The 69453-nt window shown below is 43.2% G+C and overlaps 1 protein-coding gene across 12 annotated transcripts; it reads right to left on the bottom strand.

The window, feature by feature from the left end:
- Nucleotides 1-31291: 31291 nt before the first annotated feature.
- Nucleotides 31292-65406, bottom strand: HOPX (HOP homeobox). 12 transcript variants are annotated; one of them, XM_011937267.1, is made up of 4 exons: nt 64773-65406; nt 61962-61967; nt 39161-39309; nt 31292-32097 (listed from the first exon to the last, which is right to left on the bottom strand). In XM_011937267.1, the coding sequence occupies exons 3-4, from the start codon at nt 39302-39304 to the stop codon at nt 32020-32022; spliced, it is 222 nt and encodes a 73-aa protein (XP_011792657.1). In that variant the 5' UTR covers nt 39305-39309; nt 61962-61967; nt 64773-65406; the 3' UTR covers nt 31292-32019. The 12 variants fall into 12 exon arrangements, with proteins under 12 accessions (XP_011792657.1, XP_011792618.1, XP_011792649.1 ...); XM_011937228.1 differs by lacking the exon at nt 61962-61967 and adding an exon at nt 41079-41203 and having other exon boundaries at nt 39161-39317; XM_011937259.1 differs by lacking the exon at nt 61962-61967 and adding an exon at nt 59960-60035 and having other exon boundaries at nt 39161-39317; nt 64773-64806.
- Nucleotides 65407-69453: the final 4047 nt, after the last annotated feature.

Raw genomic sequence — 69453 nt, 5'->3', positions numbered from 1 at the left:
GTCTGTCCCCCTTCTCCACTTAATTATTCAAACGGAGTACTCCTCAGAATTAGCTGGTGAAACAAACAGAAGGAAACGAGACAAACAGAACGAAACGAGAGTACCTGACAGAGTTCGTTCGTCCAGTCGGCGGTCGGTGGCCCGGGCCAGATGGGTCTCCCCCGGATGGGTCGGGGGTCCTCGGAGGACCCCACTTCCCGGCCAACGCACCAAATGTTGGAACCGAACTCTCGATTCCCTCCTGGGCAGGGGTCGTCGCGAAGGATCACCGACACGAAGTTCACAGCAGAGAGTTATTTATTACTAGCGCGCTAGGGTCCCAAGCTCTAAGTTGGTCCTGGGACCCCGACTGCTTGTTACAGGCTGTTTATATATGCTAACACAAGTTCAAACACAGCTTATGGCGCGAAATTCAAACAAAGCTTAAGGCGTAAAATGATTGGGTCTAGCTATAGCCTGAGCAAGGGGTCTTGGTTTAATCGGTTAGAGCAGGACCTTATGAGGTTCTTTCCTGGAGTTGATAATTCCGGGAACTTTGAGGCAGGGTGAGACCCCTGGAATTGGCAGGGTGGGACCTCATGAGGTTGTTTCCTGGAATTGGCAGGGTGGGACCCTATCAGGGTGGAACACTATCGAGGCAGGGTGGGACCCTATCAGGGTGGAACACTATCGAGGCAGGGTGGGACCCTATCTAGGCAGGGTGGGACCCTATCTAGGGCCACCTGGTGCTAACTTTTTAGGTTTTGTAAGGCCTACTAGTTTCATTGGCACACTCTTCCACCAGTATGCTCTCAACAACCAGATGCTTGTGTCTTCTTCTGCCTTGTTCCTCACGACATCCAGCTGCTTGTGTCTCTGCCTTGCTAGGGTCTCAGGCTTTTATAGGACCAGGGCGGACTTGGACAGTGCAACATTTGGATGGAAAGGCAGAAGTGCCTGTCCTCACCTAGGTCCGTGAGGGTAGAGCCCTAGCCAGGGATCACGCCCTGCTCTGCCTGGCGTTTCCCTTCTCCACTTTCATATCATTTAAAGGGACCACGCTCTTCCCTTCCCAGCACTCCCATATCAGTAGGGGATAAAAGAATTTACTAAGACAGTTGTAGACAAGGCGGATTTATTAAGAAAAGTATGAAAATACATTGCCAGGAGGCAGCAGGCAGAACCAGCACAAGAGGAGCAGACTGCAAGGAAACAAAGGTGTATTAGTCCGTTCTCACGCTGCTAATGAAGACATACCCAAGACTGGGTAATTTATGAAGGAAAGAGGTTTAATTGACTCAGTTATTCAGGACTGGGGAGGCCTCAGGAAACTTACCATCAGGGCAGAAGGGGAAGCAAACATGTGCTTCTTCACAGTGTGGCAGAACCCAAAAGTGCCAAGCAAAAAAGGAAAAGCCCCGTATAAAACCATCAGATCTCGTGAGAACTCACTATCACAAGATCAGCATGAGGGTAACCGCCCCCATGATTCAATTACCTCCCACTGGGTCCCTCCCACCACACATGGGGATTATGGGAACTACAGTTCAAGATGAGATTTGGGTGGGAACATAGCCAAACCATGTCAAAAGGCTTGCTGAGGATTTTATAGAATGGAACTGGGGATGATCGATAACACCAAGGCAACAGGGAGCTTAACTTGCATTCTTCTGCCAGTTGGGGTGTTTGATAAATTGAAGCATTTGATGGTAAGCAGGAAGTTTGAGAGTTCTGTATGCTATCTGTGCAGGAGGGCCATATGTCCTGGGATATAAAGAAAAACAGCCCTGTAGCTTATCTGCTTCCTGTTTTTGTTTATATGTTCTGGACCACGAAGAAAGGCAAACATATAGCTTATTTGTTATATCTCTTAGCTTTCCCCTGGTCCTATAAGCCTGACTCCTTTTCCCTAATTAGGACGCCATGCCCATGATAAACTTTAATTTATAAATAAGGCACTGTAAGAGATGAACAATGATAGCTAATAATAAAATAGAACAATTATGATAATATACTGTAATAAAAGTTATGTGAACGTGGTTTCTCTCTCTCTCTGTGTCAAAATATTGCATTGTACGCTACTCACTTATTTTCAGACTGTGATTGACCTTGGGTAACTGAAACCTCTAAAAGCAAAACTGCAGTTAAGGAGGAGCTATTGTATAGGTACAATGTGGCAGATTTCTAGAGTTTATTCATCTGGCCTCACTGAAACTTGATGCCTGTTGTTAGTAACTTCCCATTTTCTTCTCCCCCCGGTGGCTGGCAACTACCGTTCCACTCTTTGATTCTATGAATTTGACTGTTTTAGATACCTCATGTAAGTGGACTAATACAGTATTTGTCTTTCTGTGACTGGCTTATTTCACTCAGCACGATGTCCTTAAGCTTCGTCCATATTGTCGCATGTGGCAGGATTTCCTTCTTTGTTAAGGCTGAAGAATATTCTGTTGTATATATATATATATACCACATTTTACTTATTTGTTCATCTGCAGATGAACATTTAGGGTGCTTCCACATCTTCACAATATAACATCAAAAGCATAGGCAACAAAACTAAAAAATAAGTAAGTGAAACTACAATGAACTAAAAAGCTTCTGCGCAGCAAAGAAAATCAGCAGAGTGAAAAGGCAACCCATGAAGTGGGAGAAAATATTTGCAAACTATTTGATAAGGGGCTAATCTCCTACATGTATAAGGAACTCCTACAACTCAACAGTGAAAAAAAAAAAAAAAAAACGAGCTTATAAAGCTTTAATCTCCATGGAGCAGCTGTTGTAGGATGGTCTGCAGGTCTGACCTGAGGAACGTCTATCAGTGCAGCTCTATCAGGCACTGCAGAGTCACAGCTAAGGCTGGCTAACTGGGATGCGGCAGCATCTACATTTACCTAAACAAGCTGTTTCAAAGCCTCTCACTGGGCATCCCTTCAGCAGCGAGGCTGTAAATCCTGCGTGGGAAATGCTAGACCAGGGCCGCAGCCTTGCCTACAATCTACAGTCACTTCACAAGGAAAGGAAAGTCAGGACCCAAGAATCAGACTGTGGCTTGCATAGTCAGAATGAAACCTCTTTAAATGAGTTACTGTTGTCCAGCTCCTTGGAAGTTTTTATGTTGAAAGAAAAGAAAACCTCAAACTTATGTTCCAAAAGAGATTTTTGGTTTATTTGGATGATAAGGAAACTTCTAGTTTTTTTTGTTGTTGTTTTTTTTTTTGAGACGGAGTTTTGTTCTTGTTGCCCAGGCGGGAGTGCAACAGCACGAACTCAGCTCACTGCAACCTCCGCCTCCTGGATTCAAGTGATTCTCCTGCCTCGGCTGGCCGAGTAGCTGGGATTCAGACATGTACCACCATGTCCAGCTAATTTTGTGTATTTAGTAGAGATGGAGTTTCTCCATGTTGGTCAGGCTGACCTCGAACTCCTGACCTCAGGTGATCTGCCTGCCTCGGCCTCCTAAAGTGCTGAGATTACAGGCGTGAGCCACCTTGCCCGGCCTTCTTCTAGTTGTTTTTAAGGTGCATGCAGTTCAGCGGGGCCAGCTGAAGGCTGCATGCATTCTGCTGTGGAAATACTTTAAATACTCTATTTAAAGTAATGTAATGCAGCATGATATAAAAATATTAAGTCTCACTGTAAGGAAGTGACTTGTAAACTGTTCTCTTTTGCTGCCTAGCATATGAGAGTGCCCCTTCAGTTAGCAGACTGTAATCCTCTTCATTCTCCATGTCAGGAGAACCATGGTTATTCAAAGACATCTGAAATTCTATGAGTGAGGTTAGTATGTATTATATTGTTATTCTAATAGCGACTGTTAGTATAATTTGAACGATTTCACAAATCTTATAAAAATGTCATTCAAGTGATGATGTTGCTAAAAATGGACTGAAAAAATACAACTATAAATCAGAAAGTCCAGCATGAAATTTAGATATGAGAAAATGGTATGAATAATGCTAATTATTACTATACTATTAATTTAGGAGACTGTCCTATAGGAAAAATTAAAAATAGTGCAAAAAAATGAAAAACAGCATTAAAACAAAAAATGTGCTGCAATAGTTATAGATTTTTGTACCCCCAGAATGCATCTCTCATACTCTTTATTTATTCCTATGGAAAAATGAATCTTGAATTATGAGAGATCTCCAAAAACTTGTTCTTTGAAGAGAAATGACCCTCTCTGTATGACACTATTTAGTTCACAAGAATCAAATTGTATGGCAATGCCAGTTGTTTATGTTGAAGAGCTAGAACTTGAGCAAACATCTCATAACTGTAGGTGATTTATCCTGAAATCACCAATTTATGCTGAAAAATCGTAGCAAGTATAAGGTAATTCATCCTCAGACATTATGCAAGATAAAAGATGATGTGTGTGTGGACTCTGCTTGTACATAGGAATAGATCTATGAAGTGATGTTGATTGAACACAATTAGAATTGAAAATAATATGCACAGTTATTATAGCTATGGAAAAATATAAACTTGCCTACTGACAAAGATAGAGACAATGTAAACTGGTATAAAAGGTTAGATATACAATGTAAATGTGTATTCATTGGATTCTCATTTCATTTGCTGTATTAATAAAAGCAAATAGGAGTGGCTGCCAGGGCTGGAGCAGGGAAAGGGAGAGAGGAACGAATAGGTGGAGCACAGAGGATTTTTAGGGTGGTGAAATTACTCTGTGCGATACTGTAATGGTAGAAACATGCCATCATACATTTATTCAAACCCATAGAATATACATCACAAAGAGTGGACCCTAATGTAAACTATGGACTTTAGTTAATAATAATGATCAGTATTGGCTCATCAATTTTTTAACAATTATTCCACACTAATGCAAGATGTAATAAGAGAAATTGGGGGGCGAGGTAGGGAGCACAGGTATATATCGGAACTCTGTATTTTTTGCTAAATTTTTCTGTAAACCTAAACTGCTAAAAAAGAAAAGAAAGTCTATTAATTTTTTTACAAAACTAAATTAGTGGAAGAAGAGACTGCTGCAGGATAGCTTCTTGGGGAAATCTTGACTCATCCACACAAATCAGGTTAAAGCATGCTTGAAGTTTATTTTGCATGAAGCAGCATTATTTATTTTGCAAAGGCAATAAGGAATAAGAACCAAAGGAGAGCAATAAAAATACCTTGCACCCATTGCCAAAATAAGCTTTCTCATTTGGTTGACTATCATGAACATTAAATCTATCCAGATGAATCTATTTCACCCTTTATGGGCAAAGTTCCAAATCTCCCTCGGCTTATTTATTAAGTAAACACTGTATCTTAGCAATTCTCACTACAGGATTCACCATATCAACAAACATATATGAAGGTGTTTAACAAAGTGCTTTATTGTTAGTATCTTGTTGATCAGCAATAACACATTTCTTTTTTTTCTGAGAACATACAGGTTTTGCTCAGGCAGAGAACCAAGTCTTCAACTCCCTCCCTGTGGTGAGAGTTTGGCTAATCCAGGAGAACTCAAACTGACTCTCCACAATCAGACCCCAACCTCCTCCAGCCCAAGAGCCACCTACGTCCTTCTACCCCGTGCCACACACTGCCTTCTCTGCCTTGTATCATGGCTGTAAACTTAGGTCTATGAAAAGCATGACTTTATTCTCCATAACTCAGCTTGCTTTCTGACTTTGAGCCTTTTTCCCCCAACTCAGCTGGTGGAAAAACAGTCTCACACCTTTCTAAATTTTCAGGAGCCTCCCAAGTGCTAAGATGTTGAGTGGTGGGGCTGGAGGGCTGGGGTTAGGGGATTATGGGAGGGAAGGCGGATCGGGGTGATCCTCTGGGCTCTGGTCCACACGGGTTACTGCTAGGATGTGTTCTTCTGCGTATGTTCCGTTTGGGTCCTCCAACTTCCTGCTGCCTTTCTAGCCTGCCCAGGAGGTGGGAGCCTTTGACGAGGCTCCTTTAATTCTTTCTACTTAGACACAGCCATTTTCTCTCTAGGGTTTTCTTTTCTAAGTAGTGACCATGTTGCAAAGCCAGGCACAATCCTTTCCACTCCTAGAACTCACGGCCTCTCCTTTTTCTTCTTTACCCCTACCCATGGAAAACTCTTTCCAGTTTGGGGATGACACAGGTTCTTTTTTTTTTAATTTCCTTCACAGTGCCCCACCCGTTGGATTCCCTATCGGTGTAAGCTTTTGGAACAAGGAGCAAAAAATCACTTTCAAGCTTTATCTGTGTTCTCCCTTGCTACATTCCTTCCCCAAGGCAATGAGGCCAAGAGCCTTCTTGGAGGAAGGGAGAGGAGCCCTACAGAGAGTAAAAGAAAGAAATCCACATTTCAAAGTACTATTTGGCCATGATATGGTTTGGCTGTGTCCCCGCTCAAATCTTGAATTGTATCTCCTGGAATTCCCATGTGTTGTGTGAGGGACTCAGGAGGAGGTAACAGAATCAGGGAGCTGGTCTTTCCTGTGCTATTCTCATAATAGTCTGTAAGTCTCATGAGATCTGATGGGTTTGTTAGGGGTCTCCACTTTTGCTTCGTCCTCATTTTTTTTCTTGCCACTGCCACGTAAGAAGTGCCTTTCACCCCTTACCATGATTTTGAGGCCTCCCCACTCATGTGGAACTGTAAGTCCAATTAAACCTCTTTTTCTTCCCAGTTTCATGTATGTTTTTATCAGCAGCATGAAAATGGACTAATACAGTAAATTGTTACCAGTAGAGTGCGGCATTGCTGAGAAGATACCCAAAAATGTGGAAGAAACTTTGGAACTGGGTAATAGGCAGAGGCTGGAACAGTTTGGAGGGCTCAGAAGAAGCCAGGAAAATGTGGGAAAGTTTGGACTTCCTAGAGACATGTTGAATGGCTTTGACAAAAATACCGATAATGATATGGACAATGAAATCCAGGCTGAGGTTGTTGCAGATGGAGATGAGGAACTTGTTGGGAACTGGAGCAAAGGTGACTCTTGTTATGTTTTAGCAAAGCAACTGGCAGCATTTTGCTCCTGCCTTAGAGATTTGTGGAACTTTGAACTTTAGAGAGATGATTTAGAGTATCTGGCAGAAGAAATTTCTAAGCAGCAAAGCTTTCAAAGGTGACTTGGGTGCTGTTAAAAGCATTCTGTTTTAGAAGGGAAAAAAAGAGCATAAAAGTTTCAAAAAGTTGCAACCTGATGATGCAGTAGAAAAGAAAAACCCATTTTTTGAGGAGAAATTCAAGCCAGCTGCAGAAATTCGCATAACTAGCAAGGATCCTAATGTTAATCCCCAAGACCATGGGGAAAATGTCTCTAGGCCATTTCAGGGACCTTAATGGTAGCCCCTCCCATCACAGGCCTGGAGGCCCAGGAGGAAAAAGTGGTTTCATGGGCTGGGCCCAGGGTCCCTGTGCTATGTGCAGCCTAGGGACTTGGTGTTCTGTGTCCCAGCCTCTCCAGCCTTGGCTGAAAAGGGCCAACACAGAGCTCAGGCTGTGACTTTAGAAGGTGGAAGCCTCAAGTCTTGGCAGCTTCCACATGGTGTTGAGCCTGCGGGTGCACAGAAGTCAAGAATTGAGGTTTGGGAACCTCCACCTAGATTTCAGAAGATGTTTGGAAATGCCTGGGTGCCCAGGCAAAAGTTTACTGCAGGGCAGGGCTCTCATAGAGAATCTCTTCTAGGATAGTGTGGAAGGGAAATGTGGAGCCCCCCTACAGAGAGTCCCTACTGGGGCACTGCCTAGTGAAGCTGTGAGAAGACAGTCACTGTCCTCCAGACCCCAGAATGGTAGATCCACCAACAGCTTTCACTGTGCACCCTGGAAAAGCTGCAGACACTCAATGCAAGCCTGTGAAAGCAGCCGAGAGAGGCTGTACCTTGCAAAGCCACAGGGGTGCAGCTGCCCAAGACCATGGGAACCCATCTCTTGTGGGTGACCTGGATGTGAGACCTGGAGTCAAAGGAGATCATTTAGGAGCTTTAAAATTTGACTGCCCTGCTGGGTTTCAGACTTACATGGGGCCTGTTACCCCTTTGGTTTGGCCAATTTCTGCCATTTAGTATGACTGCATTTATAAAATACCTGTACTCCCATTATATCTAGGAAATAACTAGCTTGCTTTTGATTTTACAGGCTTATAGGAGGAAGGGACTTGCCTTGTTTCAGATGAGACTTTGGACTGTGGACTTTGGATTAATGCTGAAATGAGTTAAGACTTTGGGGGACTGTTGAGAAGGCATGATTGGTTTTGAAATGTGAGCACATGAGATTTGGAGGGGCCAGGGGTGGAATGATATGGTTTGGCTGTGTTCCCATCCAAATCTCAACTTGAATTGTATCTCCCAGAATTCCCACAGGTTGTGGGAGGACCCAGGGGAGGTACTTGAATCATGGAGGCCAGTCTTTCCCGTGCTATTCTCATGATAGTGAATAAGTGTCACAAGATCTGACAGGTTTATCAGGGGTTTCCACTTTTGCTTTTTCCGCAACTTCCTCTTGCTGCTGCTGCCATGTAAGAAGTGCCTTTTGCTGGGTGCGGTGGCTCACGCCTGTAATCCCAGCACTTTGGGAGGCGGATCATGAGATCAGGAGATCGAGACCATCCTGGCTAACACGGTGAAACCCCATCTCTATAAAAATACAAAAAATTAGCCAGGCATGGTGATGGGCGCCTGTAGTCCCAACTACTTGGGAGGCTGAGGCAGGAGAATGGCGTGAACCTGAGAGGCGAAGCTTGCAGTGAGCCGAGATCGCACCACTACACTCCAGCCTGGGAGACAGAGCAAGACTCCGTCTCAAAAAAAAAAAAAAAGAAGTGCATTTTACCTCCTGCCATGATTCTGAGGCCTCCCCAGCCATGTGGAACTGTAAGTCAAGTTAAACCTCCTTTTCTTCCCAGTTTCAGGTGTGTCTTTATCAGCAGCATGAAAACAGACTAATACAGGCCATATATTTTATTTGTATGTAGGTCTTATCTCCCCTCGTAAAATTGCAGCTTCCAGATAGCAGGAGTTATTTCTCAACAGAGTGAAGTCAGAAGGTGTGCTTCCCTGACAATCTCTGGGGTTTCTCCAAGAAGCTTTCAAGAAAGTCCTGTGGCTACCCTGTGGGTTGACCACAGTGGTCGCTGCTGCTAAGTCATGAGACTTCCCTTCCCAGCTGATACCAACCATTACATATGTGGTCACATTTGGAGACATTGGATACCTCTCAACACAGTTCAGCAGAGAGGAAACTGAAAGAATGAGACATAGGACAGATAAGTTTTGATGGAAGAAGATGAAGATAAGGAAAAGGCCATAGTCTCCCATGGGTGACTGGGATGAGAAATAAAATATGAAAGTGAAACTGCCTTTGCAAAAATTATAACAGAAAAATATGACAGTAAAAGAGATCTGACCTAACCAAGTCCATCTTGACCTTAACCTCCAAATTGTCCTTGGTCATTCCTGGGCATGGGCCAAGCTAATTTTGGGAGAAATTTAGTTTATCGTGTAACCTTAAAGCAAGGATAATAATAGCCCTCCCCCAAACTAAACTTTCTTTGTAAAACTGAAGTCTGCAAAGTTAGGATTACAAGACAGGCTTGAATTCTGCTAAGATGTATGTCTAGTTAAATGATAACCTGCCATTGTTCCAGAGGTCAGATTTGTAACTTCCCCAATTACTCCTGTAAATGACATCAGTATTGTAGAACCTAAGATTCGCCTTTTGAAGTGTCTTTTCTGGCTTTTGCATTTCTGACAACCTGATGAATCCACTCATGACTCAACTAGTCCTGTGGCCCCTCCACAAAAGCAGACTCAGGGCAGGAGGACTATTTCCACACCCTATGAGTGCATCCTCAACCAATCAGCAGCACCCATTCTCTAGCCCCCACCCACCAAACTATCTTTAAAAAATCCTAGCCTCCAAATTTTCAGGGAGGTTGATTTGAGTAATAATAAAGCTCCAGTCTTCTGTTTAGCTGGCTCTACTTGTATTAAACTCTTCCTCTATGCAATTTCTGTCCTAATAAATTGGCTCTGTCTGGGCAGCCAGCAAGATGAACCCATTGGGTGGTTACAAAAAGACCTCAGAAACTAGTCCAAAATTTATAATTTTGTCCAAGATAGGCCCTGTTTCTGTGGAAAGGGGATTGTGTGAGCCCATTGACTTTCTTTTTTGTGAGTTGTCTGATGAAACCTTTATTCAATCTCTACTCAACTAAGCAGGGAGGCCACAGTGGCAGTATTTGGCTCCAGGGTTTCCCATGTGGGCTGGAGCCCCAGGGCCCAGCTGGGTGGCCCACCGCTGGGAGGTGCCATGCCCATGGAGAAGAAGGACAATGACAACAAGCTCTTTGCTCCAGTGTCCATTCTGTTCACCACTCCCTTCTTGCTTCCACTGCTCGGGACTCAAATGTTCTCCACAGTTCCTTGCAGCTCTAAATCTTTTCAAAGTCATTAACAGTCTTATTGTCAGCCTTTCTAGTCCTCTAGCATTTCCTATACAAAGAGAGGACAATATGTCATCTTAGCCTCACAGCTGGGCCTAGATAAACTGTTTGGGTGCCCAGCATTCTGTTACCCACTGGAATGGAAAGTGCAGCAATTGTCAGGGGGAGGTAGCCTTTCCCTCTCCACCTCCTGAGTACGTGACTCTAAGATGTATCCTGATCTCAAAATGTTGTGAAAACCAGCTAAGGAGGCTCTGCAGGGATGTCTCATCACAGGGTGAGCTTATATGCGTCAGGTCTTACACCTTTAAGCGTGGAAGGCCAACACCCTTTTTCCAACCACATCTGAGCTTCTGCTTGATCCTTAACCTGAGTTCAGTTCTGAAGGTACATGCAAACTTGGAGAGCAATTGTACTGTATAAGACAGACATACATGGCCCCTGGGAAATCTGCTTAAATTCTGGAGCTGGATGCTAAGTAAACCCATCTAGTGAGAGCAGGGTCAAGGCCTCATTCGTCTCTGGACCCCAGTGCCCAGCCCTTTGTCTGCCACCTTGTAGCCACTCTGGCAATGTTTACTGTACTGAAATGAAACTGAATTTAGTCCATAGTTGTGGAATTTGGATCAACTTTATCAGACTTTTTAATATCCCCAAGTAAGTCTCAGGCTCTAAAATAAATAAATAAATAAATAAACTAGCTTCATTAAACGACCCAGGGATCCTAATTCTTTGGCTTTGCTTTTCTTATTGCTCTCCACATCCCCCAAGCATTAAGGAGTGCAGAGCACAAAAGAGGAGAGATTGAAGGGAAAGTCCCTTCTGATTGTCAGGATAGAGACTCATGTGCTTTTATGGAATAAGTATTTTGTACCAGGACTGGACAACATAGTATATTCCTCATGAGAGAAGATGAAAGGAATGACAATGTTGGCCAGAGCAGGAAAAAAATACCGAAGGTTCTCTCTCCTTCTGGCTAGCTGTTCAGCTTCTTAAAGCAAAACAATCCTTCTCTCTGGGATACTTGTTAAATCTAGCCATATTGTGGCTTTTTCCCCCAACGGTGTAAAGCAAGTTCCCTGATTATTATCCTTGTTTAGGCTCAGCTAACCCTATAAACAGGACCTCTTAGATTGCTGCTATTGTTTTGAAACTTCCTTGGCTTTGGAGATGGTCTACAACTTATTTACTAATTGCAGAATCTAAAACTATTGGTGGGGTTTTCACTCACAATTCTAAATTGGTGGTACAAATAGGGCAACTTATGTCAAAAGATAAAATTATGACACATTTAGTTTAAAAATCTAAGTGAATTTTATTTGCTATTCTATAATTGGGCAACACTTCAATCTATAGAATAGAATGAGTGTTCTCCTGGGCATGGCAGAATAGATTTTGTAAGTGGGAACAAGGAAACAATAATGTTTAAAAAGTTTTTTCAGAATGCGTCATTGGAACAGAGGAAACAATAATTTTAAAAAGTAGATTGGTTAACACAAGCTTACTACAGGTCACTTCTTATAAGGGCTAAAGCAGAGGGGACTTCCTTATTATGCTGACTCAAGCAAACTCGGCTTTTTCTGGTTGCTGTGAATCTCTTGCTTTCAGGAAAACACTGGTCCATGTGGGGATGTACCTGCTTCAGTTAACATAAGCTTCAGACTCCATTTTGGTTTGGTCTGGTCTGCTGGAGCCTAGTGCAGGAGACTAGTCCAAAACAATGCCTTCCTGTAAACTTTGTTTAACACCTAATTGAAAAGGAATTGAATTATCTAAACCTCCAAAAGATTCCAAATGGTTGCTGCTTGACCTTGCGATGTACAACATGGATGGGTCTTGAAAATATCCTGACATGAGACAATGTATCATATGATTCTATGTATATAAAATATCCAGAATAGGAAACTTCACAAAGACAGAAAATAGATAAGTGGTGGGGGGTTCAGGGGAGGAGAGAATGGAGACTGCTAATAGGTATAGGGTTTCTCTTTGGAGTTGTCTTAGTTTGGGCTGTGTATTAGTCCATTCTCACACTACTATAAAGAACTGCCCAGCAGTAATTATAATTTATTAGGAAAGAAGTTCAATTGACTCACAGTTCCACAGGGCTGGAGAGGCCTTAGGAAACTTACAATCATGGCGGAGAGGGAAGCAAACACGTCCTTCTTCACATGGTGGCACTGCTGAGCAAAGGGGGAGAAGCCTCTTATAAAATCATCATATCTCACGAGAACTCACTCACTATCATGAGAACAGCATGGGGGTAGCTGCCCCCATGATTCAATTACCTCCCACCTGGTCGTTCCCCCGACACATGGGAATTATGGGAACTGCAATTCAAGATGAGATTTGGGTGGGGACACAACCAAACCATACTGGGCTGTGATATGGTTTAGATGCTGTGCCTAAATCTCATGTTGAATTGTAGTCCCCAGTGTGGGAGGTGGGGCCTGGTGGGAGGTGTTTGGATCATAAGGGTAGATCCCTCATGAATGGCTTGCGACCATCCCCTTGGTGCTAAGTGAGCTCTCTCTCTGAGTTCACATGAGATTTAGTCATTTAAAAATGTGTGCCACCTGCCCCCTGAACTCTCTCTTGCTTGCTCCTACTTTTACCATGTGATGTGCCTGTTCCCCCTTTGCCTTCTGTCATAATTATAAGCTTCCTGGGGCCTCTCTGGAAGCCAGGCAGATGTCAGCACCATGTTTCCTGTAAAGCTTGCAGAACCATGAGCCAATTAAACCTCTTTTCTTTAAAAATTACCCAGTCTCAGGTACTTCTTTGTAGCAATGCAAGAATGGCCTAATATAGGCCTGCTACAACAAATTAACATATACTGGGTGCCTTAAACAACAAACATTTATTTCTCACAGTTCTAGAGGCTGGGAAGTCCAAGATCAAGGAGCTGGTGGATCTTGTGTCTGGTGAGAGCCCACCTGCTGGTTTGTAGATGCTGTCTTCTCATTGTATCCTCATCTACTAGAGAGCAGAGTGCTCTTCTGTCTCTTCCTTGTAAGAGCACTAATCTCATTCATGAGGCCTCCACCCTTATGACTTAGTCACCTCCCAAAGGCACCTCCTAATACTATCACATTGGGGGTTAGGATTTCAACATACGAATTTTGGAGGGACACAAATGTTTAGTCTACAGCAGGGGTGATGGGAATGTTCTGGAATTATATAGGAGTGATGGTTATATGACATGATAAGTGGACAAAAACATCAGCAAATCAAATTTTAAAATGGTGGATTTTGTTATGTGGATTATATCTCAACTTAAAACATTTAAAATTACTGTTACCAGTACAACACATATTTATTGAATGTTTAGTAGCCTGTGAGGTGCCCTGCTGGGTCCAGGTTCTAGAATCTAGAGTAGTGGTTCTCAACTTTGGCTGCACACTAAAATCACATGGGAGCTTTTAAGAATCCTGATGCCCAGGCCACAGCCAGACATTTAAATCAGAATCTCTGGGGTGGGATCCAGGCCACAGTGGTTTTTAAAGCTCCCCAGGTAATTCCAGGATGCAACCAAGGTTGAGCACCACCAGCCTAGAGCATCATGCCTTCTTAACAGGTTGGGATTACTTGAGAAATGACTGCTCTTTTTCCCTGTCTACTTTTACCCAAGAACAGCTATCAGCAAAGACAACACGCCCTCAAGAACAGACTCTCCTTCCAAGTCAAAATGGCTCCTTAATTTCTCCTGTTTAACTGATACTTTCATTTTTGTGGGTGACTCAGAAATGTTCAGTAGTTTAGCTTTACAGTTTTTTTTCTCCTTTTGGATTAGGTTGTTTCAACCGTGGGCAGAGTTTCATTCATTCTACTTTGGAACAAAAATCAGATTCTGTCCAAATATGTTGGCATCTCTGCTCTGAAAAACCTGAATTTTATCATTTGTAAATTTCTGAGTGAAAAATTAAGATACAACATACATGTGAGGGCTTTTACACACATCTGTGCTCGCTCTTTTGTATTGATCATCCAACTTTAGCAGTTCATTTAACTGTCTTTAATCTTGGCCTCCCAGCTTTGGTGTTCTAAATCCTCCACTGTTACAGCTCACCACATTGCTTTGCTGCCACATTGACTCTGTTTGATAAATCTGTCTGGGATTGTGTCCAAAACTACAGCAGTCCTAATTAAATCTACCAACCAAAGTGGAATATGTTTTCATTCATCCCCAGAAGCTGGAGCCAATTTATGAAAAAGATGGAAATGGGCAAAAAAATAGAAATGGAAGATTTTAAAGAGTCATAAAGAGTAGCAACAGCGGATGGGCACAGTGGCTCATGCCTGTAATCCCAGCACTTTGGGAGGCCATGGTGGGTGGATCACCTGAGATCAGGAGTTCAAGACCAGCACGACTAACATGGTTAAACCCCGTCTCTACTAAATACAAAACATTAACCAGGCATGGTGGCACATGCCTTTAATCCCAGCTACTCAGGAGGCTGAGACAGGAGAATCACTTTAACCCAAGAACTGGAGGTTGCAGTGAGCTAAGATCACACCGCTGCACTCCAGCCTGGGCAGCACAGAGAGACGCCATCTCAAAAAAAAAAAAAAAGAAAAAGAAAAAGAAAAAAGTAGCAACAGCTACTTCAGGTTATAAAAGGGCCAAGCATGCAGAGTTCTAGCTAGTTAGTGACCCAACTTTGCTCCCTTTGTTGGAGGCAAAGGGGGTGGATACAGAGCATTGGTTTGCGTGCCGCTCACAGCAACTGCAAGGAGAGGATACTCTAGAAGAAAACAGAAGAGACTGGCAGCCACAAGAAATGTCTGGCAAGTACGTAAGAACACGAAAAACTATAGAGGCCTGTGGAGTGGAAGAAATTCAGACGAGAAAGGGTGGGGAAGTAAAAAGCATGTGCTTTTAGATCTGTCTTTTGATAGCAATGGAATCCAGTCATCTATCTGGAATTACAGTACAATGCACAAATCTTAAGAGTACAGTTCAATGAATTTTTACACAAATACACCTCTGAGGCCACCAGCCAAATCAAGATTTGTCAATAGCACATTTCCATCTTCCCAGAAAATTATCTCATACCCTGTCCAGTTCAAATGCCCCCTCCCCTCACCTATAAGTAGCTCTTATTCTTATTTATCACCACAGGTTAACTTTGCCTGTTCTTGAAGTGCATATGAATGGAATAATACAGCATATACTCGTTTGCAGATGGCTCTTCTTGCATAACATGTTTTTGAGATCCATCTATATTGCTACATGTATCAATTGTTTTCTAAATGATTGCTATATAGTGTTGTATAAATATGTCATAAATTGATCCATTCTTCTGTTACTGGACAAACCCAGAAGGGTTGTTTTGAGTTTGCTGCTATTATGAATGAGCTGCTATGAACATCGGTGTCCATGCCTTCTTGTGGATGTACATATTCAACTTTTCTTGGGTATATAGCTAGATGTGGAATTGCCAAGTCATGGAGTGGGTACATATTTAACTTTAGTAGACATTGCTGAGCAGTTTTCCCAAAGAAATTGTATCATTTTACACTTTCATCAACAATGAGAATTCCAGTGGTCATTTTTGAGATGAAAAGAAAGTCAATGGCTACCTTAACCTAGGCCAAGTCCTGGCAGCACGAAATTTGCAAGGACCTGTGAGATATGGAGCCAGTAATGCTTTGCAGCTGACTGATGAAAGACAAACAATAAAAACAGAGGTGAGAGGGGAAGCCTGTAACTGTCTTACCCCCACCAGTGCCAGCAGGAAGGAAACCCTAAGCTATTTTTAGGCAGTTTCTTAGCATGGACATTAGCTAGTTAAAAGGGAAAGGGATCTGATGGAATGGGAGATGCTAAAATTGTTTTCAATTAACTTACTGAAAAACACATGAGCATAGGCAAGGTAGGCAGCAATATTTCTCATATTTCATTGGACATCAGAATGTTTGGGGAGCTGGTTAAAAATATAGATTCCCAAGCCCTACCTGCAGAGGTTCTAATTTAATAATTCTAGTGGTAGGGAAAAAAATTTGATTTGTATTTTTAACTTTTTTTTTTTTTGAGACAGAGTCTCACTCTGTCACCCAGGCTGGAGTGCAGTGACATGATCCATAGCTCACTGTAACCTTGAAGTCCTGGGCTCAAGCAATCCTCCCACCTCAGCCTCCTAAGTATCTGGGACTACAAGTGCATGCCACCATGCCTGGTTAATTAAAAAAAATTTTTTTTTGTAGAGACAGGGTCTTGCTGTGTTACCCAGGCTGATCTTAAACTCTTGGCCTCAAGAGATCCTCCCACCTGGGCCTCCCAAAGTGCTAGGATGACAGATGTAAGGCACTGCATCTGTACTACCCGACTCATCTTTAGATGGTTCTGGATGTCCTGGAAGAGGGTGTGGCCGCCAAACTGGTTTTGCAGTTTCAAGAGACACTGGGCACCCTAGTGCTTCTTCTCTGCCAATTTGTGGAAGAAGTAGGCCATGTGCTGTGGGTCATGACTGTAACCCCAGCACTTTGGGAGGGTGCGGCAGGAAGATCACTTGAGCCCGGGGGGTTCAAGAGCAGCCTGAGCAAGACTCACTCTCTACAAAAATAAAACAAAAAGTTATCCGGGTGTGGTGGTGCACATCTGTTGTCCGAGGTACTCGAGAGGCTGAGTTGCGAGGATCACTTAAGCCCAGGAGGTCAAAGCTGCAGTGAGCCATGATTGTACCACTGCCACTGCACTCCAGCTTGGGTGACTGAGGGAGACCTTGTTCCCACCTCCAAAAAAAAAGTGACCCACGCTTTCCAGAGACACATCATCAAGGTTGAAATAGAAGCCCAGAGAGAAGTAATTGTAGGAAGACCATAGATGGAGTTGATGGCTGCCTCCACATATGTGGAATAATTCTGATAAATCTGGGAGCTCATGGTTGGTTGGTCAGCAACAAGGAGGTAACCACAAAAATGGTGTGGCTGGTCATAACACAGTCAGGTGGGAAGGGTTGCCAGAAAAACTCCAACTAGCCTGTGCACTATGGTGGAGCCTTGAGGAGTTCAGGCAGTTTGCAGCAGGGAAGAGTCTGGCCCCTCCTCTTCCTGTGTGGAAGCTGGGATTCAAACTGCGAGGTGGGAAGCACACCAAGAGGAGCTCTGGCCTTTCAGAGAGTCCCTGTTCCCCCCTTTTTTTCCTTTTCACCCAATAAAGCTCTGTTTTACTCACCCTTCAAACCGTCTTTGAACCTAAACTTTCGTGGCTGTGGGACAAGGACCCCCATCTTTAGCTGAACTACAGAAAAGTCCTGCAACAGCCCCAGAAGCAGGAGATAGTGGAGAAGGTGATTCTGGAGGTTGCAGGTGAAGAGGAGATGGGAGGGCAGTCAGAGGGTGGAAAAGAGGGAGTCCTGGGTCTGTTTTATCCACACGTCGTTGAAACTAGAGACAGATCCACAGACCAACAAATGCGCTAACAAGTGTCCTTTTAAACACATGAAAATTGGGGGGAAGTTTCCACCATCCACTTTGTCCCCTGGAGTTCTTAGAACCACTCACAGGTTAAAAAGCGAGATGCAGGCCGGGCACGGTGGCTCATGCCTGTAATCCCAGCACTTTGGGAGGCTGACGTGGGCAGATCAGCTGAGGTCGGGAGTTCAAGACTAGCCTGGCCAACATGGTGAAACCCCATCTCTACTAAAAATACAAAAATTAGCCCACGTGGTGGTGGGCGCCTGTAATCCCAGCTACCTGGGAAGCTCAGGCAGGAGAATCACTTCAACTCAGGAGGTGAAGGTTGCTGTGAGCCAAGATCTCACCATGGCACTCCAGCCTGGGCAGCAAGAGTGAAACTCTGTCTCAAAAAAAAAAAAAAAAAAAAGTGAGATGCAGTGTTTGTCCTACCTTCCTTTTTGCCAAAAAGGACAATCACAATAGATAATTCTCAGCCCTTCTTTTTAAGGGATTTATTGTCAATGAGAAAAATAAAATCACAAGCCTCCAAAATGACTGAACGGACTATTTCTTGGTCAATGGGACTCCAGAGAAGCCTTGGAAGCTGCGTTCTAGGCCAAGACTGAATGGGGAGGTCGGACAGGCCTCCTTAGAGCACAGATTGGTTCTGTCCAGTCTATGGAGAATGCGCAGTGAGGATTTCTATGATCTTTCCTCCACCTTTTGACTTCAGAGGGTTGAAAACTCCATTCTTGGGCCAGGTGCAGTGGCTCACGCCTGTAATCCCAGCACTTTGGGAGCCCCAGGCGGGTGAATGGCTTGAGGTCACGAGTTCAAGACCAGCCTGGCCAACATGGCGAAACCCCATCGCTACTAAAAATACAAAAAGTGGCCAGGCATGGTGGTGCATGCCTGTAATCTCTGCTACTCGAGAGGCTGAGGCAGGAGAATCGCTTGAACCTGGGAGGCGGACGTTGCAGTGAACTGAGATTGCACCATTGCGATATAGCCAGGGTGACAAAACCAGACTCCGTCTCAAACAAATAAACAAGCACCCCATTCTCATATCAATGCTAACACCACCATTTTGGGAACGTGGAGAGGCATGAAGTTCAGTTGCACATGCGCATGTTCCTCCTCTCATAAATATTCATCACTCCTCCTATACCTCATTGAATATGTATATTTGGCCACCCTGCTGAGCATAAATTCCAGTCTTATTCTTTCCACCGTTGAAGTGTCTGTTTCCGGGCCCTGGCTGGATGCTATGCCTCCCGGCTCATAAGAATGCAACCCTGCAGGATGCAAACTTTTAAGAGAAATAAAACTCTCCTTTCTGAATTATGAACTTCACCATTCTTCTGTTGACATTTGTTTCTATATTGAGCTATGAAGTGATATCAAAAATTACTAATATAATGTAGGGGAGAAAACACAAGTTCTTTTTTTTTGTTTGTTTGTTTTTCCTCCATTTTTAGGTGCTTAGTTGAGATACTCTCCTGAAAACAAAAATCAGATTAAAAAGAGGAAAACAAGCAGAAGCTCATTAGCAGATGCTGCACCCACCATGCAAGAGAGGTTTCAGTTTAAAAGTATTTCTCAAGCCAGCTTGGGGCCTAAGATTAAATAGCATATTAACAAAGAGCCATAAATCCTACACAGTGACAAGACAAAGGAAAGAGCGGCTCCAGTCTTTTAAAAGACAGGACAATGTGGGAAGATCGTAAAATCTGTTCCCTGAGTCCTCTGCTGCCCGCTGATGCCCTCTTTTGACCCACAAGCAAGTGCTGTCCCCAGTAAGGAAGGAAGGGTTTGCCACCAGGCAAATGGAGGCTGAAGCAGAGCGTTCCTCTGTTTTCAGTGTCCTCAACACTTTGTTTCAGTATCTTTGACTCCTCAAAATTTAGGGAAGAAATATTTTAGGTTTTTTCAATGGCATTACAAAGTTCAAGCTATTTTGACATTTAGTAGGTACTCAATACATGTTGGGAGAATTACGTTTATTTCAGTTTTTAAAAGTGTCTTAAGTGCCTATTATGTGACAGGCACTGTGCTAGGTCAAGAAACAGCATGGTGAACAACACAGAGGAGATTTCTACTTTCAGTAAGTTTTTATTCTAATGAGTAACTGTATTCGTTAGAGTTGGATAACGACCATAACAAAAACACAAATACTCAATTCTCAGTGGCTTAGCACAACAAAAGATGCATTCTTCACCAACGTCATCTTAGAATAGCGTGGATTGCTGAGAAGACAAGTATTCTGTTCCATGCAGTCATTCAGGATCCCAGCCTCCTTCCACATTTTTTTATGTCCACAAAGTCTTCTCCATTAAGCCAGCAGATTAAGAAAGAGAAAGCCAGGAGACTGCACGAGCAGTTTTTATGGCCAAGCTTGGAAGTGGTATATACTACTTTACTCACATTCCATTGACCAGACTGAGTCACATGGCCACACCTAACTGCAAAGGGGATTGAGAAAGGTAGCACAGAAGAAAAGGAAACAGGATTTGGTGAACACAGCCTGTACTGCAGGAGAGAATAAGTGGATATAATCCAGTGTGGTAACTGCTGTAACGTGGGGAGGCAGAGTGCATGATAACACAGAGGAAGGATACCCAACCCAGATGGGGTTTAGGCAGGAGGAATATCTACGCAAACTGATGTCTAAACTGGAGCAGAAAAAAAAAAATGTTCATTTCTCTTCAGAATAGTGTAACTTGTTCGCTAATGAGATACCCCTTGCATGAACAATTTGTTTAAATCCCAAAACATTTTCTTCTACAAAGTAACCATTAGAAAACAATAAGCCCTTTTAATGGGTTGCTCTGGTTCCCTGCTTTAAGAAATAGCATAATATGGCATACACTATTGACTGCCCAATAGCCATTCCTTCCTTCTTCCTTGATAAGAAAATGCCAGTTTTCTTCAGCCATTGAGCAACAATGTGTTCTAGGAAAATGGGCTCTAGGGAACCCAATGGCCTAAGCCAACCATGGTAATCCAATTCACCTTTCATTCATTCAACAAATATGTAATAAGCTTCTGCTATGTGCCAGTCTGTTCCAAGTGCTGATTGTCTTCACCAATTATAGGCATGGAGTGGGCATGTGGGCCAACTCCAGAAGGGAAGACTGCTAAGGAGCTTCTGGGAAAAGGCTTTTCCTCTGTGATGAAATGAGAGGTGCCTGACAATTTAAGCCAGGACCTTTCCTGTGTTTGGATTATGTCATGTGGAATGCGGTGCTTGCAATTGGAACAATCATTTTTGGACCATGAGAAGAAAGCGAAGAAAATTCCAGAAAGGATGACTGAGCGCTCTGGCCTACTCAGGCTGTTGGATTAACGGAACCTGGAATGGCCTACAGAAAAACAGAAAACCTGATATGCCACTTTCACTTGACTATTCAGTCACTTGTAGCAAAAAGCATCCTAACAAGTATACATGATTTTGGATTTTGTTTTCATTGCTTGTTGTGAATTAGAATGAGTGACATTTTCTTTCTTCTTTCCTCTGAGGTGGGGTCTCACTCGATCAACAGGTTAGAGTACAATGGCACGAGCTCGACTCACTGCAACATCTGCCTCCTGGGCTCAAGTGATACTCCCGCCTCAGCCTCCCCAGCAGCTGGGACTGTGTCCGGAATTGATGGGTTCTTGGTCTCACTGACTTCAAGAACGAACCCGCGGACCCTTGCGGTTAGTGTTACAGTTCTTAAAGATGGTGTGTAGGAGTTCGTTCCTTCAAATGTTCAGATGTGTCTGGAGCATCTTCCTTTCAGTGGGTTTATGATCACGCTATGAGGAATGAAGCTACTGACCTTCCTGGTGAGTATTACAGCTCATAAAAGCAGCATGGACCCAAAAACCGACCATCAGCAAAATTCACTGCAAAAGAGAAGGAACACGCCTCCCATTACATACAAAAGCACTAACCGGGTTGCTGCTGCTGGCTAGCTCCGCAGCCTGCTTTTATTCCCTTTTCTGACCCCACCCACATCCTACTGATTGGTTCATTTTACAGAGAGCTGATTGGTCTATTTTACAGAGAGCTGATTGGACCACTTTGACAGAGTGCTGATTGGTGCATTTACAATCCTTGAGCTAGACAGAGTGCTAGATAGACAAGTTCTCCGAGTCCCCACTAGGTTAGCTAGATACTAACTAATCAGAGTACTGATTGGTGTATTTACAAACCTTGAGCTAGACACAGAGTACTGATTGGTGTATTTACAAACACTGAGCTAGACACAGAGTGCTGATTGGTGTATTTACGATTCTCTAGCTAGACATTAAAGTTCTCCAATCAGACTCAGGAGCTCAGCCGGCTTCACCCAGTGGACCCCGCCCTGGGGTGCAGGCGGAGCTGCCCAGCAGTCCCAGCTGTGCACCTGCACTCCTCAGCCCCTGAGCGGTCGATGGGACCCGGCGCCACGGAAAAGGGGGCTGCGCCCGTGGGGGACGCTCAGGCCGCGCGGGACCCCACTGCAGCGGGGAGCTCAGACATGGTGGGCTGCAGGTCCCAAACCCTGCTCTGCCGGGTCTCCAACTCCTGAGCTCTGGAGATCCACCTGCCTCAGCCTCCCAAAGTGCTGGGATTATAGGCATGAGCCACCATGCCCAGCCTTGGTGAATATTTCAATAAATGGATGAAGAATCTGACTTTTTCATTTTCTTCCTAGCTGTGTTGTTGATCCCACAGGAATTTCTGTCCTAGGCATCTCTGTGATCAACAATCATATTCCATTATCTGTTAGCTGCCCCTTTGGCCTCTTCAGATTCCCTGTTGGGAGCTGGTGTGTTTGGAGCAAAGTTACGCTATTCTGAATGAAGTTATCCTTCTCTAGGTCCCCTACCTGTGGCCCCTCAGGGAGGACTTCCAAATGAGGCTTTTTGTCTGTTTGCTTTTAATGTAGAAGAGGCGTCTCCTCATTTGAAGAGTTATCTTTCTTTCTGTGAACCTCATAAGCATCCCTCTCTCTTCTCTCTCCTCCTCTTTCATTCTTTTTTTTTTTTTTTTTTCTCCATGCAATGAGTTGGGCTGTGAGCTACACTTTGTGGCCAGTGAGGAGATTTTTGGAAGCCTCCCTGAACCTTGTGTCCCCTCTCAAATCTCATCTTGAATTGTAATCCCCAGGTGTTGAGGGAGGAACCAGGTGGGAGGTGATTGGATCATGGAAGTGGTTTCCCCCATGCTGTTGTCATGATAGTGAGTGAGTTCTCATGATATCTGATGGTTCGGTAAGGCAGTTTTCCCTACTCTTACTAGCTCTCTCTTATCTGCCCCAATGTAAAGAAGGTCTTCGCTTCCCCTTTGCCTTCTGCCATGATCATAAGTTTCCTGAGGCGGCCTCAGTCATGTGGAATTGTGAGTCAATTAAACCTGTTTTCTTTATAAATTGCCCAGTCTCAGGTAGTACTTTTGTAGCAGTGTGAGAATGGACTAATACACTTGTTCAAAACAGAAACCTGGGAAACTTCATGCCGTAATTTAGAACTTTCTGCCTGAACTCAGTGGAAGCACAGCTGAGGAGTTAAGTTGGTATGTCAATGATACTTTATTTTGGAATAAGCTTTAATTTTGGAGTAAGGTCAAATAGCTTTTTACTGGAATGATTTGGCCTAGATTCACAAATATTTTAGATGCCACTGCTTCTCACTACGTTGATGATGACAACAAAGGGGATATTTTTTCCATGCACTGTGAGACTTGGGTGCTAGTGCATGTTCACCCTGCTTATAATCTAAAAGATCATCCTTTGGGACTTACATGTCTTTCCATTTCTTATGTCATTGGCTGTTTTTACTTAGCTATCGTTTGAGGAAGAAGGATTGGATTGGTCAGGATATTGACAGAAGATAGATGGCAGAGGTAATTGAAGGCAGTTTAATGAAGGAACTCTACAAAGATATGAAGAATATTAAGGGAAACCAACAAGGGATAGTGAAGCATTGGGACTAACAACAGTTACCACGTCTAGGCTTGGGTCAAAGGGAGGGTCAAGGGGAGGAAGATGTTACCGAAAGCTGGAGAGACCTGTAGCTGTGTAGAGAGCCCTCCTGATAGAAGCCGTTGTCTTGGGTAGAAGAATGTAGTCACTGTCAAACTGCAACTCTAGAAGCCCAGAGCTGCTGCAGATTTGAGGGAGTTGGAAATAAACCGCTGCTTTGAAGACACTAAGACTGGAAGTTGTTTGTTAGTGCAGCTAAACCTAGTATTTCCTGAATACAGAGACTCAGGCTCTTTCTGCATGGCTGTCCTCCAACCCTAAGGTGTTGCTGGCACCCATGTGGCTTCAATGGTAAGGTGGCTCATTACTATGCTTGCATTCTAGGAAGTGGGAAGGAGAAACAAGAGAGCATACTTACTCCTTTTAGAGGCATGATCCTGAAGTGGCACATATTACTTCCTTGGCCACATGTAATGTTCTAGTTATCTATTGCTGTGTAATGAATTATCCCAAAACCTAGCAGATTAAAACAACAAACATTTATGATATCAAATAATTTCAAGAGCAGCTTAGCTGAGTGATTGTGGCTAAAGGACTGCAGTTATCTGAAGGCTCAACAGGGGCTGGAGAATGTACTTCTAAGCTCACTTACATGGTTGTTGGCAGAGCTCACCTCATCACTGGCTGTTGTCAGGAGTCCTCTGTTCTTTGCCACATGAGCTTCTCAACATGTAGGGCTGCTCAACATGGCAGCTGGCTTTTCCCAGAGCAAGTAATTCCAGGGGGAAGAGAGAGAGAGAGAGGGAGAGAGAGGGAGAGAGGGAGAGAGAGAGAGAGAGAGAGAGAGAGAGAGAGAGAGAGAAAGCTTAGTGTCCTTTAGAACCTAATCTCAGGAGTGACCTAGAATTATTTCTGCTTAATTGTGTTAGTCACACAGACCAACTCTGTGGCATAGTGTGGGCAGGGACTATGCAAAGGTGTGAATACCAGGAGGCAGAGATTGTTGGAGGCATCTTGGGGACTGGCTAAAAAGCTAACTATAAAATAGGAGAGAAAACTTAGCCTTTAGGCAGGCAACCATCTCCCAGATAAAACTACCGAAAGAAGGGAAGAAGGGTTAGGGGACAACCAGAATTCTCTCCCTGAACCTGCCTTTCTAGCTACATAAATACACGTGTGGTCTCCTTTTCGTACATGAATACATGAAATGAAACTATGCCTCTGGATTACAGTTCCTATGCCCCTGAGGATTCTTCCTCTTAGGGTCACTATCCCAGGACACTTGCCTTCTTCACTCCCAGAGAATGCCAAGTTTCTATATAAAGAGGTTTTTTTTTGTTGTTTTTGTTTTTTTTTTAACAGGAGTGGGAAGAGGGAGCTTCTATCTGGAAGAAGAAAGAAAGAAGAAAGAAACGCCTTCTGCATTACTAATCTGGAACGCTAGGGATGATTCATATGAACCATGAGTCAGTTTGTCATTGCATTTAGTAGTTGGATGAGTTACATAAGTTGAGATTCAAATCAGTATTTCTTATGTTTTTCTAAGTTTAGTTGGCAGACTCTTCTAAGAAGCCACATTGAAATTTGTTTACAGGAGCACATTCCTCATGCAGCAGTACTCACTATCTGTAATGATATAGTTGTCTTGGTGAAGGTAAAGGAGAGGGTCTTTAGGAACCTTTGCTCCTCTGTTTCTATAATTGTTTCTATAGAGCTCACCAGGCTCATAATGCCAGGCTTCATAAAACCAAAAAATCTTATCTCCTGCCTCGCCAATATAAGCAGTGGCTGATGTCCCAGATTCTTGCCTGGCTTGTATCCTCTTCACTACCTCTTAGTACGTCCATCATGGGAAAAGAATGTGAAGTTTCAAATTATTTGTATTATTACCACTATTGTTACTAGTCACTCTGGCATTGTTGAGACAAGGATACATTTGAACAGTTGATATGAGGTTTTTAAAGGACTTTTCAGTGGACAATAGAAGATATGGAAAAAGGTTTACACATGAGGGCAAGAGTTGAGAGAGAGTAGCAAAAAGTCTCCAAGAAGGTAACAGGCCAGGTGCAATGGCTCACACCTGTAATCCCAACACCTTGGGAGATGAGGCAGGAGGATTGCTTGAGCCCAGAAGTTTGTGGCCAGCTTGGGTAACATAAAGAAAATCCATGTCAGGAAAAAAAAGTAGCCATGTGTGGTGGCAAGTGCCTGTGGTACCAGCTACTCCGAAGGCTAAGGCAGGAGGATCCCTTGAGTCAGGGAGATCAAGGCTGCAGTGAGCTATGATTGCACCACCATATTCTATGTAGCCTGGGTGACAAAACAAGATTCTGTCTCTATTTGTTTTTTAATTTAAATTTTGAGATAGAGATGAGGTCTCACTGTTGTCCAGGCTGATCTCAAACACCTGGGCTCAAGGGATATGCCCACCCTCAGCTTCCCAAAGTTCTGGGATTACAGGCATGAACCATCGTGCCCAGCTGAGACCCTATCTCTTAAAAGAAAAAAAAAAAAGAGGGTAACATATCTGCTGTACATTTGTATATAGTTTTAAAAATTATGTAACTCCTTGAAGTCCATATATTTCCACTTGTCGGGGGTTCTCTTTTCTTTTAGTATGTAAAAATAATTTTTCTCAAGTTCCCGTTGGCTGGGAAAAATCTAGTGCTACTTCTGGTTACCTCTTACTATGAATCTCTAGTTCCCCTATATTCTTAATTACCCTAGGGGCTGAGATTCTTCCCTCCATGCACTTCTCTCTTCCTTTATTTTCTCTACCATTAGGACTCTTTTTTTTATTACAAATGACAGATACACCGAGAAAGGGATTCACTAGTTCACAGAGCCAGGAAGGCTGGGGTAGCCCTGGGAAGAGTGGGAATCAAGGCCTCAAGACTTTCTCATTCCCATCTGCCTGGCTTCCTTCCCTCCCTTTACAGAACGACTTTCTCCATGAGGCCGAGTCGAAGGCTACCTGCAACCCCAGCCCTCCATTTTCACAACTCTCCATGAAGGGTGACAACATAGAACCATCCCTCTGAGTCCAATTGCAACAATTCTGGCAAAGGACTTTGGCCCAGCCTAGGCAACATACTGGGATCCTGTCTCAAGAAAAAAAAAATTAGCCAGGTATGGTGGTGCATGCCTATAGCCCAAGCGACTACAGAAGTAAAGGCAGTAGGATCCCTTGAATCTTGGAGGTCAAGAGCCCATACTTGGTTCAGTTTATGTATGCCAAGGAATGTGACACTGTCATTGGCCAGCCTGGGTCTAACTGTCATGGGGGAGGAATCTGGGGCACTGTGATTAATGACTCTACCAGGACCACATGAAGTAGAAGTAATTCCCCAAATGTAAAGGTGCTATTACCAGAAAAGAGGCAGACAGAAGCAAGCGCTTTCACTGTTTACTGCCTGCTGCAAGCTTGGCTCAAGCAGGTCCTTCCCCACTCCCTAAAGTGTCACCAGTACAAGGCCACTTTGTGAGACAGACCTGTCAGGAAGGTTGAAGACAGCAAAAAACAGTTACAGCACAGCGACAGCAAGCACAGCACTGTATAGATAGTCATTGAAAATAGAACATTTGATATTTCAAAGTTCCTAAGCCCAGTCCACCAGCCTCTCACTGGTGCTCTTCTGGGTCAGCTGACATTTGTGCCTGCCCTCCCTTACCAAATCGTTCTCCTCCACCTCTCCTTTGTCCAAGTGCCCAAGGATCCTAAACGTCATCTTACCTGAATCTACATGGGACAAATGCTATTTTATTATGCACAGCCACTGAGTTCTTTTTTGCTCTTCTTCTAGACCTGTATTTCACAGCCCCCAAAACTATTAAGATGTTTTCCTAGGCTGGGCGTGGTGGCTCATGCCTATAATCCCAGCACTTTGGGAGACTGAGACGGACAGGTCACCTGAGGTCAGAAGTTCAAGATCAGCCTGGCCAACACTGTGAAACCCCGTCTCTACTAAAAATACAAAAATTAGCCGGGTGTGGTGGCATGCGCCTATAATCCCAGCTACTGGGGAGGCTGAGGCAGGAGAATTGCATAAACCTGGGAGGTGGAGGTTGCAGTGAGCCGAGATTGAGCCATTACACTCCAGTCTGGGCAACAAGAGCAAAACTTCATCTCAAAAAAAAAAAGATGTTTTCCTGAACAAGACAACCAATTTTTTCCTTAGCAAGCATCCTTCCATCCTCTCAGAACAATGGTTCAGTCTACTGCTAGCTTCTGAATTAAGTTTCTTCTCCCTGTTGCATGTGTATTTATGCATAGAAAACATGACTTCCCCCAATACGATACAGCATAATATTAAGATTAGTAAGACATTACCTCTATGTGGTGGGATCATGGGTAATTTTTTACAGTGTTTTAAACATTTATTAATTTCATTAGGCAGGAGTTTCCCTCTCTCTAACTTTTGGAGTCCTATCATGTGTAATTTTTATGAGTTTTGTTGGTTTTATCATTTCTTTCTTTTCCTTTTTTGCTTATTTCTGTTTCTACAATGAACAAGTGAAAATGGTACAAGGCAAGAAAGGAGTAAAGAACAGAACCTGCTGCTTAAGCCCCTTTTATCAAGAAATGCAAAAGCCTTCCCCAAAGGCTTTTTGACCTCCAGCCTTCAGCCTGATCCTCATTGGATAGACTGTGTCACATGACCACACAGCCTCAAGGGAGAATGGAAAAGAGAGGATTTAGTGTTTCCAGCCCTTACAGTCTCGTGAAAGAAACGTGACTACAGAGAAGGGGCTTGGGTATGATGATGGGTCCAGCTAACCAACAGTGTCTGCAACTGCACACCTAGGATACAAGGTGGAGAGAGAGGGCACTGTGCAGTTTTTCTCAGTCTAGGGTGGGCATTATTGTTTTGGTGTATGACCCTGGGTATCCAAAAGAGACTCCTGACAATAAAACTTAGAGCTTTGCATTCTTATGAAGACTTGTCTCAGGCATCAAAGTAAACCTTACCCTGTCTGTTAGTACTTGGTAGCAGTAGCAATTATTATGACTATTTACAAAGTACTTTTTAAAAATTTAGTAGAATATTGCTATCCCTGTTTCACAGTTGAAAAAGCAAACTCAAGGAGATTATACTGGTAACATATTTGCATTTAAAAGTACACTGAACCCTCATTCCCTCCCATCACATGCCATTCAAGGACTCTAGACTACTGGGCAGAGGAACTGACCCTTTTACCATAAATGGGGCTTCTGGGTCCAAGCTAAAGGCACACTCTCTGCCCAGCTGGTTTTGTCCTGGATTGTTCTCTTTTTTTTTTTTTTTTACAGGGTCTCAATCTGTCATCCAAGCTGGAGTGCAGCAGCATGATCTCAGCTCACTGCAGCCTCTGCCTCCCAGGCTCAAGCAATCCTCCCACCTCAGCCTCATGTGTAGTTGGACTACGGGCGCATGCCACCACTCTCCACTAATTTTTGTATTTTTAATGGAGACAGGGTTTCACCATGTTGTCCAGGCTGGTCTTGAACTCCTAGGCTCAAGTCATCTGCTTTCCTCAGCCTCCCAAAGTGCTAGGATTACAAGCGTGAGCCACCACGCCTGGCTGTTGCTCTGGGTTGTTCTTGAATCATGTCTCCGGTGTGTTGGAAAGACTTCTGACCTGGATCTTAGACCTGGTTTAGTATTCTTCTCATTGCCTGACATGGACTAATCACCATACTCAGTCTGCTTTGTCCACAATTCAGTTCACCACTACTTAGGTTGCAGGAGAGGTTGCTAGATATGAGGCTGTTTTGCTCAGACCCTGGTGCACTATGTATTTGTTTTCAGAAGAAATGTTTTAAGATACAGGAAGAGGAAGCTCACCCAGGGATGTTTAATAGGATCTTGTAAACATCTATATTCTAAATAAATAATTGTTAGTGTTTCCACTTTAGGGTTCTTAATTTTAGAGAACCGGAAAGACTGTTCCTGAACTGGAGGTAAGAGTTCAGAAGTGTATACCAGTGTCACTCCAGGCTGGATTAGCAGATGTAGTTAGCAGCCTTTCCAATATCCATCTTTCCCTTTTTCTTTACCAACAGAACCCTAATTTTGCTCAAGGCAGCACTATGCTCATTTACAAATGCCCCAATTCCCAGACTCCCTTGCAGCTAGGAGTGACCATGTGACCCACTTTGACCAATGTGATATAGGTGGAAGTTGCTAGGTGGGGGCTTCCAGGAAATCTTTTTAGAGAGGAAAGTCTTAGCTGGCATTTGCCCTATGCTTTCTCTCCCTCTTTCTTTTCATTTTGTTTGAAATGCAGATGCAGTGTCCAGGTATCCATGAATACAAAAGCTGTGTACTAAAGATAGTAAAATCGGAAGATGGAATGACCCCAGCTCCTTGACAACATGAGGGAGCTACTCTAACAGCCCTGGATTACCTACCTGGTAATGTCTTATGTAAAAACAATCAAGAAAACAAAGGAACGGCTGGGTGTAGTGGCTCACACCTGTAATCCCAGCACTTTGAGAGGCTGAGGCTGGTGGATCACTTGAGGCCAGGAGTTTGAGACCGGCCTGGCCAACATGACGAAAGCCCATCTGTACTAAAAATACAAAAATTAACTGGGTGTGGTGGTGCATACCTGTAAGCCCAGCTACTCAGCAGGCTAAGTCAGGAGAATCACTTGAACCTGAGAGGCAGAGGTTGCAGTGAGCCAAGATCATACCTCTGCACCCTAGCCTGGGCAACACAGTGAGACTCTGTCTCAAAAAAAAAAAAAAAAAGAAAAGAGAACAAAGAAACAAGCCTATTTGCTTAATCCATTGTAATCAAGTTACTCTTCCATGCAATCAAACACAATCTTAACTGATAGACTGTTAAAATGGTGTCTTAGTCTCTTTGGCTGCTATAACAAAATATCTTAGACTGGGTAATTTGTAAACAACATACATTTACTGCTCGCAGTTCTAGAGACTGGGAACTCCAAGATCAAGGCACCAGCAGACCATGGTGAGCCCTCAATCCGGTGAGGGTCCATTCCTCCCAGGTGCCTTCTATGTATCCTCACATGACAGAATGGCAAACAAGCTTGCTCAGGCCTCTTTTATAAGGCAGTAATCCCATTCATGAGGGTGGAGCCCTCATAACCTAGTCACCTCCCAAAAGCCTCACCTCCTAATATCATCACCTTAGGGATTAAGTTTCAACATATGAATTTTGTCAGGGGCGGGGGATGGGGGTGGGCAGGGGGATGGGACACATTCAGGCCATAGCAGACATCTAGTGTGCTGTGATAGTAAATGGATGCAAATTGACTGTAGAGTTTGTTAGAACAGTGCTGCTCCAACTTCCATGTGCATATAAACCACTTGAGAGCCTTGTTGCAAATGCAGGTTCTGATTCACTGGGTCTGGAATGGGGTTTGAGATTCTGCATTTTTCACCAGCTTAAAGTTAATGCTGATGAGGCTGGTCTTGGACCACACTTTGAGTAGCAAGAATTTAGAAAATGGCAGCTCTTCTGGTCAGTCAGCCCATACCGTATAGGAGCCATTTTGTTTCTCTTTGATATGTTTCTTATTTGGTTGAAAATCTGCAGAGAACTCACTCAGTGCATCTTCAACAAAAAGTTAAGATTTTATTTAGAATATCATTTTAGAGACAAAATGCAGTTCACTTTATTTAGCAAAATAAACTTAACCAATGCTTTTAAATACAGTAAATTCAAGACCTCTGGTGGGCTTTTTTCTTAGATCCTTGCTTTTTTGCCAGTTGGAGTTTCTGTCTTCTAGCCTAACAGGCTTCTTTCCAAGTTAATGCAGCTATATTCCAAGGAAGTGTTTTATGAAATCTGAATACTCAAACACCCCTTCTGTATTTTAACTCAACCATCATTGTATTAGATGAAACATAAGGAAAGTGACTTAGGGAAGTAAGTGCAGAAGGAAATGTGTTCCCTTCTCCCTCATATTATCTTTTCAACAGAGGCCTGGATTGCTAAATGGATTATGAAAGCAAATTGTTACTGGGAGGTGATGGTCAAAAGCAAACTTAGATGGTTTTCACACCATCTGTCATCATGACTCAAGGGGAAATGCACGTCATACCATTTTTCCAGTGAAGCCACTGCTTTACACAGAAGATACACGTAGCTTCCTATTGTTATTTTCTTCTCTAACTATGTACATTTAGAAAAAAATACAACACTGTGGTAAATAGCAGGACAGCTAGCAATGGAACATATAACACTATGCTGAAAAACCACAACAGCTTGGTTAAGCAGAGGAGAGAAACAGCAGATGGTCTTCATGGAGTGAAGCTGTCAGCGCCTGCCATCTCCTTAGTCTGTGACGGATCTGCACTCTGAGGGCAGGCCTTCTGAGCGCCGCCACTTCGCCAGGCGCTGCTTAAACCATTTCTGCAAGAGAGAAAAGAGCAAAAATATTTGTCACACACAGAAAAACTGAAATGCCTGTTCCCTTTCTAAAAGGTAGCCTCTGTGGCACAAGTGGAAAGGAGAGAATCAGGGGACGCGTCCATAGGGATGGCTCTCACCGTGACACCTTTCCTGCCTCAGGACCTCTGCACATGCTATATTATGTTTAGAATGTTCTCTCTTTATTCTTTATCCGATGATCTCCCTGTCATCCTCACATCTCAGCTTAAACAGGACCTTCTCAATAAAGTCTAAAGTGGGTTTCCCACTCATCTCCTCACTTCCCAATTTAGTATTTTGTTACTTTCACAGAACTTTTAGCATCTGTCATGATTTACTTGTGTATACACTTATTTTTAATCTACATTCCCTTCTAGAATGTAAGCTCCATGAAAGCAGAGACTGTATTCATCCTATCACCACTGCATCCTTAGCCCCTAGTACAAAGGTTTAAGAGTTAGAAATTAATCAATATTTGCTGAATGAATAAAAGAAGTTAAAGCATATCCTTAAGGCCCCAGATAGATCTCTATGGCTGCTGTATCTCATCAATGTGTGCTCAGCTCACCAAAGGCCTTCCTCATTGGTAGCAGTTAGTAAGAATTTGTTGAATAAGATTAATAGTTAACTGAGCACTGCACAACCTCAGAGCACTCCTTGCAGATGCATGGAGTAGGCCAGCCCAATCTATCCTGCGCCAGGGCCACCGAGCAGTGAGAGAAGCTAAAGTGGGTCTACCACTTTGCTCAGAATCTCTCAGCTCCGTATGACCCAAATATTCACACCTTACAGAAGTGACCACGGATGTACAGAAGGCCCCAGATAGGATGTTTCTAGACACGGCATCATATGAGGCCTAGAACATGCCTATATGTCGTAAGGCAGTGTGGTATACTCTTGAGAAGTCAGTGGCTGCCTTTATCTTGCTAACTGGGGTGGTACAGAGTTCCCCAAAGAGGAGAACAGGAGAACCATGCTGGGGATAGGGCCAGGGTCTGGACCAGGTTGGTCAAGAGGAAACTGGGAATAAAAAAAAGAAAGCAAAACAACTTTGAAGAGAGACTAGTGAGGAAACAGATGAGCAAGCATTGACCTACATTGGAAAGGATAAGGAGAGAGCTCTATGGGGAGTCAGCACCTCCCCCAAGCTCTGTTCTGTGCTTCCCAACCATGGAGTACATTGAGAAGGATGATATTTGTGTGTCACTGGTGTGTAGGCAGGCTGTGTGGTAGGTAACCCCCCAGGGCTCTGCAGTCCTGGGCTCTGCCAACAGGAAGCTCTAGAGTAAATAATTGGCTATGAGAACTTGAGGAAGTCCCTAAATAGAGCACCAGTCATCTGTAAATTAAAAGGTAAGCTTAGGGTGTTTCTACTGTCCCTTCTGGTATTTCTATAATTCACCTGTTCTAGGGGTAAGGGGATGAGAAACAGGAAGAAAGCAGAAAGGGCACAGCTGTGAGATGCCAGATCTGGGATGTGCTGATGGAGATATCGGGATGGTGGGAAAGCTCTAGAGGGCTCCCCACATAGCATGGGCTGATGCCTATCCAGATACTCAGAATGAACAGGATAGGCTCTAGGAAGCTAAAAGGGAATTCAGTATAAGCCCAAGATCAGAAGAAAATGTGAGAACCACAGGGGGAGAAGGAGCAAGGCCTAGAGGAGAGGCTGTTGAGCTTGAAGGGGGTAAGGCTCTGCAGGACTGTTTTGGGCTCCACATCAATGCTAAGCTGGCTGAACAGCATGGCAACACACCTACACCTCACCCACCCATACAGCAGAGTTTACACACTGAAATGCCTTACACAGTTGTCAAGATCTTACATACCTTTACACTGGGGTGGCAGTAGAGAAAAGTAATCTAAAGACAAGGACAGCAGACTATCATGGGGAAAAACTTCTCTTTGGGGGCTACTTTCTGGGTGCCATATTTTGCTCCTAGGGATCACTACCCTTCATGAGAAGAGAGAACTCATGCAACTTTGGCCCCTTCAATTGAAATTATACTGCTAAGAGTGGGCCCATTTTCTTCTATAACCTGTGTGCATGTGTTTAGTTAACTCTGGATTCTGGTATGAGAGCAGCAAGGTTCCGGTTTCATTAATGAGGTAGCACTGTGGGGGGTTTCAAGGATACAAGGTCTGATTAAATAGGATTTCCAGTTACTAGAGCTGAATAAATGGCAGCATTGTAAAGACTGACTAATTAAAATCTAGAGGAAGAAAATCTCACTTTCTATCAGATTTCATTTAAGACAAAATGGTTGAGCTGGTCTCATTTAAAAGAGCCACCCACATCTTTACACTATATAATGAAGCAGAATATTGATGGACCGTTACTGAAAATAACTTCAGCAGGGACATTTGTGGTTTTGTGAGTTGGTACCCAAATGCTTAACAAATTGAGCCCTAACATTGGGGGATGGGAGGAGGTTCAAGAAAAGCTCAACAATTTTTTGAAGACGCATATTTTAAATCAAGTATATATAAAATAATTTGGCAAAACCAGTTGCAATCCAACAGAAATCATTAAATACCTTGCCTGCTTTTTTCCCTTTAGAGTTGTGTCTTATCAATCTCACTCACATCAGTGCTAATTTTCCACCTGGCTTTATCCTTCTCTTCTTTGTTTCAGTCATCCACTGGGAAAGACATTCATCCCTTGCTTGCTTATAAATGAATGCCCTCATTACCCTTGCCCATTGATGGAGATTTATTTACTCTGAGTAAACAGATGATAATTAGAAACTGTGATGGGAAGGGGCTGGGGCAAAGAAACATTGTTCCTGTCCTTTTCTCTAGCAACTAACATTTCATTCTTTTCAGAAAGAGACCTTTAGAGGTCTTTATTCCACTGATAAAACATCCAGTGACTAAAACCACTGGGTTCTGGGAACAAGCTCCGGACATCTAGAGGAGATAAAAATACTTGGAGACCTCCCTAAGAACCAATTCCAGTTACATTGTGCTTGAATTAAAGAGAGAGAGAGAGAGAGAGAGAGAGAGTGTGTGTGTGTGTGTGATAATAGAAAGCACCAGATCATCCCAACCTCCCAGGGGGCTAAAGAAGGAGCTTTCCCAGCCTCTTCTAACACTGACTTCAGAATAAAAGACATAAGGCTGGGATTCTGTAAGTTTTCATGTAATGTAAATCTCGGAGATATTTAGATTACCGTTATGAGAAAAACCCATTCTAACATCCCAGTAAATGCAACTTAGAAAGTTATTTCAATTACAGCACCCTTCACTTTACTTTGAGTTCTTATGGGTGCCACCTCCACACCCACAGAGAATTTTGTCCTAAAGTGGGACAGTTATAAAGAGGTCAGCAAATCTCCCAAGACAGAGAATGTTTCAACTTCTTAGTCCCTCTTGTCCCTGCCCAAGTATCAGCCCTGTGAATCAGTTCTGGTAACAATCTTGCAAGAGCACTGGGCAGCTCCGGCTTATTTTTCTTGTACTGAAGTATTGCTTGTTCTAGGAAAGTTAAGAATATGATTCCATTTCTGGAGGTGGGTGGTGTTGGGGTGGGTTGAGGACTCAGGCATATGAAACAAATGTTAGTTTGGCTTTGGTGACCCTTTCCCATGGAAAGCAGCAACACTAGTAAGAACAGAGATGGGAGACTGGGTGCGATGGCTCACACTTGTAATCCCGGCACTTTGAGAGACCAAGGCAAGAGGATTGCTTGAGCCCAAGAGTTTGAAACCAGCTCAGGCAACATAGTGAGACTCCCATCTCTACAAAAAATTTTAAAATTAGCTTAAAAATTAGCCACATGTGGTGGTAGTACATGCCCATAGTCCCAGCTACTTTGGAGGCTGAGGTAGAAGGAATGCCTGAGGCTGGGAAGCTGAGACTGAGGTGAGCCATGGGCGTGCCACTGTACTCCAGCCTGAATGACAAAGTGAGACACTGTCTCCAAAAATAGAAAAAAGAAAGATGAAAGAAAGAAAGAAAGAAAGAAGAAAGAAAGAAAGAAAGAAAGAGAGAGAAAGAAAGAAAGAGAGAAAGAAAACGAAACAGGGGAAGTATCAATATCAGACACTACTTATATGTAGGCCCAGCAGGCCCTAGCCTCCATGGAGTTATTTAAAGGGTCCTTACGAGACCTGCTATAAACAAAAATAATTTTAATGACTGAAAGTTCATCATTGGGCATACGTCTCCAGAAGACACTTTCTTTCTGTAATATTTTTAAATATTTAATATTTTTATTTTTATTTACTTATTTATTTTGAGACAGGTTCTCCTTCTGTCACCCAGGCTAGGTAGTACAGTGGCATGATCATAGTTCACTGCAGCCTTGAACTCCTGGGCTCAAGGGATTCTCTTGCCTTAGCCTCCAGAGTAACTGAGACTACAGGCATACACCAGCACACCTGGCTGATTTTTTTATTTTCTATTTTTTTTTTTTTCTGGTGGAGATGGGCAGCATCTTGTCATGTTGCCCAGGCTAGTCTGAAACTCCTAGCCTCAAGCAATCTTCCTGCCTCAGCCTCTCAAAGTTCTGGGATTATAGGTGTGAGCTACTGTGCCCAGCCAGACACTTTCTTTTTCATAGAAGATACTCTTTAAAAATATAAATGTTGTTTGAGAAGATGAAAGAAGAAATCATTCTCATTCACCAGTGTCCATGGGGGTAGTGGGGTGAGAGGGGAAAGAATGGGAAATTGAAAGATGAGACCCAATCCAGTAAAGGCAAGCAGGCAGCCTGTAGTTCCTAGGAAATCGCTTTCTCTGAGCTTGCTAAGTGCTGCCTGTCTCTAAGCTCTGGGGTTCCAGATGCTTCCCTGCAGGTCAAGACAGGAAGACAGAGGGGCAAGCCAAGCTGTGGTCACAGTAGGGAGGAAGAAGGTGTTGGTTCTGTGGCAGGAAGAGGAAGCCAGGGGCCCTGCTAAGAGGCTGACTCACCCCCCATCCACTCATTCTGGGGCTGGGTCTACCACTTGTTTATTTGAGAATGGCAGAAGGGGGAAATGGGAGGACTGCCTGAGAGGTGCAGAAGAACCTGCTATGCAGAGGTCTGAATTGGCTGACCTCAGTCACAGAAAAAAAGCAGGTGCCCTTTTCTTCTTCCTACCCCTAACCAGATTTTATTTCAATTTTCTAATATCATGTGAATCTTGAGGAAAGATTGAATATAGCCTGGGAGGACTGTTGCCTAATGCAGGGGAAAGATAACACCAAGTGAGTTGTCAGTTCTTTCTTCCTGCTCATCTAGTGATTTCCATGCCTCCTCTGTGGAGACAGCATAGCATGGTGGTTAAGAATCTGGGCTTCCAGGGTTCAAATCCTGGTCCTGCTGCCTTCTAGCTGCTGTCTTGGGCAAGTATATTTAATCTTTCTGTGCCTCAGTTGCCTTATCTGGACAAGTGGGCTAATAGCATCTACCCTCACAGTATTGTTGTGACAAATAAATGATTTACTACTTGGACAGTGCCTGGAAAAATGCCTGGCAAGTATTAGCCATTACAAAGGTCAATGTAATTATGCTGCTTTATAGGTAAGGTGACTGATGGCAATTCGCCAGGCACAATCGGAGGCCGAGAAGGGGTTGGACCTCTTGTTAGTGCTGTGCCCACAATACTTCACAGCCTTATTTTTAAAAGATAAGTTGTCTCCATGATCACTCTTCTTTTCTAAGCATAGCGTGGGATTTCAAATGATAAAATTTCAGCAGGCTGCCTTCTCAGGAGATACCAAGAAACAAGAGCTGTTAGACTTGGGTTACAGTAAATCACCTTCTGTTAAGTTCTGGTTTTCGTTGGTCAGACAGCTGTTTCTTTTGCTAAAAATAAATATGTTTGCCTTTCTATTTGACCTGTAAGTGACAGGATCGTCTATGGACAAGCTCTCCAAAGAGTGCCTCTGGCTTAATTAGTAAAAATAATTTTGGACTTGAGGTCCAGGGTCTTGGTCCTAGGATCTACTGGATCCATTACAAGCTTCTAAACCTCAACTGAGCATGGCTCATGGTGACAGGACAAGTGCCTGATGCTCTGGTATATAAAATAGGAAAAATAAGAACGTCTCTGCTTTAGAGTTGAGGTTAGAAGTGTGAAGTGCTTTGGGGAGCCACAGGAGAGATGCTAGATCAGTTCCAAGTAGTCTATCATGCTTAAAGGATTGTCTTTCCGTGACCAAAGGGAAAAGAGAAGTCGGAGTTTAGACGGGTTTTAAAAGTCAGCTAAAGGCTCCAACATTGCACCTGTGGTGAACAACCACAGGTAGTGTTGCATTCTTTACCTGGCATTTTTCGGGATAATATAGGAGCATTTAAAAAATAGATAAGTCAATGAATGCCTTAGGAGGACATTGGCTGCCGCTCCCGTCAGCTGAAATGTCAGCTATCTACCGTCTTATAAAACGCCCCGAAAAGCCTTTAAACCTTAGAGCTGGGGAATGTTTTTAAAAAATCGGAACCACATCTCCCTGGTTTCTTGCAGTGTGAGTTCTGCAGCTCGGGGGACGCTGCAGTGTGATGTGGTGGAGAGAGCAAGCTTCACGGCTCCTGCCATCCTGACAGCGCCCTCCCTCCTGGGCTCAGCCTCCTGGTTCGCCAAACCGGAGGACTGAATTTATGGCTAGCTGGTCTCTGGGGAGCCTTCCAGCTCTGACATTCCCGCCTAGAATAGATCTTCCCGAAGGTTTCACAGACAGACCAGAGGGGACAGAGCCGGGAAGGCGAAACAAGGACAGGCGAGAGACGCTGCTCCCAACTCGCAGAGGGAGAAAGCGTGTATCCCGGGCTGCCGGGGAGAGTGGAAAGGCAAGGACTGGTGACCACGGGTTTTCTATGCAGCTCCCGGGGAACCACAGCTGGATAGGTGTGGCGGGGAGACTGGGCGCCCATGGGAACGGGGAAGCCGGGAGGCGGCAGTGGGAGCCATGCAGGGTCTGGGCCCCCGGATGCGGGCAGAAGCGATGGGAGATCGGGGGGAGGGCAGCCCGGCGGGAGGCACAGACGACCAGGACCGCCCAGCCGCGAGACGGCTCAGCTCCGGCAGGGGTCGGGGCGCGCTGGGCGCCTGTGGGGACGCACCTGGGTCTCCTCCTCGGAAAGGCCGGCCTCGGCCGCGATGAGGCACAGCGTGGTGGAATCCGGGTGCTTGTCGACCTTGTTGAAGTTGTACTCCAGGATCTCTACCTGGTCCTCCGTGGGGCCGGTCGCGGTCTCCGCCGACATGGTCCCTGGCGCGCTGCTGGGCAGGGAGAAGCGGCAGCGGTGAGCGAGGCTGGGGGCCGGCGGGACGCAGCAAAGGAAGGCGGTCGTTGCGCCGCCGGGCAGCCCCAGCCCCTGGCCGCCCCCTCCCGCGGTGCCACGGTCGCGCAAGTCCCCGGCGGCAACAGACTGAGCGGGGGCTTACGGCTGCCCCCGACCCGGGCCTCCCTCCCCGGACGGAGCGCTGTTGCGGGCTGACGGCAGAGCCTGGCATCTGGCGCCTCCCGCGCCCCGGGGGACCCCTTGCAGCAACGCCCCCTGGATCCCTGCCTGCGACGGGGGCAAGATAGATGACTCCCCGGGTCCTCACCGCCCTCCAGCTCTAAGGAAGGAGTGAAGGAAGCGCGGGGGTGATTTTGATAAATCCCCTTAAAAGCTTTCTCCCGAAAGGGGGACCTCCCCTGGGGACAGACTTGACAGATCGCTAGGGTGGGTTCGCCCGAGTCCGCTGCTAGCCGGCCTCCTCGGTATGCGGCCTTCTGTCTCTGCAGTGGGTTGGCGCTTTGGGGCCCTCTCCAGGCAGGGCTGCACACCCCACCCTTCCTCCAAAAAAGTTACTCACAAGACAAGTTACTTCTCAAAGTTGGAGAGGTGGAGGCGGTGCTTTTAATGTCTTTCCATCTTACAGAGATGGAGATAGGTCAGCAGAGAAGTGAGTTAAGGCGGGGGATTGAGCCACGGGAGAAATTTCCACCTGTGGGCTTGCACGTGCCACTCTGCCGCTCTGCAACCTCCTCCTTCAACACTCTGTCCCCGCTCTTTCTAAGTATGCTTTAGTGAGTCCCCGGCCTGCAGTCACCAGGCCGCTATTCCACAATGTATGGCAAAGAACTTGCCTCACTGTGTGCTCCCCGAGGGGAGGACTTGCAAGATGCAGCCAAAATCCAACTGAGGAGGATCCAGTCAGCTGTCGTTTAAAATTTCAGACTTCCCTGTGATTGTACTAAAATGTACTATAAGGTCAGGAAAATGGGCCCATCACAAGCTTCACGATCTCTTGCATCTCCTTACTTTAAAGCCAACCATTACTCTAGCAAGTGTGAAGCAACATGACTTCCTGCTGGGTTATCTCCGTACCTACAAAGTCTCTGAATTGGGACCAAAAACTTAAAAAATTTAAAAATTGGCATATGTAACCCCATCCACCTCCTCCTCCTAATTTAAGAGGCATGAAGGTATAGAAAGTTGGAGTCTTCAAGATATCCTTGGCTGTGGGTTTGGCACACCTGTCAGGACTAGACTGTCGCTAACAGTAAAAGACAAGGGCAAGTGTGGGAATCACGTTGGTTTGTTGTTTTAACAAACAATTGCAAAATCATCCAGCACAATCCTGAGTAGGTTGTGATGTGGTTTGTGCCTGGGATGAGCCACACTTCACTGATGTGCTGGTAGAATGTACCCAATGCTGTTATAACCTTCTCCACTGTGACTTGCATCTTCTACTTCCTAAATAAATGTCTTTACCTCTCCTTTGGGTCACTTTGAAGGGGCTTTCAGGCACAACGGAAAGTCATTCTACTGTGAGAGTCTGGCTCAAGTCACTTGCCAAGCCACCATGAAATCCCATGTTTTTAGGGGATTCTGTGCTTTCCCACCTAAAAATCATAGCACTGATTCCTGTCATGATGCTGGGCAGGAGAGGGTCATACCAGGTCAGAAACACTTCCTCTTCTGTGTGCATCCATTGCCCCTACCTTTGACACACAACTTCAGAGCTGGAAAGAACCTTGGAAATTACCTCTTCCAGTCTTCTTCTGTAACAGCCCAGGAAAATGAGCATAGGAAGACTAACTTTCTGAATGTTACCCAGCTAGTGACCTGTGCTCCGCTAGACCCTTCTCAGTGGGGCAGTCTGTCATTAGTCTGGTAGGAAAAATCAGGAGGGCAGTAGTCATAACGCAGGCAGGAGCTCATTGCCATTTTGAATGGGCATGGACTCTCCTAGTAGGACACCAATTCTAGCCAAAGTTGCCGACAGGAACAACCTATCACTGCTTGCTTTGCTTGAAAGAAAACAAGGGCTGGGAGACCACTGCCTCTGATTTTACTTCTTGCCTTAGAAAGGTTCCAGCTGATTTTATGTAACATAGTTGTGCTGGCTCTTCCATGAAAATTTTGGCTTTGTCTTTGTAGAATCCTCAGTCCTTCAGAAATATTACTTTCTAAACTGAGTGTTCTGCATATACTTTCCCCTCTTTTTGGTTATTTAATTCCTGTTATAAAACTCAAGGGCTGCTATTGGTCTTACATTTAATTTAGTGCATTTTATTTTTTTAGATTTCTGTGGCTTATTGTTACAGGACTTTGTATGAGATTTTGTGGAGAGGTCCTGGTTAACTTTAAAGAACTCCTTGGGTTAGTTGACTGAGAACCATTGGCCTTGGTTAGCTGCTAAGACTTGTGGGAGGACCACTTGAAAGCACCTACTTCTCCAAGGTACACCAAGCAAGCCTGATTTCTAGAAATGAAGGTGGACAATCTCCATAGTCAAATGTATCTGTTATTTCTCTGCAAAGCTCTCAGCCCTTTGCTTAACAAATGTTTGCTGTTACTTCCTTTCTTCTCTCACTCTGTCTCTCTCAAAGAAGATATAAGTCAAACTGGCTGGGTAACCTTGGCCTTATAAAGCTTTTCAACTATTTCCAGTAAGAAAACAGTTGAGAAGTTTCTCTGAAGATAGTCTAAACAATTTCAGATTAAAAGAACTAAAAATACTTTAAAGCTACTCAAACGTTAATCTTAGCACAAGTGTTATTGTTGTGGCTACTCATATCTCATCAAACATTCAAAGAGTAATTTGTCCTGTGGTTGTATTTTTCCTTTGTGGTTGGGGGAAGACATTGCATAAGCGTTTTCAAGATGTTAAATGCAAGCTGCTGGCTTTTTTCTAAATTAATTCCAATGCCTGGCGTAGACAGTTGTGTCAACCCAATGGCTCTACTTTTGTCCCCTGATCCTGTAATCATTTATTTTAAAAGTATCTACCTATATAAACTAGCTCACAAAAAGCGCTATCAACTGGGAATCTTTGGTTACCTTTGTAGTAACCAAAAAATTGCTTTGGGCTCACATTTGCCATCTTATCCTCCCTCTCCCAGCCATTCTGACCTGTTTGTAATAGCACTAATATCAAACCAAGAGAAAAAGGTTATCAATGGCAGATTCTCCAGATTAACCCAGAGTCCTGTGGTGAGTTGGCCAAAAGGGAAACAAGACAGTGGATTTTTCTTTAGTCTATATTTCTTTTATGTTCACTGTGAACTTCCTGGAAGCAATGGGCTCTTGAAACGTTTTGTATTTTCCTAAGTGAGAAAAATGATGTGTGGCCACTTCTGCAAAAGAAGTGGTGGGTCTTTGGAAGGGGATGGGGTCTTCCCCTTCATCACTTATTCAGTTACTCTGAAGAGGGTAGGAGAGGGCATCACCCAAACTGTCAAGGCCCCCCCAGAAATTGAAAAACAGAAGTCAAGTATTCATCTGCCTCTCCAGGCTAGCACAAAAGCTGGAGAGAGAGAGAGAGAGAGAGAGAGAGAGAGAGAAAGAGACAAAGAGAGAGAATTGTTCTTTTAAGTATAAACTTGGCGGTTGGTATCCTTAAGCTAATAGCAGTGCTTCTCAAGCCTGGATGGGCTTCAGAATTACCTATGGAAATGTCTAAGCCCACCATAGACCTCTTGAACCAGAACTGCATTTTAGAAACCTAGCACGGGAGAGACACAAAAAGTATTTCAGCTCCTGAAAAGATTTGCAATTTAACCATTAAAGTCAATTCTAAATATTCTTATGCCTTATATCTGCTCTAATGCTGTATATCATCTTAACATTTAAGTAGATGGTAGGTTGAAGTCATTTTAAAGGAATAAGCTTTTAGAAGTAGATATTAGAATGATTAATTTAAACCTAATGCTATTAATCTTTTGTATATGTGGTCAGAAATGGGGAAAATGCCTTTAAAATTATAAATTAGCAAAAGAAAACAGATATTCTCCTATGCTTTCAAAAGTTCAGGAATGAAATGAAACCCTTTTAAAAACCTTTCAGAAAAATGCATTCTTGTGTTGAGATCAGAGTTTAAGATAGCAAATCATCGAAAGGAAAACTCCTTCCAGTTCATCACACACATTTTAATAAATGACTTAGACGCCAGAAATCACAATGGAAAAGATTTGGCAATCTTAAGTATGACTGTTCTCCTCTAATTCCTTAAATTTCCCTGTGAGGGAAATGCTAAAATTTAAGTTATTATTTATGTACAAAACATATTCAATACAACTTGGAACCGAAGATTACTCTGAATACATCCCAAATACATAGCATCATTCCTACCTTTATGGGAACAAGATCCCAAATCCAAATAGGAAAATGCATTTTAAAATGTTATATTGATTTCAACTTTACATATTTAAAAAAACCTGAAAGAAATCCCACAAAATGTTAACAGTGGTTATATCTAGATTGTGCAACTATGGATTTGCACAATCTAAAACATTTTCTTCTTTATATTTTCCTGCTTTTTCAAATTTTCTATAATAAGCATTTATGATTTTGGGATTTGAAAAAAAATTTTTTTCCCCTATATAACAATGTCCTCAATCAGACCAGTTGTCCACCTTGCTCAAAATTTTATTTGATTATTGTTACCAAATAAAATTTTTGGAAAAGTATAAGAGTTGTTTTCCAAGACTATTTAGAAGATTAGGGAAGTAAATATTTTCATTTTTCATGCAAATATTATTAGGTGTCAAATGGATATATGTAATGTACATGTAAGTTATGAAGCATAAAATAAACACTAGTGAACTCCACTCAATTGAAGAATTAAAGCATTACCAAGACTATGGAAGCTATCTGTTTTTTCCCCGAGTCCCATTCCCTTGCTGACCTGCCCCCAGAAAAAAAACACAATTCTGAATTTTGTATTAATCATTCCTTTGCTTTTCATTTTATTTCAATGTTTTAGAGGCAGGGTCTTGCTGTCACCCTCAGGTTGGAGTGCAGTGGTGCCATCATAGCTCACTGTAACTGGGCTTAAGTGATCGTCAGGCCTCAGTCTCCTGAGTAGCTGGGATTGCAGGCATGAGCCACTGCATCCAGTCACTGCTTTATAAATTAGTTCTATCACATATGTATGGATCCCTAAAAGAACTTTTTGTTTTAGTTTTGCTCTTGGGTTGTATAAAAATGGTGCCATACCATATATAATTTTTCTGTAAATTGCTTTTTTCACTCAACAGTGTTTCCAAAACAAATCCACATTCTGCATATAGAGAAGTTCATTCATATTCAATGCTGTTTTTATTTTATAAATATACAATTTATGTAGTAGATGTCTTTTCCTACTGGTGGATATCTAGGCTGTTTCCAGATTTTTTTCTATTTGAACATTGCCTCTCTGAACATTCTTGTATATGCCTTCTGCAGCCTCTCTATGAGGATTTCTCTAGGGTATACAATAGGGGTAGAACTCCTGGTTTACAGAGTGTGTGCTGTTTAGCTTTACAATATAATGTCAACTTGTATTTGAAAGTTGTTGAACAAAACTATCCCCCTTACCACCAGTGTGTGGAATTTCCTTTGCTCCGAATCCTCATCAACACTTGTATGGTCAAACTTAGTTTTTGCCAAAGTTGTTGAGTGTTCTATTTATCCATGAATAGTATCTAAGCCTTCTTCAGCCTGCATGACATCTTGGGGCTAAAAGTTTCCACATGTTTACTGTTTACTATGTAAAAATATTTCCTGTTGCAGCCCAAAAGGGGAGTTGAGGTATTTTGTGAGAGTTATGGACTCTGTTTCCAGGCTAGCCCAGTTATTTCCATTAGTCACCAAGAACAAAACAAATAAAATGTATAGAAAACTAATTACTAAGACCCTTTGTCTGTATCATGCTAAAAATGTTCCCATTTTCCCTTCTACAGAACTCCTGGGAGTCAGGATTTGATTTTGCGCTTTAAAATGTGTTAGCCATATTAATTATTAGTCCCTCCCACAAAAATAAATATCAAAGTCTCCAGATGAAAACCACAGAGATAGATTGAAAATAACCAATTAAAGAAGAAGAAATAAGGGAGAGATGGCAAGTGTAAAAGAAAAATGAAAATAAAGTGTAAAAGAAAGATGGACAGAAAACTGTTAAGCTGTGGGTTTAAAATAGGATATACATGTAAACTCAAATAATGAGATTAAATGTTTAAACAGCTAAGTGCCAGTTCAAAAGCAGTTTGATATTAGTTATTTTCATTTCTCTCACAATTCTCTCTTAGAAATCAGAATGGAATTAATTCTATTTTGAGTTTTTTTTTAAGAGTTAAATTGTCTACAGCATCAGAGGAAGACTCAGAATTCTACCTTTTATTCTGGCTATAGCAGTTAAGCCTCTTGATTTAATGAGCATCAAGATTGATTCATTCGTCCAAATGTATTATTTTCTTTCTTTCTTTTTTTTTTTTTGACAGAGTCTCACTCTGTTGCCTAGGCTGGAGTGCAGTGGTGTGATCTTGGTTCACTGCAGCCTCTACCTCCTGGGTTCAAACGATTCCCCTACTTCAGCTTCCTGAGTAGCTGGGATTACAGGTGCACACCACCACACCCTTCCTTATTTTTGTATTTTTAGTAGAGACGGGGTTTTGCCATGTTGGCCAGGCTGGTCTGGAACTCCTAACCTCAAGTGACTTGCCCACCTCTGCCTCCCAAAGTGCTGGGATTACAGGCATGAGCCACTGTGCCCGGCCCCCAGATATATTTTTCTTATGCTCTATCGATGTCAGAGGTTCTAAGATATCACCAAATCACCTATTTGAATCTTTAAGCTCTAACTTAATCATCGTGTGTCCCTTTAGTGAAGAGTTAGGGCTGGAGGGAGCCCATCTTTTCTTTCCCACTGTGGGATATAGGCCATTGTCAACCTTCTCCTGCTTCGTTTCTTGGCTACTGGGGCGACATTCTTTGAGACTTTCATGCATCTCTTTAAAAAGCCCTAACATCTACTTGATATTAGGCAATAAAGGAATAAAAAATGGAATCTCTCCTTTCAAGTTTTGTTCTGATTCCATTTTTTACAAGAGTAAATTGAAATACAGACGATCTGGGCAGGTTGTTCTTTTGTTCTGCAAAGTCTGAGCTCTTAACTTTTGACCCCATGTAACAATTACAGGTACACGCTGAACCACTTGCTAATTCAGGACAAGCAAGCCTGCTGTTCTCCTAGAACACGCTGCACTTGGCTTGATGAGGCAGGAAGATCGAGATGACAACTATACTTGAATCCATACCATTCCCACTGGTCACCAGTGACCACACCCTCCTAGGTACCTCTTATTCCTGCAAGTTTTGTCAGATCAAGGTGTCATCAGGTTTGGTTTTTGATGTTTCAGCCCTGCTACGGGATGGTATATATCTCAATAGTTAATCCATCTTAAAAACACTAAGTGCTGCTTTTTGAAAATTTTCAGTTCTGCATATACGATGTGTGCTTTTTTTTTTTTTTTTTTTTTGAGATGGAGTCTGGCACTGTCTTACGGGCTGGTGTGCAGTGGCACAATCTTGGTTCTCTGCAACCTCCGCTTCCCGGGTTCAAGCGATTCTCCTTCCTGATTAGCTAGGATTACAGGCACCCGCCGCCACCACACCTGGCTAATTTTTTGTATTTTGAGTAGAATCGGGGTTTCGCTATGTTGGATAGGCTGGTGATGAACTCCTGACCTCGTGATCTGCCCGCCTCGGCCTCCCAAAGTGCTGGGATTACAGGCATGAGCCACTGCACCCGGCCTGATGTGTGCGTTTATAGGTACTCCGTGTAGCTGCTGAACCAGTTTGCTATTTCCCAGGTCCTCCTTTCTAGGTTGGCTTTCCTCTTGCCTTAGGAACCACTCTGTTTTAGAAACACGGCAGAATTAAGAACAAAATGAAATTGGAATTAATGTAGAAAAAAGGTCAAACAATCAGAAGTCTTCTGTACTAATTACCTGAAATGTCACTTTGCTGAACCTCCATTTCATTTATGTAAAGAAGGAATATAATAATGTCTACCTTTGCCTAGTTAACAGCTTTATGGTAAAGTTCTTATGATGTTATTATAGGGAACATGTCTCTCAACTGTAAAGTGCTTGCTTGGAAGATATTATTATTATTTTTTTTGAGATGGAGTCTCACACTATCACCCAGGTTGGAGTGCAGTGGTGTGATCTCAGCTCACCAAAACTTCCACCTCCCGGGTTCAAGCGATTCTCCTGCCTCAGCCTCCCTAGTAGCTGGGATTACAGATGTGTGCTACCATGCCCAGCTAATTTATTATTATTATTTATTTATTTATTTTTTTTTGGTAGAGATGGTGTTTTGCCATGTTGGGCAGGCTGGTCTCAAATTCCTAGCCTCAAGTGATCCACCAGCCTCAGTCTCCCAAAGTGCTGTCATTACAGGCGTGAGCCACCATGCCTAGCCTGCTATTACTATTCTTTAAATAGCTATGAGCTAGACTTTCAGTAAAGTATCCCCTGGAAGGCAAACCAGTAAGAAGAGCTTATAAATTTCACTTCTTCTGGGTTACAATCTCTTATCTTTCTGGAATGGTAAAGCACAATGGTTGAAATTAGACCCCTTTAAAAAAAGAAAACAAAAAACTTCCAATGCTGTATATGTTGCTTTATTGTAACATGTATCCCTGCATGGAGCTTCTCAAGAACGGCATGGCAGGGAGAAATGTGATATCATAGGCATGTTTTCTCATTATACACTTGTACATTGTGCATCGGGTTATACTTAGTTGTTAGCATTTTCACTAAAATAATAATGTATCTGCTCCTTCCTCACCACCACCCCCCAGTTCCCCCTCTCCTCTCATCTATTAATGAGGAGGCATAAGGGACAGAAGATGAATAATGAGGAAATTGATAACAAGGAGGAACAAATATTTTATGAATTGGTGAGTCAATTTTTTGAGATTGTCATGGCCTATAAGGGTAATGACCAAATGGAAATTCTTTGTTTTTTTTTGTTGGAGACAGGGTCTTGCTCTGTCACCCAGGCTGGAGTGCAATGGCCCAATCATGGCTCACTGCAGCCTCAACTGCAGGGCTCAAGCAATCTTCCCACCTCAGCCTCCTGAGTAGGCGGGACTACATGTGAGCACCCAGACGTCCAGCTGATTTTCTTTATTTTTAGTAGAGATGGGATCTCACTATGTTACTCAGACTGGTCTCAAACTCCTGAGCTCAGCACAGTCCTCATGCCTTGGCCTCCCAAAGTGCTGGGATTATAGGCATGAGCCACCATGCCTGGCTGAAATTGTTTTGAAATAATTTGTTCATGAGCCTGTCTTCCCCACTAAATTATATGCACTTCTATGGGGGATGTGTCATTTCTTATACATTTAAATCTCCCCAGTATTCATTAGGAGAGTCTGGGACTTAATATGTGCTCACTGGATGGCTATTGAACAGAACCTAGCCAATGGCATTTGACATGACTTGATTTAGGACGTAACTTCGGAAAAAACTGCTCTGTGTTCAACAAGATCTAGGCAAAATGTAAAATTGGAGAAAATACACTCTAGCCTTTTGATATCATCCTCAGTGCCCCCAAACAACATAGAGTTGATTCCTATTGCTGAATCACCTACAGAAACCTTACCTCTGTTATTATAACAATAGTGACAACATATTTATGGAATAATTACTATGTGGCAGGTCCTGTCTAAGTGCCTTAGATGCATTCATTCTCTTTATCATCAGAGGAGCAGCAACACTATGTGTTCTTATTTTCATTTTATATATGTAGAAACTTATATAGATGGAAACTTATATACCCTTCCCAAGAAGATGGATATAACTTTCTCCAAATCACAAATCTAGTATGTGACAGAGAAGAGACCCAACCCAGAAAATCTAACTTCTGCATCCACGTCCTTAATCACTACACCATCTTTTCTCTTTGCACTGAACAGTTCTGCAGACAGCAGATCCTTATGGAAAGTTGTGGTAAAAGGGGAAGTAGAGCCAGGTGGGTTCGAGGAACAGAAGGAAGGCAGTGCCCTGTGTCTGCCCTGGCTCCCTGTGGGTGGGGCCAGTCTGAGTACTTCCCTCCCTATGGCATGTTGGTGACCAGACACGGCTCTGCCCTAGCTCAATGGATTAGCCAGTGATTTCAGTTAAAACCACCGGCACCACCAGCCAGGCTGGCTTTCCTTCCCCACACGCTCTTCTTCAATTGATGCAGACATCATTGAAAGATGGCATTATGTGAATAATACAGAATACAAACAAGAAACATTACAGCATCTGATAGAATAGAAAGGCTGGCTTCAACCAGACCAGCTGGAGCTCAGTGATGATTGCTGCCACTTAATCCCTAGAGGTACAGAGTTTTGTTTAATTAAGGATCCTCCTGAAACTGTTGTTGAAACAAGTCTCTCAGTAGTCCAGACTTTCTGTAACCACTTACTGAAAACAGGAAGATATTATGAAAAGCCATTGGAGGAAAGGGTGTTTGTGAACGACTTCCAGCAGTGAATGAATCATTAGTCAATTCTGGACATAAAACTCTGCATATGCACTGAGTTCTTTTCATTGATAGCCCAATTTGTGTTCTAATCTTGTATGTGGAAACTTGGGGAAATAGTGAAAGATGCTCATAAAACCTTAGGCTTCTTCTTTGAATGTGCTATGAAATAAGTGGAGTATTTAGTCTACTTTCATAGAAATAAACGGGCAAACAAAAGAAAGCAATTCCATTTCCATCATCTCCTTATAGGCGATCTCCATTTTGTAAACAGGTTGCTTTTCTACAGATCTAATCTAGCTCTATGATGATTATTATGAATTCAGGAAAAGTTTTCTCGAGAAAGAGTATTCCAAGTGTGTAGGTAAGATCCCAGGCTAACCCACTAGAGGTTATATAGGTACTAAAATGCTATATATCTGTAATGGAAAAAAGTATAAAATAATCCTATTGAAATATCCTGGTGCAATTTAATAAGAAGTTATTTAAAAGAAAATACTTAAGAAAATTCAATTTTAATTAAAATCTTGCTTAGGGAAATGAGGTTTTGGTACAGATATTGATGAGAGTTTCAAGGAACTGTTGAGGACTGTACAGATTCATAGCACAGCTTCGATATGTCCAGGTATCCAGAATTGTCGCTGACACATTGGTAGGTACTCAGTGAATATCTATTAAATGTATGTTGATTGAATTTCATCTTCCCATCAAGAAGTACGACTTTCCTTTATCTTGATATAAAAGCATAAGGTTCTCTTTAGAAAACACTGATATTTTCCCCCCATATCAAAAATCTATTTGCCTCATTTATTGGAGGCAAATAGATTATTAGGACATTAGACATTTTCAAAGAGATTTCATGATTCAATTTGTTTGACAAATCTAGCCTCTTCTCTATTATCCGGTTTGAAAAGCCCTGAGTGCTTGGCTGTGCCCCATAGAAATCTCTAGGACAAACCATTTTTGCTTCTCTGTTTATATTTGATCACAGGACTGACTCTGTTGGAGATGTAATGGATATTCACACTTACTAAGCATTAGCACAACCATATTGACAATAACCAAAGCAGGCAGAGGCCCAAGCATAACTCGGTCTACCAGACAGATTCCTATCCTACGTATTCAAGTTGCAATAAAAATGAAAGATCAGGAAATTTGAAGCTAAACTGTTTCCTCTTACCTTTAACCACAGAGCTGCAACACTATGCATTTTTAAGAGGGAAAAACAGCCTCCTGTCCATCATTGTGGTTAAGCATATGTTGTTCTGTCCTCCAGCATCCTAACATACCTGCATTTTGCTAATCCCTAACAGCAGTATGATACCTAGGTGCAAGAGTAGCATTTTTGCTATTCTATAGCTAAGTGAGAAATTTAACATTTTATGTATAATAAGGGCACTAGATATCCAGGTTTGCCTGGGACACTTCTGATGTATGCCTGTTGTACTGGTGTAATTATTATTATTTTGAGATGGAGTCTCACTCTGTCACCCAGGCTGGAGTGCAGTGGTGCGATCTTAGCTCACTGCAACCTCCGCCTCCTGGGTTCAAGCAATTCTTGTGCCTCAGCCTCCTGTGTAACTGGGACTGAAGGCGCCTACCACCATACCCGGTTGATTTTTGTATTTTTAGTAGAGATGGGGTTTTGCCAGGTTGACCAGAGTGGTCTCGAACTCCTGACCTCAGGTGATCCACCTGCCTCAGCCTCCCAAAGTGCTGGGATTAACAGGAGCGAGCCACCGCACCCGGCCAAACTGATTATATTTATATACTTGTGTCATAGATGAAATAAAGCGAACAAAGGAGAATGGAAATATCAATATGAGAAATAGGTTGTTTGAGATATGATTCATGTTGTTAACTGTGAACACTAAAGAAAAAGCAGGAGTTACTTTGCATTTTCTTCTCCTCCTCATCCTTCTACCCAAGGCACCAGAAAGGAGACAGAAAGATTTTGGCCTCTCATTTCCCTACCCAACCACCAAGTGGTGCTGTCAGGCGGGAACAGTTTAGTTGTTGGCCAGAGTTCTTGGCATGTAGGAAGATAGAGAAGCAGAACTAAAGTGCCTGTTCTTTTTTAAGTTTTTTTAGAGATGGGACCTTGCTGTGTTGCCCAGGCTGGTCTTGAACTCCTGACCTCAAGCAATCCTCCCAAGTCATTGAAATTGCAGGTCTAAGCCGTTATGCCTGGTTCTGAAAGAAGATACTTTTGAGTATATAGCATTAGTTGCAGAGGGAATGTTTATGTATCTGTAATGGATAAAATACATGTAGGAAATATGCTTTAAATCCTCACTAATGAATGAAAATATTAAACTGGTATGGAGACATAGGAAGGGTACTGGGTATGGAGTCAGGGTTGGATTTCAGTTCTAATGCCTCCATGTCATACTTACATATCCTTGGCTGCATTATTTAACTTATTTAAAACCTAGCTCTCTTCTCCATAAAATGTAACTAAGAATGTCCTTCCTTGCCTCTTTACTCCAGTTGTGATCCAGTGAGATTATGCTCATGAAACAACCTTGCACTTTTCTAGTGCAAAATGGCGTATGCATTTCCAGAAGTGTTATACTTATTTCTTAATCTAGAAAAGTGAAGGTGTGGGCCAGATGACTTCTGAGGAAGTTTCTCTTCTCAAATTCTGACAGTCACAGTGGCCTAGGTTTTAAGTGATAGGGTTCTTCCTCATCAACAGTTTGCTGATGTTGCTGACTCAAGAAAGAAGAGCATGGAGCCCTATTCTAGGCTCTGCTCCTGATTTGCTGAACGATTTGTGCCTAGTTTCTACTTCAAGGTACAACGGAGGAGCCCATGAAACATTCGGAACGAAGGTGCTTGTTAGTATTCAACCTGGCTGTTGAGTTAACGTGATCATATAATTTGTCACCCAACCTAGAACAGTGAAGAATAAAAGGAGTACTATTAATAATTAGACCAGGGGAGGCTGAGACGCGTGGATCACCTGAGGTCAGGAGTTCGAGACCAGCCTGGCCAACATGGCAAAACCCCATCTCTACTAAAAATACAAAAATTAGCCAGACGAGGTAGCAGGGGCCTGTAGTTCCAGCTACTCAGGAGACTGAGGCAGGAGAATTGCTTGAACCCGGGAGGCAGAGGTTGCAGTGAGTCGAGATCACATCACTACACTCCAACCCGGCAATAGAGCGAGACTCTGTTTCAAAATAATAATAATAATAATAACACCAGTACAACAGGCATACATCAGAAGTGTCCCAGGCAAACCTGGATATCTAGTGCCCTTATTATACATAAAATGTTAAATTTCTCACTTAGGTATAGAATAGCAAAAATGCTACTCTTGCACCTAGGTATCATACTGCTGTTAGGGATTAGCAAAATGCAGGTATGTTAGGATGCTGGAGGACAGAACAACATATGCTTAACCACAATGATGGACAGGAGGCTGTTTTTCCCTCTTAAAAATGCATAGTGTTGCAGCTCTGTGGTTAAAGGTAAGAGGAAACAGTTTAGCTTCAAATTTCCTGATCTTTCATTTTTATTGCAACTTGAATACGTAGGATAGGAATCTGTCTGGTAGACCGAGTTATGCTTGGGCCTCTGCCTGCTTTGGTTATTGTCAATATGGTTGTGCTAATGCTTAGTAAGTGTGAATATCCATTACATCTCCAACAGAGTCAGTCCTGTGATCAAATATAAACAGAGAAGCAAAAATGGTTTGTCCTAGAGATTTCTATGGGGCACAGCCATGCACTCAGGGCTTTTCAAAGCAGATAATAGAGAAGGGGTCTGATTTGTCAAACAAATTGAATCATGAAATCTCTTTGAAAATGTCTAATGTCCTAATAATCTATTTGCCTCCAATAAATGAGGCAAATAGATTTCTGATATGGGGGAAATGTCTCAATATTTTCTAAAAAGAACCTTTAAACCAGAAGAGAAATGTGTACTACTATGCTTGGAAGCAAATAACAAAAGGATCGACTTTCTAAATACTTTGTAGAGAGGAAAAATGGCTCAAATAAGTTTAAATGACAGCTAATAAATATTCCTTTTGTGTTTTGGAGTATGTTATTAATTTTTGATTGCCCATTTAACTTCTTACGTTTTGTTTATAATTAGATTAATTAGGTCAATATGCCAAAGGATAGAGAGATATATTTGTTGCATGGAGGACGAAGGGTGCTCAAAAACTTAAATGATGATATAAATTAGTTTGGTAGTTTTAAAAAATCTAATATAGGCCAGGCGCGGTGGGTCATGCCTGTAATCCCTTACTTTGGGAGGCTGAGACGAGCAGATTACTTGAGATCAGGAGTTTGAGACCAGCTTGACCAACATGGTGAAACTCCATCTCTACTAAAAATACAAAAATCAGCCAGGCATGGTGGTGGGTGCCTGTAATCTCAGCTACTCGGGAGGTTGAGGCAGGAGAATCACTTGAACCCAGGAGGCAGAGGTAACAGTGAGCCGAGATCGTGCCATTGCACCCCAGCCTGGGTGAAAAAAAAAATCTAATACATATAAACTACACATGCAATGGAGAATCAAGTAGATAAAATTGTCATATTGTTCTGTAGACATCCAATCACTTTAAAACATTAAAATGTTCTTTCTAAAAATGTTCTCATTCCCAGTGCCTAACCCTGAAAAGAGCTGTTCATTTGTAATCCTGGGGATGTGACATCATGATATTTTTGCCTGAGCTCAAATTACATAGCAAGATACATTAGAGACCTGTGTGGTGTTGCACATGCGCCATGAGTATATTTTCAGGCTGCCCAATCACATGGCTTTCCTTAGGCCATTAGATCGTCTACTGCAAGCAGACAGAACTTCCTCAGGTTAGTTGAGTATTTTGAAAAGTCCAGAAAAGAGTCTTTGACAGAATGGAATTATCTCTTTGCATAAATATATTTTAATAGATTATTATTTTTATGGTCCAACTACCATTCTTATTTTATGATTATAATTAGGTCATGGATAAAATGACCCACAGCTGGTGCCTTGCAAAGCTCCTAATTATGCCAAAGTCCAACAACCCATGCTGCTTGTTGCCATGCTGCTCAGTGATATGGACCAGATATTTTCCCCAATTGAGTGGTTTTTATGAGCAGGTGTTCAGCTAATAGGACAAACAGAGGGTGTGCAGCTTTAGCCAACTCATTAACATCACGAAATAATTGAAAAGGACAGATATACTAGAATGTCCAGCTCAGGGGATAGCTTTGAACCTACAATAGATCACTTTTCTGAGCATCAGCCATGATACTGTAGAAAGAGATTGAGTGAAGCTTCAGAAGACCCGGAGTCTCCTTCCAGCTCTATCACATAGTCTCCAGGTAACTTTGGACAATTCTCTTAGTTGCTTTAGACCTCCATTTCATCATCTACTACTGAAGCTATTAACCTGCCCCACCTGTCACACAGTGTTATCGGATTCAATGAGATGGATTATGTTTATGAATGGCACTATAAATTATCAACGCTACATAAATACAAGGTACCATTATTAAGGTTCTAATCCAGCTTTCCCAGTGACTCAGGATATAACTGGGCAACTAAATGACATCAGGTTTTGCAATCATTAAAATGGCAAAACATTTTAGAAACTTCACTCAACCTCATGACTAATAAGATTTCTTTGAACATGTCATTTGCTTTTTCTAGGTAATCAATAACCAATATCCAGAAATAAAATGATTCTAGAATTGATAAAGCCAGGTTTAAGAAAATGACATTTGACTGGGCACAGTGGCTCATGCCTGTAATCCCAGCACTTTGGGAGGTTGAGGCCGGTGGATCACTTGAGGCCAGGAGTTTGAGACCAGCCTGGGCAACATGGAGAAACCGCATCTCTACTAAAAACACAAAAATTAGCCAGGCATGGTGGCACACGCCTGTAATCCCAGGTGCTCTGGATGCTGAGGGATGAGAATTGCTTGAACCCGAGAAGTGGGGGTTGTAGCCGAGATGGTGCCACTGCACTCCAGCCTGTGTGACAGAGCAAAACTTTGTCTAAAAAAAAAAAAAGAAAGAAAGAAAAGAAGATGACATTGAATACAATCCCCCACTGCTAAATCTGATTGGCCAAAATTATTATTATTATTATTATTATTATTATTATTTGAGACGGAGTCTTGCTCTGTCACCCAGGCTGCAGTTCAGTGGCACTGATCTTGGCTCACTGCAACCTCTGTCTCCCCTCCCAGTTTCAAGTGATTCTACTGCCTCAGCCTCCCGAGTAGCTGGGACAACAGGCGCCCACCACCACACCTTTTTGTATTTTTAGCAGAGACAAGTTTTCGCCATGTTGGCCAGGCTGGTCTCGAACTCCTGAGCTCAGGTGGTCTGCCTGCCTCAGCCTCCCAAAGTGCTGGGATTACAGGTGTGAGCCACCATGCCCAGCCTGACAGGCTAAAAAAAATTCTTTTAATAAAAAAAGGAAAATTATATTGAGAAGGGGAGATCACTGAAGATTGTGCTCTCTTAGTTCTAGAAAATTGTGTGTCACTCAATCTCTTATTAAAGTACAAGGGAACCTGGAGAAGCTTCTAAATGTTTGAAATACTAACTGGTTACATTATGTTTCCATTTCTCATGGACAGTTCAATATTCCATGCTGCATAAAGAAAGCATAAGCCTTCTAGTCCACTCCTTTCCCTTCCTGTTTCCCACGAACCAGATCTAAAGGGTGGTAGAACATATGTATAAGAATATTCATTACAGCATCATTTCAGAGAATTGGAGGCAAGAAAGATGTCCATTATTGGAGGAGTCAATAAGTAAAAGATACATGTAATTAACAGACTATTGATAATAATGCATTAGAAATATCATCAGCAACACAGATACCTCTTAAAATTTTAGCGTTCAGTGAAAAGAAAGAGAGAAAAGAGGGAGAGTGGGAGAGCAGGAGAAATGGAATGAGATATAAAACCTAAGAGGGGGTCTTGTGTATGCCATGAATGAAGGACTATGTTAACTCATTACAGGCCTAAAGACAAACAAAAAAAAAGGGGGCTTTAAAAATTAAAAGATTGGTGGACTGCCTCATCTTTCAGAGTTTGCCTGTATAATTAATTCTTTCCACTATGTTTTTTGTATAATGAGGGAATACCTCATGGCTTACTTAATGTCCTTTGTACTGCAGCCCCACCAACCCTTGGTCTTGGATATTTTCCTCAAAAGCCAAGGTGAAGAGCTGGGTATTGACCTCCACGACCTCCTTCCATGCTTTTCAACACCATCATTCAGTGGCTTTATAGCCTTCTCTTGTCCAAGCTACATAACATCAGGCCTTTTTGTGTTCCTTATACATCTGATCTGTGTGTGTGTGTGTGTGTGTGTGTGTATAGTCTTGCTCTGTCACCCAGGCTGGTGTATAGTGCTGTGATCTTGGCTCCCTGCAGCCTTCGCCTCCTGGGTTCAAGTGATTCTCCTGCCTCAGCCTCCCGAGTAGCTGGGATTACAGGCATGCACCACCAACATGCCCAACTAATTTTGAGATTTTTAGTAGAGACAGGATTTCACCATGTTGGCCAGGCTGGTCTTGAACTCCTGGCTTTAGGTGATCTGCCCACCTCATCCTCCTAAAGTGCTGGGATTACAGGCATGAGCCACTGCACCCGGCCCTAATTTTACTATTGTTTAGTCAACTATTGTTTAACTCTTGAGTTAGTTCCAAGGTCTCTCCTCCCTTTTCAACTATGGAACCCTGAGCCAGGTACAGTGTGTTAATGAAAGTAGGGGTGGCCTCCTGCTTTCTTCACTCCTGCTTCGTAAATCCCAGTTCCAGCCATCTCCAAAGATGCTAGTCTATGTCCCAGGAAGAGGGTAAGGCATATATAATAAAGTGATAGATACTTCCAACATTAGTTATTCAATTAAATATTAACCACTGAATTAAAGTTTTTTGTAAAACAGATTTCACTCCTGGCACCAGCAAACTGAAAATCTGGAAAGGGTTGATGAGGATGTTAGGACTAAGGAAGATTATTTATGTACATTTCCTTAGGGAGAAGCCACACAGGAAGAAAATGAAAATACCTCAACAACGACTAGACTATCTAAGCAGATCTGCCACGACCTTAAGAATCCTAGGAAATTTTCCTCATGGTCCTAGATAGAATGACTAGATCTAACAGCCAAAATGACTGCCACTTGTTTCCTGCCCACTAAGAGATTAGAACTGATCAATGTCTGCCTCAGGTTTTTGTTTCATTTCATTCTGAACGTACAAGGACAGAGTAGATCATTTGTGAAAGATCTCGCAGCGTTTTCATGTTCGGTCACATTTCATCAAAACTACCAGAAGCAAATTACAAGAAATTATGTGGATATGGGTAAAATTAACTTCTCTACTTTTTATTTATTAGTTTGTTTTAGAGATGGGGTCTTGCTCTGTTGCCCAGACTGGAGTACAGTGGCATCGTGATCATAGCTTACTACAGTCTCGAACTTCTAGGCTCAGGCAACCTTCCCGCCTCAGTCTCCCAAGTAGCTAAAACTACAAGTGTGTGCCACCACGTCTGGCTAACTAAAAAAAAAAAAAAAAAAAAAAAGGTAGAGATCAGGCTCAAACAATCCTCCCACCTCTGCTTCCCAAAGGGCTGGGATTATAGGCACAAACCACCATGCCCAGCCAACTTCTCTACATTTAAAAGAGCTTCTATTACTACCTAAGTATAGCCAAATAAGAGGCTGAAGCAAAGATCAGAGTAGCATGACCTTGTGATGAGCAATTCCTTGAATGCCCGACATTTATACTGAACTTCTTTTTGGTTTACCCAACATAAATATACCAGTTCTCGGCCTGGGCAGGAGGTATACAATGCTTCCTGCAGGAACCCTGAGTCACAGCAAGAGTAAATGACTTGGCACAGAGATCAGAATGAGGCCTGGGGCTGCCTGGTTTCAAGAGCCAGCTCAGATACCAGCTCATCCTAAGATTCCAAGCAAATCACTTTATGCTCTTGCATAAAGTGGATTGTACGCACAGGTGACCATATAGTTTATTGCTCAGGCCAGGTATTTTTTAGAGTAAAAGGGGGTGCTATTAGTAATACCACTAGGACAACAAATCTTTCAGGCTCACAGCTGCTTTAAAATTCCATTACAGCTAAGGAAATAGGACCCAGGTTCCTGCTCACCAGACCTGTCCTCTGCTCCCCTGGCCGGAGATAGCTCAGCCTGGAGTCCTGGGGAAGATTGTTCAGCATATTGTAAAAGATATATGTAGGCACTTTCCCAGCAAATAAAAAGGACAGCCTAACCTGCACCTGCTTGGTTGCACTGTGTGTTCAAAATCAACAGCACTGGAAGGCCAAAAACACATCAGGACCCTTGCCCAGGAAGACAGCAGATGCACGCACCTCCTGCACCAGGAGACATGAGCCTTCCATTTGCAGCATCAGGCTTGCTGTCCCTCTATCAGACCTGTTCCCCACTGGCAGGCGATGCCCCAAGTGAGTGGGCAGGATGGCTATGGTCCAGGACAGAGCAGGGGCTGCTTCAGGATCCCCAGGTGTTGGTTTTTAAAAGGGCAGGTTACTGCTTTATAAACCACTCCAAGCCACAGGTTATCCTTCTACTAACAATTTCATCTTTCTATAGCACTGTCCACTGTCCCTAGTCACTTGATGTTTTAAAAGTCAAAGGAAGCCGGCCGGGTGTGGTAGCTCATGCCTGTTAATGCCAGCATTTTGGGAGGCCAAGGTGGAAGGATCATTTGAGCTCAGGAGTTCGAGACCAGCCTTGACAACATGGTGAAACCCTGTCTCTACCAAAACTACAAAAAATTAGCCAGGCGTGATGGTGTGTGTCTGTGGTCCCAGCTACTCTAGAGACTGAGGTGGGAGGATTGCTTGAGCCTGGGAGGTGGAGGTTGCAGTGAGCCGAGATCGTGCCACTGCACTCCAGCCTGGGTGACAGTGAGACTCTGTCTCAATAGCAACAAAAAGTCTAAGGAAGCCATCAACAACATCCAGAAATTAAGCTGAGTTAGGTCATAACACAGCCCTGAAAAATGTCCAAGTGACCTCTTGTCACTGTGTAATGAGAGAATTTGGAAATGAAAGTGAAGGAGAAATATTCAAAGAAAAGTCATCCAAGGAAGGAAGAAATTCTATTGGTCATATAAACCTGTTTTATCAATTTTGCAAGCTTGTCATTTATTTTTCTTTTCTTTTCTTTTCTTTTTTTAAATTTTGGAGAAGCTCTGAATAACAGGAAAAAGCATTTGGCTTCCAAATAGGGGCATTAAACTGGTGTTGACTGCTGCCCTGATGCCAACGGCCTAATCCTTTCCCCAGAGCTAGAGTGCCAGGGCTCCCAGGGGCTCAAGATGGAGTTTGCCTTCACCCTCTCCTCCCCACTGCTGCTGTCACAGTGTGTCCTCTGGCTGCAGGGCTGCTCTGGGCCCTGACTGCCTGCAGACTGCTTCCCCAGAAGAGATGTTAATTACACACCCAGCCACGCCCCTCTTCAGAGGCAGGACTAGCCACATGCAGCTGCCACTTGTTTTCAAGAGCTGCAGCAATCTGGTTTTCCAACGAGGCAAAAGTGCCGGAATGGGCCCATGGCCACATGCACTGGGGGGGCCCTGCCCCAGCTGCAAAACTGGGTCCCCAAAGAATGAGGCTCCTGGCCACTAAGGCCACTAAGACTAGGCAAGCTACTCTGCTGGTGCCAGCCTTCTGCTCCCGAGAAAGAAGCAGGTAATATTTTAAAATCCCTATGAGCAGAATTTCTTGACATTTTGTCTTCATTATAGTAACCTTAAGGTGGCTCTCCATTTTTCAGAAAGACACAGAAAATGCAGCTACTTCTGATGAGTTCGACTGCATTGACAAAGAATGGACTCATTCAGAAAAAAACAATCTAACAGGGCCCGCAACCTATAGATGGTTGTCTGCTGGATAGGGTTTGAAAAATTATACTGAAAACCCACAATCTTGGTATGTTTTTGCCCAGCAAGGTGCTTGGAATTCTGACCAATAAGGAGGACATATTTTGCATAAAACTTTGATTCTCTTGATTGCCCCCTTTTAAAATTCAAACGGTAACTATATATAACATTTCAAGGAACTCCTAGATATGTTATCTTGCTGGAACCTACTTAATATACCAGGGAGGGACATAATTCATTAAACAATTATTGTCTATTAACATCCTAATTTTAATGAGTTTTCCACAGATGAGGAAAACAAGCCCTGAGAGAATGAGACCTGGAAAGTGGCACATTTGGATTGAAGGGGAGGTGAGAACCCACTGGAAACACAACCGGGGTGGAGCCAGTGAGGCTCTGTGGTCCCACAGACACCTCTGAACTGACACCTGCACCCATACAGGTGCTGAGGGAGAGCTAAGGAGCCACAGACAGGAAGGACAGAAGTCACAAAGACAAACTTCACCCACTCATGCTTTTACCTGGGCCTGACCTGAAAGTCCTAATTAAAAGACCCTGGACTTCCAGATAGACTCATCCCAATGCTGGGAACGCACACATGCTATTTCTTGAAAGAACAACTTGGCTGTCCCCCAGAGCAGAGTGCCTGGTGTGTACACTGGGATTCTTTTCAATAATTAGAATCCTCTGCTTATGCCAGATATTAATCGGGAACAAAAGGAAGCTTTAGTTTTGAAACATCCCTTCTCACTCATTAGCACAATCCTTTAATAATGCACCTTGGAGGCCCTGAGTAATTCTTCTAGTTTGCTGCCCCACAGCATGTCTGGGTTCCAAGGATTTGCTTGGAAGGTGCTGGATACCCTATCCTAGCTGAAGCTGGGAGTGTCCAGAAGCAGCCTCTTTCTTTACCTCTGAGCTTCTGTTGCTGTGTTCCCTTAGCCTCCCAGCCTCATCCTGTCCTTGGACTTGGTGGCCAGGTGGCACCCTCTCTTTAGCCCTTACTATCCTTTTCTGTCAAGTGAATGGTTTTGATTTCACTGGTTTTCATCCCTAGCTGCACATTAGACTCACCTGGGGAACTTTGAAACCCAATGCCAGGGCTGCACACCCAGGGATTCTGATTTAATTGGTCCAGGGTGGGGCCAGTCACTGATTTTTTTTTTTTTTTTGAGATGGAGTCTTGCTCTGTCACCCAGGCGGGAGTGCAGTGGCGTGATCTCCGCTCACTGCAACCTCCGCCTCCCAGGTTCAAGCGATTTTCCTGCCTCAGCCTCCCAAGAAGCTGGGATTACAGGCACTCACCACAATGCCCAGGCTAATTTTTGTATTTTAGTAAAGATGGGGTTTTACCATGTTGGTCAAGCTGGTCTCGAACTCCTGACCTCAGGTGATCCACCTGCCTCAGCCTCCCAAAGTGCTGGGGTTACAGGCATGAGCCACCGTGCCCTGCCCCATTGACTGAAATTTTTGTTTTTAAGTTCTCCATGTCCCACAACCACTAGGTTAAATTATCTCCAGGGACCCTCCCAGTTCTAATAAAGTCTATGATCCTTACTCTCTGGTCTCTGTGCTTTATTGAATTTATCTTTTCTCCATAAATACTCATCTTTTATGTTCAGCATGTTACGTAGGCTGATTTTTATAAATGCTTTTACTCATTTAAAAATCATATTGTTGATTAGGCGCAGTGGCTCACACCCGTAATCCCAGCACTTTGGGAGGCCGAGACAGGCAGATTGCTTGAGCTCAGGAGTTTGGGACCAGCCTGGGCAACATGGCAAAACCCCATCTCTACAGCTGGGCGTGGTGGCACAAGTCTGTGGTCCCAGCTACCCGGGAGGCTGAGGTGGGAGGATTGCTTGAGCCTGGGAGGCAGAGGCTTCAGTGAGCCGAGATCGTGCTACTGCACTCCAGTCTGGGTGACAGAGTGAGATCCTATCTCAAAAAAATAAAAATAATGTGGTTAAAATATGGTTTTAAAATATGGGTTGGGGGCAATCAGCTATAATACTGAATGTTTAAAGTATACAATTTGATAAATCTTCCCATATAAGAAATGGTCACAGTCATAATAATGAACATATCCATCACCCTCAAAAGTTTCCTGTGTCCCTTGGGAATCCCCCCAAACATTTTTTTCTCCTGCCTCTACCTTCCCAAGTAACCATGGATCTTTCCTTCCTTCCTTCCTTCCTTCCTTCCTTCCTTCCTTCCTTCCTTCCTTCCTTCCTTCCTTCTTTCCTTCCTTCCTTCCTTTCTTTCCTTTCTTGACAGTCTTGCTCTGTCACCCAGGCTGGAGTGCAGTGGTGCAATCTCAGCTCACTGCAACCTCTGCCTCCCACATTCAAGCAATTCTCTTGTCTCAGCCTCCCGAGTAGCTGAGATTACGGGTGCCCATCACCATGCCCAGCTAATTTTTGTATTTTTAGTAGAAATGGGGTTTCACCATGTTGGCCAGGCTGGTCTCAAACTCTTGACCTCAAGTGATCCGCTCACCTTGGCCTCCCAAAGTGCTGGGATTACAGGCACGGGCCACCACGCCCAGCCACTTTCTTTTGCTGTAGATTAGTTTGCATTTTCTATCATTTTATACAAATGTAATCACTCAACACATCCTATTTTGTGCCTGGACATGACTTCTAATTATCTCCCTGGACTTTAGATTTCAAGCTCTTTGAGAACAAGATCACTTTTTCTTTTCTCTTCCTCTTGGTCCTCAACTTATCTTTGCTAAGATACAGCCCTTAATCATTATTTGCTTGATTGACATAAGACCTTCATGAACTTAAAACCAAGTTTCAGTTTGGTGGCCAAGAAGTGCCTGCCACGTTGAAGGTTTTTAACTCACCACCACTTCTGGAGAGGTTCCTCAGTTGGCAGCTTCAGCCCAGTAAAAATAAATAAATAAATAAATAAGCACATGAGCTTAATTTAGGGTCCGTGGACATCCAGGAGTCCAGAAAGTGAGAGTCAAGGTGTGGGTTGGGGAGTGGGGTGGAGGGGGAGGGTCAGGATGCGGGGAATGAATACCTGAAAAAGGTCCTTGGCTTTCACCAGATTCTTGACACAAAGGGATAGACTATAGAATTAATGCCCTGCTCTATTCCTTATAATTTCCTATCTGCTTTTTATGAATCTGATGTCTAATTATAAATCCTTTACTATCTGCTCCTCCCTTCTCCCTTCCCACCTCCCCAGCACCTTTGTTTTGTTCTCTGCCTGCCCTGGTTATACTTAACCCTACTTAACTAAACACACTACAGGGCCCTGTCCAGTGGCAGCGCCACTTCATGGAAACTGTTTGCATTCCTCTTCTCTTTAAGAGCTTCTCATCTGAACTATGTGACACATTGTACCTTTTTATTCAATGATTCTTATTCCACTTTATTTAACAGTTTACCCTGAATACTTGGATGCCACTCACATATCACAAATCTATATTTTCTCTAGACCCCAGAGCCTGGGATTCCTTTTCATCTCACAAAAAAAAAAAAAAAAAAATTAATGCTTTTGTTGTTATAAATAAGTATTATGAGAACCAGAAGTAACAATAAACTGCAAATTCAAAATCAAGCCACTTCTCCATCCAGAGACACCTCCCTCACTTCCCCTCGTCAAACAGAAAACATATTTTAAAATGATACCATGTCTGATTTTTGATAAAAGTCTGGGATGTAGAATAATAATAGTCTGCTCCTAAATGAGAAAATCATAGGCATCTGACAAGTGCTGGTTTCAAAGTTATCTTTCCAAAATAGAAGCGAGCAAGAAAAACATCTCACCTGCTGGCCAAAAGACCAACACCAACTCCCCTTCCTCCAAATTCCCCTTGACCCCATGTAGTCTTGTTTGTAAGGGACTGATGTCTTACACTCAGCAGCATTTCCTGGCTTCTGCTCGGGGGTAAGTTTTTCATTCCTATTCTCCCTTTCACCTGTACCATTTTCCAACAGAAGAGCAAATACGGTAACGACAGCATTTTGGTCTAGTTCCTACACAAACTCATCCCTCTGCATAAAAGGCAGACCTTTGAAAGGTACTTACGTGGAAGAGGCAAAGGCAAGCCCTGGGTTTGGAAGCAGTGTTTGCTGATGCCAGCCTGCTTAAATAGCTGGGCTGGCTGACGCAGGCTGCTGATAGCACGTTTATTTATGCCTGTGAGCGCACACTCCAGCAAGGACCTGAAAAACCTGCAGCGTGGGCAGGAGGAAAACCACTGAAAGTATGCTGAAGTTACGTCTCTCCTGGTTATTCAGGTTTGATGTTCAGGCTGGGACTTCTGAGAGTTTCATGGAACTTTCTCGTCACTATCTTCTCGTCCCTGACCTTTCTCCTAGCCAAGCAAGCTTCTTCACCAAGATCGGATAAGAGAGATGTGGCTGAGAGAAGACTGGGAAGAGAAAAGAGACCCTGAGTCTTTTCACCCACTTCCTTACTTTGAGCGGGTTTCCAGTTGGATGTTGCCTCATTTCAAAGCGTAGATCTGGTGCGGTTGATTTCATAGCTCTGTGGGCTGGATGCCAGGCTAAGAGCCTGGACAATTGCCCAATTAATGAAAGGTTGTTTTCTTTTGGGCACAGAATGTACAAATAAAGAACAGTTAAAAGGGAGAGATTCGGGACTAGGATGATACAATTTTAGGTCTCCCTCAAAAACTATTCTCATTTATTTCCCCTGCATCTGTACTTTCCTCTTACCATCCCCTCCCCTTCGTTAATGAAATTCCTGTCTAAGAGGTGAAAGATTCCCCATGGGCCTGCAAATAAAAAGCCAGTGTGTGAGCAAGTCTGTGGGAAGATGCATGCGGAGTGTGATGGAGAGTTCAGTGGCTCGTGTGACAATCCGTGCAAATGTTTCTAAAGGCGAGGGTATGTGTGTGGGTGTGAGGACCCGGCCGTTGGATGTTTATGTATTTTATTAGCTAGATACGGGAGCTAATACTCAATTGCAGTGCACTAAACACATTATTAGGTGAGTATGATTTTGAGGGAATGAGGGAAGGGAGATAAGGTCTGGTGAGATCATCTATGGGTGTATCTGTGTGTTTTTGCTGGTTCATAGCACAAACCAGTAAGTGCCATCCGGAGAGCCACACCCTGTATTTTTCACGTCACGGGAGAAAGAGAAAGCCCATTGGAGTCTCTTGGGAACAGTAGCCATATGTGAAAGAAGAGCAGCACTCGTTCAGAATATCTCTTTCCCTCTTGGAAAAGGGGGTGGCGGGAAACATGTGTGGGAAAGAGTAGAGACAGGGGGTCCAGGTTAACCCAACCTTGGTTACCAGAGAAACTCTTTTGTCTCCTGCCTAATTCATTGCCTAAATTCTGTCCGTTCTGTGGCCAAATCTGGATTCTTGCTGCCACAATTTTTTGAATGGGCAGGGTCTATATCTTGTTTATCATTTGATATCCACAGCATTATTATTATGATTATTGCACAAATTATTATTATGACAGCACAAATTATGATGATGATGACGATGGTCATGATCCATAATCTAGTAAGACTGATTGTGTGTCAGGCTCCCTGTAAGGCACTGTACAGAGAGTTTGTTTGCTTATTTAATATGTAATCCTCACAACAACCCTACGAGGTTTTTTTTGTTTTTTGTTTTTCACCCAGGCTGGAGTGCAGTGACACGGCCTTGACTCACTGCAGCTTTGACCTCCCGGACTGAGGTGATTCTCCCACCTCAGCCTCCCGAGTAGCTGGGACCACAGGCACACACCACCACACGTGGCTAATTTTTTGTATTTTTTGTAAAGGTAGTGTTACCCCATATTGCCCAGGCTGGTCTCAAACTCCTGGGCTCAAGAGATCCTCCTGCCTCAGCCTCCCAAAGTGCTGGGATTACAGCCTTGAGCCACCACGCCTGGCTGAGTTAGTTTTTTTATTATCGTTATTTTACAGATGAGGAAATAGATAGTCAGAAAAACTAAATAACTTTCCTAAGGTCACAGTGAATGGTGGAGGTGGAATTTGAATCCAGTTCTATCTGATTCCAAAGTCAGGGTTTCACTCAGGACTGGCTTGAACCAGTACTTAGAAAGTTGCCTAAGAGTGTTTTCACCTATCTTTAATTGTGTTTTTGTTTATCATCTGTCTTCCAGAATGTGATTTCCATGACAACAATGACCTTTCTGCATTGTCTACTCCTGTGATTCAGCACAGTGCCTGGCTCTTGGTAGGTGCTCAATAAATATGTGCCATTTGTTCAGTTTCTAAATTCCTGTGGAGGCAGTACAGCCCAACAGATAGAGGTCCTGGCATCAACAGAGTCTCATCCTGGTTCAGATGAGACATTTCTTTTTCTCTTGCATAATGCGTCAACTTCAAGCTATTTCTCTTTATACAGTGTATCATGGAGATTAAACCAAAAGTGGTTGAAACCATGAAGCAGTTTTTACATCACTTAACTCTGCAGGTGTATGGTTCCAGTTGTTTGGGGGTGCAGTGATGAAATCAAGACCTCTAGCTTTTTCTGTCTTTCATTTTATAGCTCTCAGTGTGACAGCATTGTCTCTCCTCAGGGTGGTAAGATGGCTGCAGTAGCTCCTTCCATCATATCTTTAAACAAAATATCCAAAGATGGGTAAAAAGTGGCCCAGGATTTCTTTCTCCTAAGTGTCTTTCTTCGTTAGAGAGGAAAATATTTTCAGAAGTCACTAGGAGTCTTTCACTTATGTCTCCTTGCTGAGCACTGGGTTATGTTAGCCAACACATTGGCTAAATCCATCATGTGCAAAGAGGAAAGTGGTCAGGCTGATCATGGCTCCTCTCTTGGGCCTAAGGGAAGAATCCACCTTCTCTAGACAAACTGCTCTGATAATCTGAACAAAATCAAGATTCATTTATTAGTGAAGAAGCAGAAAAGTGCTACCCACAGTTTTGCCAATCTAAGAGATCCTTTAAAATACAATAACCTGAACTGCTTTCATGCTTGGGCACCAGTCCAGCCATGGCAATTGGGTTTTACTATATCAATTCTCTCTTTCTATGCTTTTTTTGTTTACCCTCAGTGAGATAAGGTTGCTTTGGCTCTCGGTAAAATTATGAGTATTTCAACAGCCTGCGAATAAGGGAGGTAGCTGGCCACTAATTTTTTTCCTGCAGGTTTAGATCCTAGGTCTTTATATCACCACTGATTTCCAGGGACTGTGACACAATCTGTCAGCCTCTTGTCTTCTCCTGTGCCAGATGGGATTGGATGATGCTGTTGATTTCTTAGAGAAGTTGGGTCCAATACCACAACTAATTATAAAAACATGACTCATTTTCCTGCTCCTCCTGTTGTCTATTATATTTCAGTGGAATTCCAGAATCCCACATGTTTGCCTCTGCCTCTGCCTGAGAGCTCCAGCTACTGCCTGGGTTATGTAAACTAGAGACATATGGCTGAGATGGTAATTCTTACATAGTTCTTTTTCTCCTGGTGAGTAACAAACTTCAAATTACCACCCACAGTAGATGTTATTTTTCTTCTATTTGCTGTTCTAAACCTTTTCCTTGCCACAGGTTTTGGGAACTCTTTTCTTCATTGTCTCAAATCAAGAGAATTAGGAGGAAGAATGGGGTGGTGAGATGTTCCTCCACAAGACAGGAACAATGCCTGGGGGAGGAAAGTGGCTCAGTAAGTGTTTACTGTGACTGGACAAATGGTGGAAAGGAAAGAGTGTGGACTTCTCAATCCTGCAGACTTGCATGAAGTCCCACTACTTCTGCTTACCACCATTTGATCAAGGGTAACTTATATAACTTCTGTTTCCTCATCTGTAATATGGGACCGATGAGAATTATCTCACAAGTTCATTGTCAGGACTAGAGATAAGATATGTAAAGCACTTAGCATAATACCCAGAACATAGTAGGTGCTCCATAAATGGGTAGCTACTGCTAATAGTTACAAGAAGAAGCTGGATTTTCCTATCCTTGGTCATCTTTGTGGAACCCAGGCAAAATAGTTAAACCCAAAACCTCCAGGTGCCACAGCAAACAGGGCATTGGTAGAGCCACATATAATGCAGGGATGTCTGGATAGTGGGACAGCTATTCTCTTCCTACCAAAAGCTAGAGATTGTTGAAGTGCAGGAAGTTGATTTATGGATAGGGAGTATGTGGGCCCAAGAAATGATGCAAAGAGAGAAAAGCTATTCCTTGGGGAACATAAAACTGCCACGGACATTTCAGCCAATTCACAGTGAAGACTCTAAGCCTCCCAAGGGCCCAAATCTGACCTGTACAGAAACAAATGAGGAAGAGGGGGTAGCCAGAGGATAGAGGTGAGCTTGCTGAGAATTCTGCCCCCAAGGTTGGAACTTGCAAACAGAGAGGCGGAGAATTCAGAGGCTGTGGCAGTTCGAACTCCTGGAGAGCCCTTCCTGGCCCAACCTAGCTGGGACATAGAACACTGTGGGAAGCAGAAGAGGATCAGCCAATGGCAGAGAACCTGGACAAAGAAAAGGATGCCAACCAACTGAGGATAGGGACGTTTCCCTTGGCTCCTCCCGGCAAAGGATTTTTCAGGTTTCCTGGTGAGGAGGGAGTGGAACTTATGAAATAATCACACTCTATATTCTTTGTAGTTTGTTGTAGGCATGGTAATGATTAAGTCATCCTTTCGGTGAACTGTATATACTGGATTCTTTTCTTGAGACGGAGTCTCACTCTATCACCCAGGCTGGAGTGCAGTGGTGCGGTCAGGGCTCACTGCAACCTCCACCACCAT

Source organism: Colobus angolensis, unplaced genomic scaffold, assembly GCF_000951035.1.
Source record: "Colobus angolensis palliatus isolate OR3802 unplaced genomic scaffold, Cang.pa_1.0 Scaffold100, whole genome shotgun sequence".
Classification (NCBI taxonomy): Eukaryota; Metazoa; Chordata; class Mammalia; order Primates; family Cercopithecidae; genus Colobus; species Colobus angolensis.
The sequence above is the reverse complement of the archived record's forward strand: the minus strand, read 5'-3'. Positions and strand labels throughout refer to the sequence as shown.

Bases quoted from the DNA above. Each gene is read 5' to 3' on its own strand.
- HOPX (XM_011937262.1), bottom strand. From the start codon at position 41,120: ATGCTCATTTTCCTGGGCTGTTACAGAAGAAGACTGGAAGAGGTAATT. The intron at 39,318-41,034 runs GTAGGGGCAATG...CCTGCCCAGCAG, and splicing joins TCTGAAGTTGTGTGTCAAAG to CGCGCCAGGGACCATGTCGG. The intron at 32,098-39,160 runs GTGCGTCCCCAC...TCTCTCTTGCAG, and splicing joins TTTCCGAGGAGGAGACCCAG to AAATGGTTTAAGCAGCGCCT.